Consider the following 71,563-nt stretch of genomic DNA (forward strand, 5'->3'; position numbering starts at 1 on the left):
AACAGACCTTTTGTCATTTTCATATTGAAAAAAATGTTAAAGTAAAATACACCATAAACAGCAGAGACAAACCTAGGGATGTCAAAGTGAATGGAACAGATAAGTAAATGAATGAGGTGAGGACAAGTGAATTAGTTAACAGTATCATGAAAGTTTATGATATTGCGCTCGAGTCTTATTGAAAAGAATCATATACAAATGTCGTAATGCAATTCCGAGATATCTATAAAAAAAAAAAAAAAATTAGAGAAACGTGTGATGGGAAAATTTTTTATTTTAGAAAAGGAAGCAATAAAAAAAACAAAAGAAATAATCCTATTGGTTGGTTTCACATGCCACGGATCCCGATCCTATCACCCTTCCTGCAAAGACGCACAACCGTTGATAACTATTCCCATCAACGGTCACCATCTCCCCCTTTCACCTTCTCAAATTTTCCCAATTCCCGCATTTTTTTCTTCAATCTTCTCCGCCCTATAAAACACCCAAAACACTTCTTCCAACATCCATCATCCCAATAACATCTCAAATATTTTCTTTCTCTCAGTTTTCTTTTCAATCAAAATGGCACGTACCAAACAAACAGCACGCAAATCCACCGGCGGAAAAGCCCCACGCAAACAACTCGCCACCAAAGCCGCACGGAAATCAGCTCCGGCGACCGGAGGAGTGAAGAAGCCACACCGTTTCCGTCCCGGAACCGTGGCGCTTCGTGAAATCCGCAAGTACCAGAAGAGCACTGAGCTTCTGATAAGAAAACTTCCATTCCAACGTCTTGTTCGTGAAATCGCTCAGGATTTCAAAACCGATCTCAGATTCCAGAGCAGTGCTGTTTCTGCTCTTCAAGAAGCGGCTGAAGCTTATCTTGTTGGTTTGTTTGAAGATACAAATCTTTGCGCTATTCATGCTAAGAGAGTTACTATTATGCCTAAGGATATTCAACTTGCAAGAAGAATTCGTGGTGAAAGGGCTTAGAATTCGTTGCTAGGGTTCGGAATTATCTTTAATGTTTTTATAATAATTAGGGTTCTATTAGCGTTTGGTTCATCTGTTTCTGTTATGAATCTTTAGTAATGATTCTTGAGGAATTATGAGTTGATTGCATTTAGTTTTTTGAACCTAATTTACTTCTTGAGAGAATGGGATATTGGATTATGTTGGTATTAAGCTCTAAACTTATTCTTCAATTTTAACAGAATTGACATTTTGAAATTGTTTAAATTTGATTAAAAGTTGTCACTATTAAATTGACTGATTGTGATAAGTATATGTTTGGTTGAGGTGATAAGAATGAATCAGTTCTAAAGACAAAATCAATTATGTTAGGAAGAAACCAAATGTGTCAGAATCAATTTTGGTCCCTCTAGAAATGGAACTAAACATACAAAGTTCCCAACTAAATCAATTCAAAATTGCGTTTAATGGTGTACCAATAGTCCATGGAGTGTGCATTTTGTAAATTTGTAAAATAGCTTTAGGTGAAATTTGAGTTAAACACAACACGATTTATGTTTGAAAAACTTCTAAGGAAAGTGATTTTTATCAATTCATTTGTTTCAATCAATATTATAACTATATTACAATGAAATTAATTTAGAGTCTATTCTGATTCAATGAAAAAGTTACATATGGAAGCTTTGACTTAAAATCAATTTTAATGCTAGAGTTTTGGCACCAGACTGAATTCTGAACTATTAGAGAGTTACTATTATGCCCATATGGATATTCAACTTCTGTGCATTCTCAAGGCTTTATTCCATAGGTCTTGTTCTGTTAAGGTTTGGTTCATTTTGATTTCTTTTTGTAATTATATGTTTTGAATCATAACCTATTATGCTCTTGTAATGATGTTCTGATCAATCATGTGTTTGTTCAGAATTCAGGAAGCGAATCAATCTACTTGCTTTTGTAAGATAAATCTTGAATGTTTTTGATTCAGCTATGAAATAGGGAAACTCTGTCATCAATCTTATATCTAAATTGAGAGTAGGTGGGTGTTATAGGGAGCTTAAATGATGAGGAAAAGGTCTTGAGAAGAGTTAAGGAGAGATTAGAAATGGTGGAATTTAATGATTTAGAGAAAGACAAATGGGTTTGGACAGGTGGAGTATTAACAAGTATCTATCCCGCCAGGGAAGCTTACAAGGCTTTAATGTTGGGAGTGCCAAACACATGTAATCCGTCTTGGTCAAGAGCTTGGAATAAATCGATCCCGTCAAAGATATCTATGTTGGTATGGAGAATGCTTTAAATTAGGATAGCTACAAAAGACAATTTGTATAGGAGAGGAGTGATTAGTGAAGGGATGCTTAGCTGTGTTGGAAATTGTGGAGGAGAAGAAACGGTGTCTCATCTATTTCTTGAATCACATAGCCCAATGGTGCTTGAACCCAAATGCCTCCCTTGGTTTTCTGCTATTAGTTATAACTTACGTTGTTTATAACTTACTGTGATTTCTGATATTTTTGCACTTCATTTTTCTATATAAACCTTTCTGACGTGTACTGTTTTTGCTACTTCAGTCCATGCAGCTGGGAGAGTAATTTGAAAGTTGCCAGTTATAGCTACTGAGATTTTGGATAGGACTCTTTATAATTGCTGGAGGTATTTGTTCTTCTGATATGATTTTGAGATGCAGTTTACTTGAAGATATGATTTTTTTTTTTCCTCAAGGGCTCTGGTGTCAGCTTTGATTGTCACCAAGGGATATTTGGTTGGCAATTTTGATTGAGCACTGTTAATTTCTGTTCTGAACGCTAGCTTCATGATTTAAGTGTTATCATATCGTTCTTTTTGTTTGCTAGCTTTGACTAATGTCATTTGTATTTTATTTGAGCTTGGATCTCTGAGATAGGGAGTTGAACCAAAACGTAGATATTTTGTCTGTATGATGTTTGGTTAGAGTTTTAAATTTTTTTATGTAAATTTGAAATTTAGAAAATGGTTTATCATGTTTATGCCATGAGGGTTGTGTCAATGAGCCATAAGGGCTTTTCATTATAGAAAAGAGTAGTAGAATATGAAAGCCTAATAACTATTCCAATTGTTTTAGAGTTATTATGTAATTCGGATTTTAGTTTACAATTTTCAGACTCCAGTTTCATTTGGTAAAATTAGCTCAGTTTGTATTACATAAAATTGTGATTGTGCAAACATAGGTATGTTAGACTTACTTTCCACTTGATCTGAATAAAAATATGTAGGAAGGAAATGGGAGCTAAAATAACTAACAGAGCTAAACCAACTAACATAACTAAAATAAACAGAATTCAGTTATAAGCTAATCCACTTGACTGACATGTGAATATTTGATCGCTGTCAACAGATTATTGACACACCATACACCGGTTTTGAATAATTCTTAACCTGTATCTTGGCATGGGCCGGTTAGTCTCTAAGTATGTATTAAAATGACTTGTAACACATTAAGTTATAAGTTAAGGATATTCAACTTGCTTGCATAATCAGAGGTGAGAGGGCTTAAATTCGATTAAAAAGATGTTTATTACACAGGTCCTTTTTTGTTATGTTTTGAAATTTGAAGGTTAGTCTATTAGTCTGGTCACAATGGTCTGATCTGCTGTGTTATTTCTGAAATTGAATATACTCATTAGTGTAAGATAACTCTTGAATGTTTTTTTTGTTCATATATAAACCAGTGCTACTTTAGAAGTTGATTGTATGGTACTACTGTTTATCTTTTATTTTGTTTGTAACAATTTGATTTTTGGGGCATCATGCTCTTGAATCGTCTCACGCTACTTTTCAGTGTTTTAAAATGTCAGTGTGGCAGTTTGTTGAACTGTATAAACCATGGTTTAGTTATTTTAGTGCTTTGAACTTTGAAGTAGCTGAACCATGATAGGAGTTTTGTCGATTTGATGTCCGGTTTGATTTTCAAAATGCTGATGTGAATATAAAACGTTTTATAATATTTATGCACAACTTTGATTTTCAATGAAAATTGTGTCTATGTTTGGCTTCTTGTCGGCGACATCCTCTCAAGACATGTTATAAAGATTCTGAAACTTGGTTGCAGCAACTGCTTGTTGGCTCGCTCTTTCTGTAAAAAATGGCCTAACTAGTAGTGCTCAATTTGCTGTGAAACTTTGACTGAAATGGATGCTTGGTTTCTCGACATATTTCAAATAATAAGAGGATAATATGAACATCATTCTCAAACTATCAGTAAGTTTTGACATTCCATTTGATGTCTATTTCAAGGATCGTAACTTTGGAATAGTTTCGAGGACTTGAATAGTTTCCTTCAAGCTCAATGTCCGTTGCATTGAAACCAAATTGCTCATTCTCACACTTCTGTTTACTTGACTGTGTGCACGTGTATTTTCATGTACACGTCAGTGATTGCATACCTCATTGTAGAGATCAAGGCCTGAGTAATTTTATTCAAATTATATGCACTTGCCAGCACAGTTTCATTAAAAACATTTGTTGCTAATTGATTGTGCTGTGGCTGCGGACTAACTAAGTGGTTAAAACTCAAACTATTCGATATCTCAAAAAAGTTGTCTGCTTTAGCAGGTAATGACGAAGGCATAATCTGTTGTCAACTGACTAACTAAGCACACATCATGCACCTTTTTTCAAATAACAATTTGGTTTCTGTTTGTTTCCAAGTTTTGTTTTTGCAAAATTGAAATTTCAATCCACCGTAATCTGTAACGTAGTTGTAACGCGTTCTCAAACATACACTACCTAATATGCTGCATGGGTCGCATCAGTCTACAAGTATGTTATTTTCTCAGCAAGTAGTTTAAGACTCTTAACCTATCACTCCTTGTGCTAGGTAGGATTCATTGTGTTTTTAATAAATTTCATTTTAACGTTATAACTTTTAAAATTAGTCTTACCAAATATAGCCTATAGTACTCTGGGAGTGTAAAAAATGTGAAATATTTTCTAAAACATATGTTTATAATTTTAACTTGTAAATGAAAAAATGAGCAACTCTCCACCAAAAAAAGTAGAGATTAAAAGGAAGTGGTCCCACTGACTCTCTAAACTCATCTATTACATTACATTATTAGGTCAGTCATCAAATACTTAATTAATTTATGCCTCTAATAATATACATGCCAAACATTCTCATTCTCATCTAGACTTAGTACATTAAGATCATTAACAACAGATATCCCATCTCTTTCTTTGTGCCTCTCAATATCTCTATCTTTAGCTAAGTTACGTAAAATCTTTTCTAAATATCTGATAGAAATTAATCTTCAACATTAACTTGTGACATAGATTGCCTGCTACCCCTTCACCACACATGTGATACATCTGCTGTTGTCACATTTATTTCATAGTTCCAGCACCACAACTGTTTATCAAACAAAAATATGGCAAATCAATTAGTCAAGCACCACAACCGTTTATCGAATAACTAATATATTTGTACACGTGAGCTTAACTCAGTTGGTAAGGATAATGCATAATGTATGCAAGGTCCAGGGTTCAAACCCCGGCCACCACCAAAAAAGAATAACTGATATATTTAAACTATATTATAATTATATACATCAATTATTTAATGTTATAAAAAAAAATATTTGTTTGTAATACTCCCTCGATTAAATGATTTCTTAATGAGCGTAAAAAACCTTAAACTACCATAGATGCAGTAAATATATATAAAAGGAGATGCACATGCAAAAAGTGACATACATTCAGAGTCTGTTGTGATCCAGTTTGCTTTTCTTCTACAAGTGGTGTGGCCACTTTGTGAAGAAGGGATGGATATGGTGGAAGTTGCAGTTTGGTTTTGTCCATTTCTTGTTGAAGAGGCCATTGAGAAAGCTGAGTAGGCAGATGAAGTAGTGGAACAGCTTTCCATATCCCATCTGAAACTGATCTTTGGTGACTCAGTTGAAACTTGATCATCATCTTGAACTGCTTTCAGGTTTCCACGTCTCCGGAACATTAAAACCTGATAAATATGCAATGATAAATCAAGAAGAGAAACTAGATAGTTAAGGGTTTTAAACAAAGTTCTGCAATTTGAGCCGCAATATCAAGGTTTTTGATTTTATGCCACCTCAATGCAATCAAGATCAAGGTAGCATTAGTATCTGATTAGACTAAAGATCGGATAATTCAACTGGTTTGAACTGATGGTTAAAGACCGGTGAGCAAAGATTGCGACGCGATGGCCATGGTGAGCAAAAAATATAATAGTTGTATATGTGACTGCACTTTTGTAATATCAAAGATTGCGACGCGATGGCCGAGGCCAAATGAACACACATTTTAAAAACTAGTTGAGGATTAAGAGGGTGATTTCTTTTCCATTTTTCAATTACTTTCTGGCTAATTATTGTATGTTAGCTTGTCGATTATTTGGCATGTTATTTTAGGTCCTTAGAAGAAGTGACAAACACCACTTAAAACTCACGGATCTTTAAATCTGAATGAAGGTGTTTAGTCTAACAATATCGTCGTTACTGGTTAAGCTAGGGGACCATTTGGCATTATAACTTGGCTACAGTATTGACACATAACAACAATAATATAAGGACAAAAAAATTATCTCCCTAACATAGTGTTCACATATCTAAAACATAGAATTGAAAATGATATTTTTATCATGCAACAAAAATAAAATAACATAAAGAAAATGTAAAAATATATGAATGCAAAACCAAAACTTATGCTAAACAAGTAAAGAGGTTGAAAAAGAATTACCTTTCTTCCATAGAATTTTCCTCCTTTATCTGTCTTGGCAGAGGCAGCAGCCCATCTAAGCAACTCTTTCATTCTAGACATAGGTTTCTTTCTATCACCTTTAACTTGATCTTTAGTTATTGTATTATCACATTGGTCATTTCTTTCAGCTGAAGATGATAATGGTGCTTCTTGAGTTATAGGCAAAACCTTGTTTCCTCCATGAGTTGTTGAGTCTGTCTTGTTAACAATTCCTTCATCTCTAGATGATTCTTCTTTCTTCATTTTCATAGAGTACACAAAATGTCTTCTACTAATGCCTATTCTCTTTAAGCTAAGGGTTCTGAAAAAACAAGCCTTTGGAATGTCTTTTCTATATAGTAAAGAGAATATCTTCAAATTCTTGTAACCATCTTTGCTGCATGAAAACCTCTTTGTCCTTTTATATGATCCATCTTGCTTTAGTCCACTAATATTCCCTTTACCATTTTGTTCTGAAAAAAAAAACATTTAGAAAATATATTAGCATTAACATTCAATTTTTAAAACTAACACAAACTTCTAACTTAATAACAAGAGTTGAAACATTTGTTGGAGAAATCAATCTTACCATTGATATAGGTGCTTCTCTTTCTTTCTTGTTCTTGTGCCTTTTTAAAGAGCCATTGAAGAATCTGATATTATAGACCAAAAGGGTTATTAGCTTTGATGTGAATAATGCATGATACATATTCAACTATATATATATAACTATATTATATTATAATGACACATAAGGAAGCATTACCTGCATGCCTACAGTGGAAACTTTTGTTCACACTTTTAATATAATTATTATAATATATTTTTTTTTTGTGTGTGTTTGATGACTGTATTAGTCAAATGAATACAGCACTGCAAGATCTATCTGTGCTGTCTTAATGTTTAAAGATTCCTGTCTAGTTTTTAGGCTAATGGTGAGATGAAGACAAAGGAAATTGCAGTGAATCTAAGGAAGTTGAAGAGACAACTAGGCGGTGATAATGGAATAGTTGGCTTATTATTCTTAGTAACATGGGACTTGGTATATATAACATGATCAAGTGGTTGATGTTAATAAGATAAATAAATATCACTTAAAAATTTAATTAATGTTTTAATGTTTCAGCCTCTATGGCACTGTTTTTAGCCATACACTTGTATGTGTTTATATAAGTTGATACGATATATGTATGGACCCCAGCTTGATGTTAAACCAATTTTTGAGATTTGCATATGATAGTTTCAAATCAAGATGAAGATTTAAGTATAAGTTTGTGTGGATTCAAGGAAGATATTTGAAGCATAATGCTCTAATCTAGTGTGGAAGTTTATATTTTCAATTATTACTTGGTTCATATTGTAATAACAATTTTAATATAGTGAGTCATTAAGCTACAATTAAATCTAAGATAGACTAAAGTGGATTATAATATTGTCAAAGATAATGGAAGTATGTGAGGTCTCAAAAGTGTTTTAGAGGATTTCTCAAAAATGATAGCGTGCATGGTTTTTGTAGTGAGTCGCTCTATTGATATATTCTCAAGAGGAACATAAACATACATACTTTGACAGTTGTACCTTTGTGGTACAAAGGTCAGGTGACCACTTGATTGCTTAAAGGGTTCAAATTGACTCTGAGCGCCTTATTTAATGTTTTGCATATCTTTGCGGGCATATATGATATGGAGATGATTTTGAACGTCTTATTGAACCTTAGCTTTATTAGTCAACTTTGAGTCCGAGGATTGGGCCTCGACTCATTCTAGAACACTTTCCAATACATTAGATCACAATATGTTTTTTATTCTCCCCTAAAGAACAGATGTTCATTGACTAAGAACAATTATATATGAATGAGTTTGACACCACATTTTATATGTGGCTTAACAAGCTCACGTTATAATCAAATGTAAAACTTCTAACTCATATACTTAAAAGCTTTAAGAAAGTAATCAATAACTATGAATGTGCATATTTACTCTTAGCTTATCATAGTAAATATGGTAAGACCGATGATAGAGTAATCCTATCATTCATGTTGATTAAAAAAAAAAACTACATAAAATATGGTAAAAAAAAAAAAGAAAATGGATGAAACTTAGAAACAAACGATCATTCAATTTCGATTGACTCTTATTCAAAAAAAAAAAAAAATTAATTTCGATTGACTCATCATTTTGGCTTAACACAAACATATTCCTTACTTAAATTGGAAAACCAATCCCAAGTATGGATCTCAATTATAGTCTCATCTCATCATGTTTTTGTCTTTTTGATCTATGCCCATGATGTCTCAAAATGGCATTGAAGTTTGAGCTTTTAAGGGGTAGGAATCTTTGTTCGTGAATTCTGCTTCACAATGTAGCACAAAGAAAAACATAGGAAAGTTCAATCATTGAAAATAATTATATGCTGTCACGGAAATTGGTCTCAACAAATAACATGTTCCATAACATGGATAAACAATAAAAGTGGATAAGATATTCATAATTTCTTCTTTTTTAAGAAAAGACATTCATATAACTAAAGATTATTGAATACAGACATAACATCTTATTCAATATTTTACAAAGAAAATACCCAAAATTTTATGGGGCACATGAACTTAACATAACCCTTTACTTCTTTAAAATATATATTTTTATGCACAACTGCAAAACTAATCTCTTGAGTTAGCAAAAGTGGAGCTTATTGTCAATACTATTAATGCTACTTTGATTTTAATTCTTAGATTTAAATTTGAGACCATTTAATAATTTAAAAGATATTCGTATTATCTCATCTAAATGTTATATCGATTAGGAATAAGAAATGAAATATGTTGGTACATGATGCTTCGTGGGTAGATGCACCTTTTTAGCATCGTGTATGTGTGTGTGTGAAATATGAACTCAAAAGATACCTGAATGTATGTAGTGGTTAAGAGAGCATGTGGGGCTCGCATAAGATATTTATGTGGTGAATTTTTGTGGGTGCAAATTGGGGAACTATCAATGTCACATGGGTGAGCTTGACACCAGAATTTAAAACTTGTATTCGGGAATAACCACATAATATACCCACTCAAGTATCTAGAAGACCCACTTTGTTCATGCTATTCATTTACACTATATTTGGATGAGAAAATTAAATTAAATGAAAGAAATTAAGAAAGATGAAAGAATGGGGATGTACAACTCAATCTGATTTGAGCTAAGAAATTAAATGAGTTAAATGTTGAGAGACATGTTTAGTAAAAGACATTACTAAGCATGTTATGGTGTACAGATGGGTAGGTGGAAAACATACTTGTGTAGATTTGATTGGAGTTTCACCACTTGTGGGATTAGGTGTCGGACCTTTTACCGTAGGACAAACAGCCCTAAAAGCCGCGTCAAGCAAAGTGGCCAAACATGAGAAAGCGTGTTCTGACAATCAACATGCTTTTATACCATTTGCTTTTGACACTTTCGATTTCCTAGCACCAGAGGCTGTTGACCTTTTACATAGAGTTCAAAAGGTCATGCATAGCAATGTTATGTCTCCTAGGTCCATGAATGTTGTGTTCACGAGGATTGATTTTGCCATCCAAAAAGGTCTAACGGCGCAGCTTGTTGTCTGCTTGCCTTCTATTCAAGTGTAAATAATGGTTTATATATATATATATATATATATATATATATATATATATATATATATATATATATATATATAATTTTAATTAATAATCGTATATAAAAATAAAGTAAAATCAAGTAATTGCTTTAGTAAACTATCAATTTATTATTAATTTTTTAGCTACGTGCGCGATTTAATTTATGAAAAAAGCAAAAAGTCTGGAGAACATAAACCTGACCTAGTAGAATAAAAAAGACAATAAATTAAAAGGATCTCACATAAAGGGAGTGAATGCTCTCAATTGGAAAAGAATTTGAGGAAATAACTTGTGATCTTGACCTTTAACCTCCACATTATCAATAGATAAGATCTACCATTAATTTTGATCATCGATAATGTGGAGATCAATGATCAAGATAACCACATTATTGCCTCATTTTTTTTTTCTTCCAATTGTGAAGATCTATTTTTGGTGGTGGTCGGAGTTTGAACCCCAAACCTTGCATATATTATTGCATTGTTCCTATCAACTGAGTTAAGCTCTCGAAGACCAAATGTGAAGATCTTTTTTTTTTTTTAGGGAAGATTGTGAAGATCTATTTCCTCACATAAGGACGTCATTCTTTTTTTTTAAGGATAAGGATGTCATTCATATATACTTGAATATGATCCTTCTTTAATCACTCAAAGAACCAAAAATATACCTGATAATGGCTTTGTTTGAGACAAAATTTTAACCGGTGACAATGAGATTACTCATTACTCCATATTTCATTTTATATTGATTTTTCTCTGTTCCTGCTTTCTTTTTTCTGTTTTGTTTTTATTTTTAGCTTTGTAACCAAAAAAAAATAATATCCATATTTTGGATATATTTTATTGATATTTTAATATTAATTAAAATGGAAAAATGGTATTGGAATACACCATTTAGACAACAATATGTGTCACATAAAAAAGGATAATAATTCGGGACAACAACATTGTTTACAGTATAAACACGGTGGGCAATGTGTTTTTTTATAAAGAAATGTAAAATAGTGCATTTGAAGTACTAGTTAAGGAAACTAATATATTTTTTTTTTAATATATAGGAGAATTTGTCACATAAAATTTGAGTTGAGTCATTAACCATTTTCACAACTTCATTAACTACAAAATGTTTTTTTTTATACACACGCACACACACTAAAAAAACGGTTAACAACATTCATTTTTATGATTAACGAAATTGTGAAATTGGTTAACCGACTCGACTCTAATTATGTGTTACAAAAATCCACTTCTATATTAACATTTTAGTTAAAAAAAAAAAAAATGATTATGTAGACCAAGTTTTGTGAATAAAGTGAAACCTTTGTTCATTCATTAGTTATTTAGTTACGTAATGCTCCAATTTTTGCAACTTCGTTGATTTTGCTATGTTTTGAGTTTTGACATTTCATCCTTTCATGCTTAGATAGTTCAAGTCGTGTTTAACAGGTTTTCATGTTCGGAAAATTTTCAATTTGAACTTCGAAAAATCTTGAAAAGGAGTAATTATTCATAATTATTATTTTTATCTCATAGATGTTCTATAATAAAATAAAATGAAGGAGAAGAATGAAACAAGCTATCTTAGTTATTTAAATCCTATCATATTTTATAATTATATTATATGAATACTGTAGTTAAATAATTTAATACATGTTTTTTTTTTATAGAAATATTCTACTAGTATGCTATGATAATGACTTTTCTCAATTTATTTTATTATGTTACTAAGTTATAAATTTTGAATTTAGTAGTTTTTTTTCTTCCAAAAATTGAAGACTTAATCAAACTTATTGCATATACAATTGTGCTTAAACAGTAAGCATACACTTAGTTCCGTCTAAGCAATCTATTCTTTTTTTTTTTTTGACACAAAATAAAGGACATTCATTCATTCAAATTGATAGAGTACATCGATGCAATACAAATTCGCTAAAAACAAAAAGGATGAATCTGTGAACAAATTCACAACATCCATGTTAATAGCATAAAACGGCAAAGTGCACAAGCCTACAAATATGACTATATTAAAATATCTGGAATAGTCATGCCCCCGGATCTGCAACGTTGATAACGCCAAAGTCATTGGTTGGATCTGCACTAGATCGAAGTTGATCTGACAATCTGAATTGAACAAACACCTGAACAAAGGAAAAGACAAACAACATCGCACAAAGTCGACAAACAAAACAGGGTCACACTAAGAAGACGAAATCACAAAAGAAAAACCTAATTCGATGTGAAAATCACTTATTTAAATAGAAGGGAATGAGGAAAACGATTTAGAGGGGTGATTTGGGTCAAAAATTGACCCTAAACCACCCCTCTTTGGTGGATAAATGAGAAGAAATTAGGATTTCATCCGACGGCTCACAAAAGAGAGAGGGGAGAGAGATGTTATTCTCTAGGGTTTGACTAAGCAATCTATTCATAGAATCAACACATATCATGCTTAAGTAATATCATGCTTAAGTAAGTTCTGCTTCGTCACACATTTATCAAGCTATAAAAAAATATGTATGCACAAGTAAACGTACACGTAAATTCTGCTTCCTTTCGTGGAGTGGCATTTATTATTTAATGGCATTTGATGGTTATCATCATATATGCAAACAGTGGCTTGACCACTCAAATAGCATTTAATATAAAACGAAAAAATGCAAAATCATTTTTAATATGATTAATTTGCATTGAGTAAATAATTCTTTTTATAGATGCATCAAATTAACTCACACCATAGTATCACTTTACTATGTTAGTTCATAAAACATCTAACATTGTGAGATCTGGTTGAGCACTAACACATTTATTTGTTTTCTGTATAAAATTATTGTATCAAGTTTTCAAAGTATTTTTGAAAATTAATTATATATAACTAAATTAAAATATTCACTTGTTCCCAACAGCACAGACAAGTTCAGTTACTTTTCAACTTTACCTGGTTCTTTTCACCTTGTTTACCCTTTTTTTCAATGGATTTCAAAAATATGTGCACTTAATTAGAATTATACAATGTGCTTCATAAGGATTACACAATATTTACAGGCTGAAAACAAACAATTTAATAGATGTAAAGACTGAACAATATAATTTACATACTATGCAACAATCTGCCAAACCACCCAGAAGTTTAGTGTTCCCAAGGCTAATGTTGTTACATATAAAAGCAAACTTAAAGAAAAACATTCATTCTAGAAATTCTTTGATTCATTGAAACTTGTGGATAAGGATTTGATCATAATTTACTCTGAAGTTTGCTGTTTCAGCACACTCTAAGGGTCCAAAGTTGATGCATAGGTCTGAAATCATGATTTGCTAGATACAACTTGACCATGTTCGGCATGCTTGCTCAAACAATTCTATTGAAGAAACCAAGTGGGGTTAACTGATGACAAATAAGGAACAGTTTAAATTTTAGCCAAAAAAACTCAAGTATGAATTTTACCAGATAAATGGTGGCAACAATCATGAATGATCTTCGTTGGACCTCGTCCTATTCAAACGACGGCGCCTTCTTGGGACATGAGATGCATCTTCAACCAGTTCATTAAATATTCGTAAATCTTCTTCGACTTCATTATCTTGAAGACCCAACAAATTCTCACCCCAAAGATAGCGACGACGGTCAGATGAACGACGATGCCTTGACCATCCATTTGAAGAACGAGCTCTTGGTTCCCTAACAATTTCAATGGTGTTATCCATCATTTGGAACAAGATGGTGGTAGTGGTTAACCAAGGTACATTACCATTGCCATTGCTCCCCTCCCTACCACCACCTGGTGGTAACCTACCAATACCATCCCCGTTTTCGAGAACATAATCCCCAACTACCACAGCTCCTGGTATGGCAGACTGAATAGCACTCACAATATCACCATATTCTCTTTGGCGCTCAAATTGTTGCCACGCTTGTTCTCTTGTCGGATCAACGTCAGATGGACGAGAAGTAGGATGAACTCTCCTAGCATGCCTACGCAATTCCAGATAATCTCCAGCAAATGAGCATGAATCCCTTGAGCAACTTCTCTTCTTATTATTCAGATAATTTCTAGCCTCTTCAACAACCTCCCAGCCTAATACTGTGCCCCTACACAGAGGACAATGCAAACTCGACTTTGAGTCCTCGGATGAATTATCTACATCTAATTCCTCCTCAAGAACAGCCCTGTCCTGCAAGTTCTCAGAATCAGCAGTTTCTAAAATGCCTTCATCATGTTGGTCTAAATGTCTACTTGGATCTTGGGCATCACCCTGTCTCGATCCTTGTGGAATTCCAACAGACAATAGAGTATTAATTTCATTTTGGTAGAGTAATAATTCATCAACATCATGCATGTCAGATTGCATAGTAAAGTTAATATCAAAACTATTACCGGAAGAGTTGTTAGTGTTTATTAAAGAACTTTGTAAATTTGGGTTCTCCTTAGAGTTGTCTCTCAATTTTTTAAATCGGTCCAGACAATTTGAATGCCTATAACTTGTATCACAAATGTAAGATCTGCAGCCCTTATCATGAGAGCTGCAAAGTAGGAGAACAGCATTATGTGGATGGTCCATGCAGATAGGACATGAAACTTCATCCAATTCTCTGTGAAGAGCATGCATATCTGAATCATTACATAATCTTCGCTTAAAACCAGCCATCTTCCTCGCACCGTGTTAACTACTCAACATATTCAACTCATTAGAAAACTATTTTTTTTCATAACATGACAACAACATGTACACAAAATTTCCAACATAAAAACAAAAAACATGGTAAACAGTATGTAGAAGAACAATTCTTCTATATATATATCTAAGAAAAAGCAAAGGAAGCTGATAAGATTAATTTCATCAACACTAGTATGCAAATTTCTAGTTGTTTTCCTTCCTCCATTTTCCCTTTTATACTCTAAATATAATTTATATTTGCCCTTCCAATTAAAAGGGAATTAAAGGTATGATTAGAAAATTAGACTTAGACTCAATCGTGGATGATGTTTTCCCTTTCTCCATAAACAGAGAAGACCACAAACCATTCTTGCTCTATAACATGATTAAACAAAAATATATAGTTCGGTTCCTATCTATGATTTTGAGATTTAAGTGACATCACGATTCAACACAGAACAGATCGTTCATCACAAATATAGACCATGGCACTAGTGATCTCCAATGTATACTACTTCATGATACTCCTGATCAAGGGATATAATGTGTTGAACTCAAATCTGCAAGATCTATTCATTTATAAACTAAATGAAGTACGCAACTTTTTGTCCTCTCCTCAGATGCTCATGCTTCCCTCACACAAAAAATTTCATTTCCTTGACTACAAGAACATCAATATAGAGGATGACTAAAAGGACAAAAATCTACTGATTGTTGACAACAGAAAATAAAAGACTAACAAAAATATTAGGCTGTCCAATTAGTAATTACATCAATTGAAATTATAAATTTAACATAATAAATGCTTTTAACTATTGCTAACAGACATATATAACATATCTTGGATTCAAAACCAGTATATGACTAGGTGACTAGGATATCATATCCCAATTTAAGTTCAATGGTACCAACAGATTTTTTAAACTAATCGAACTATACTAGAATAGTATCATTGCTTGTCAGTGAACCAAAACTAATTTCAGAAGGCATGACAATGACCACAAATCTTAATTTATTATTAGGCTGCACATTGTATCTTTTACCAAAAAGACGAATATGAGACACCCAAACGTTTAAACTTTCAATTGTAAAAGCAATTTGTGTAAGTCACAGTTTAATATACTATTTTATCAGGAAAATCTCTTCTTTAAAACTATGATTTATAATACAATGACGTTTTTGAAAAAAGAAGACTTTCTAACACATGGTAGAAATAAACTTCCTATTAAAAAGGGTGGCCCGATTCATGAGGCTCCCACTAGGTGGGCTCTAGGGAGGGCAGGCACACAGTCACACCTCTTAAGCGAAGAGGTTGTTTCATGGATTTGAACCTGTGGCCTCCAAATCGCAAGGCAACAACCTCACCGTTGTGCCAAGGCTCGCCCTCTAACCATAAATATAAGATTACAGATATATAAAAGAAAAATGTTTAAAATGATAATATATCATGTAAAAAAGAGAATTTGAGTAATTCAAACCAATATTCAGTGCTTGCAATGCAGAAGTGAAATAGTAGCAATATGCTGCATCGTTTGCTAATAAACTTACCAAGACAATAATCTCTAGCTATATTCCCTACCAGAGGATTCTGAATGTCAGTTTGTAACTATAAGATTTTTAGCTGACTTCACAAAAGAATCACAGGGAAATCGCTCATGCAATGCTCCAAAGTACGTTATAAATAACGAATCAATGTACACTACAATCTTGGACATGTAATTTTATCAAACAACAGAATCACCAACAAGCCACAAAGTCTGCAGGTATACCACCAAAAAGGAAGAAAAAAACTATGTCAAATGAAACAACATTTCAAAAAATTCATCATCAACTCAAGTTAAATAGCAATCGGCGATAAAACAATAGAAAGACAGAATTAAGGACATTTCAATCAATCTGATTCATAAACTAAACACAGTTTTTTGAATACGACAATATTAGGAGAGTTATCTTTTCTAACTTCTAAGATGTTCATTTATGTGTATCTACGCAATTCAACCTATGAGAAAATACAAATCAAACTGACACTAACAACAAGAAAACAATGAACACAAGGACTTCGATGCGGTTATTGATATAGAAACAACTATCAAAAGATGTCATGGGTGGTTAGTTAGACTTATATCTAGTCCATCGTCTCGGTTTTGTTGGTTTACGACAGGGAAAGGGGAATCAATCAAGGTAGATTCGTAAATTTGAAAGTCCAGGCAACAACTTATGGCAATGATAATTGCCACAAAAATGTAGGGTTATTAGGGTAGGCAGGATTTCTTCCTGTCCAACACATCACAAAGGATCAATAATTTTCGCACATCGAAGATTTCTAACCTAAATTTTAGGGGAAAAGCCCCAAAAACTTGTTCTGAAAACCCACCGAACAAATCGGGGGTAACTAATTTGTCCAAGCAATACATCAATATATAATAAAACATTTCTGAACCAAGTTTAGGGAAAAAAAACTAATATTTCAATTGTGGAATATTCCAATTACACCCTATCTTATTCATCACCAATTAAACACAGAACTTAGAACCAATCAGAATCAGGAATGAAAAAGAATCAAAAATCAGAATCAATTTCAAAAACCTAATTAAATCACAGAAATTTCATGCATGGCCAATCACAAGATCAACATCCAATCACAACCCCGATTCAAAATCAAACCGTAAATTGAACCCTCAAACCAAACCCTGTACAAAATCCATCATCAGAAGAAAAAAATCGTAACTTTTCTTGGAAAAATTAGGAACAAAAAGCACCCAATTGAAAAAGCAAGATAAAAATCCAGAAAAATAAATTGCATAATAAATAAATTAAAATCAGAACTGAAAGAAGGGATTTACAAAGGGAGGGGTTGAATTTAATTTTTTTTTTCAATATTAATTTTTGCCTTTGTTAATTCTTCTGGGTTGGTTGGTCTCTGCAGAAGATCCCAATGATGTAGAGAAGAAACAATGAAATTCCAAAATGAACGGTTTATAATTTATTTATATATAAGTTAGAAAATGGAGAATAAACAGAAAGATAAATAACGCATGTTGGTTTTTATTATTTTATTTTTATGGTAAGATGAAAATGCAATGTGAACCTATCAAGTAGGATCATGATTTTCGGGTCCAAACAAAATGGGCTAACTAAATATTGACTATTATTATTTTGTTGGTTAAATATGTTTTTTTTTTCTATAAATATACCAACTTTTCGTTTTAGTTCCTTTAAAATTTTCCTTTAATTTTTAGTCCTTCAAAAAAATTTCATCTTTGACATATAAGATAACCAATGAAAAACAAACTTTAACATATTTTTCTTTTATCGTAAAAGGAAAACACGTCAAAACATGTTTTTCAATGGTTATCTCATATGTCGTCAAAGTAGAAAAATATGTTAAGGATGTTCCTCATTTGTTACATCATATCCAATACTCATTAAAATAGTCCAAGTGATCTTCATCATTGATTATTGTCTTGCCTTTTTCTTTATTTGTGGTGTTATAATTTGTTGAATTTTTCTTTCATTTGAATGCTAATGCCTAATGCTAACATTCTATTCCAAAGAAACAGTTCGGCTACTCGTTTTCCTCTATGTGATTTCCTCTTCATCTTCAAATATAACTCATGTTCCTATCCTATGTTCTCTATATATATACCTATACCTTAACAAGTTCAGCATCTTTTTTCAGCCATTTTTTATAACATGGATTTCTATGACAATTTCATAATAGTGTCGGTGTATATGCGTTTAAGGATCCAATTACTTCATTCAACACTCCATAGATTTTTAATAAGTTGAACTTTAAAGCCATAGAAATTTTCAACACTGCATGTGGATGGACACCGGACGAACACTAGTTCTTTTTGCATGTTGTGTAAGTTGTAACATTAACACTGATGAGCAAAGTGTGTTCTGCTATGTTTGATTGTTACTTGCCATCATTCCTGGTTCTTCTTTTATGCTGTAAAATTGATTATTACTTGCCATCATGTTGTGATTGTGGACACTGCATGTTTGATTGTTACTTGCCATCATGTTGTGTAAGTTGTAACATTAACACTAGTTCTTTGATTTATTTTGATTTTTAGACCAAAACCTGTAAAATTGTAAAAAAAATCCAAGTGCGCGTCCATCTACAAGTCAAATTTTGATCCCCAAATATTCAGGCATGTTTAGGAGAACCTCAACCACGAAATTTTAGAGTTTTTAGACTAGACACAGATTAAATATGAATTTTCCGCGCGCCAAAATCTCAAGAAACCAAAACAGCAAAAACTCAATCTAGGAATCGAATTTTGAGTTGGTTTTTTTAGGACACCTCTATACAATTACATGGAGGGGATCAGCAAATTTGGTAGCATTCCAACTACAACTCGATTTATTTTGATTTTCGACCAATACATGCAATATCACAACTTTGTCCGAGTGCGTGTCCACCCACGAGTCAGTTTTCGTTCCCCAAATTTACATGCATGTTTAGAACATGATAAGAACCTCCACCACAAATTTTTGGTGTTTTTTAATAAGGGACAGACTAAATATAAATTTATCGCGCCTCAAAAGTTCATGAAACGGAAGCAACGGTGAACCTTAAGATACCAGATGTCCATATCTTTTACAACCTTTCTGTAGGTCAAACTTTAAAGCCAATGCATTCTTCTTTTGGGCATAATCAGGGAATGTATAGATAGTGCAGCATCATTGTTGCTTAAAAATGATGGGTTTATGTATTTCTTTTGAAAAAATAACTATGAATTATGATATGAGGTGGCACTTAGCCTACACAAATCAATCTTCTTTGGTATGATGCACAAAAATGAAAATAAATCAAACAAGTTTTCCCGGTTTTATATACTTTTTGACATTGACCCCTAATGTTGTGTTTAATGTTATTATAGACACACCACAATATTTTTCATAATTACACATTTGACCCAAGACATAATTAATGTTTTTTGTATGGGTTTTTATTAAAAACATAATAAATGACATAAAATATGGTTATATTACAAATTATTTTGGATATGAAGATATACCAAGTTCATAAATCAAACACCACTCACATTTATCAAGTTCATCTTGTTTCGGATCCAAAGATCTACCAAGTTCGTCAAACACCACTCACATTCTTGTTTTTCTTCTCTAACCTCATATATTAGTTATCTCTAACCTTAAATCTTATTATCTTAGCTTATCTGTGTCCATCGTAGACTTAGATCTGACCTCAAGAGAAACGGCGGAATGGAAAATTACGAAAATGAAGTTATCGCTGAAGAAGAAGGAGGGCATTCTAAAAATTTTGTAAATGATCAGGTATAGTTTAGTTTTTAAATTTGTCCGTGGAAAAAAGCTTGATTAATATGAATTAAGTTAGTGAATTTTGTCTGCGAAAAAAAAAAAGAAGCTTTTTTATCGCAAAAATCGTAAGTTCGTTTGATTATACGTGAATTAATTGAGTAAATTCGTTTTTTATTGAGCAGGTCGAGGCTAAAGGCAGTTGCAATAATGGACATTCTGATAGTGATAGTGATGAAGATGAACATGAAGAGTCTGAAAACGGTTGTGTTGGTGGTGGCTGCACATTTGGTGAAGAAACAGCAGTTAATGGTCCGGAAGATATTGCTAAAGTTAATTTTACGCAAGTAATTGTTGAAGATTTAATGTTGTTCCACTTTCCGGATGTGTTTGTGGCTTTCATGTTTTATAACTGGTATGCTAGCACCAAAGGTTTTGCTGGTAGGAGGGCTAGGGTGGTGAAAAATTGTAAGGGAGAAATTACACAACAGACTTTTGTGTGCCATAGACAATGTCACATAATGGAAAATTATAAGAATTATATTCGTAAAAGGAAAGCCAAGCCTAAATCTAGGTATGGTTGTGATGCAAGATGTCAGGTTCATGTGGATTCAAATTGTGAAAGGTGGTACATTAAGTTTATATGTGATGTGCACAACCATTCATTTGTAGACAAAGTTTTTAGTGGTATGCTTCTAGCGCATAGGAAAATGAGTGAGTATGACAAGTATCAAATGGGCATTATGAGAAATGTGGGAGTGAAGACAAGGCATATATTTGGTTTGTTTGCTCATCAGGCAGGAGGTTACAACAAAGTAGGGTATCGTAGACAGGACATGTATAATGAGCAACAAAGGCAAAGAAAGAGCAATGTATGTGATGCAAAAAAAGACACTGGATTTTCTAACAGAGTGTTCATCGAAAGATGATACTTTTTATTGGAGGCACACTGTAGACAAAGATGGTGGTCTAGAACACTTGTTCTGGTGTGATGGTACTGCTCGGAAGGATTGGTTTGTTTTTGGGAATGTGCTGACTTTTGATGCTACTTATAAAAAAAATAATGTGTCTGGTTGTGGTATTCTCTGGGGTTAACCACCATAATCAGAGTATTGTGTTTGCTGCTGCCATTGTTGTAAAGGAGATTAATGAAACATATGCATGGTTGCTGGAACGCTTTCTTGAGGCGATGGGTGGCAAGAGTCCAATTTCTGTGATTACAGATGGTGATAATGCCATGCTCAATGCTATTAAAAAAGTATTTCCAAAAGCTCGTCATCGTCTTTGCACCTTGCATTTGATACGCAATGCTACCGCTAATGTGAAAAACCTGCAATTTGTAACAAAGTTTAAGCAATGCATGCTAGGAGACTTTGATGTCAGTGAGTTTGAGCGCAGATGGGATAAGATGGTTGCCGAGTTTGGACTTGAAAACAACAACTGGGTTTTTGAATTGTATTCAAAGCGGGATATGTGGGCAACAACCCACATTAGGGGTAATTTCTTTGCTGGATTTAAGAGAATGTCTCGATGTAAGGGACTACACTCAGAATTCAGTAAGTATGTAAATTTAAAGGATAATTTGTTAGATTTTATGCAACAATTTATGCGTTGGATAAATTATATGCGGTTTAGAGAAGTTGAGGCAGATTTTACGTCCTCATTTGGGGATCATGTGTTGCAATCACCATTGCATAAGTTGGAAGAGTCTGCTGCAAATGTGTACACGCGTGAGATATTAAGTATGCTTGTCCCAATATTTAATAGGTTGTGTACATGTAGGGTGAAAGCCGGAAAACAAAGTGGTTCGTTATTTAACTTTTGTGTTGTTAGGTATGGTAAGAAAGGTGTCAAATGGAATGTCACATTTTGTCAAGCAAAGCTCGAGTTCAAGTGTTCATGTCTAAGAGTGGAGTCATATGGTATTCCTTGTGAACATATGATTTGTGTGTTTGTGTCACTTGAAATTGTTAACATGTCAGGGTGTGTCTTCATGCCTAGATGGACTAAATCCGCAAAGGATTCATTACCTGGTTTTGAAGGAACAAATAATTCTTGTAGTGGTCCTGCTTCGGTTGGTGCTTTCTTGTGGATTGTCGAGTCGTGTAAGAGGATGGCTAATGTTGTAGTTCGATGTGGAAAAAAAGAACATATAAGGACGAACTTCACATTCATATTCTTCTCTAGTTTCATCATCAACAATTCGAATTTTGGATTGATTCACATACATACTTTGAATTGCAATCTTCTGAGGAAATGCTACACATTCAAAACAAATAATATTACTTTTCAACCAGAAAGCCACCACCCATATACAAATAATCTTGCAAAAATAAAATAAAAACCAACCAGAACACTCCGTCCAACAGCCGTAGCAGAACTAATACTATGCATCCAAAAAGTATGATCACCGTGTTGAAAATTTTGAAATTGTGCAAATACTGGGTCATCGACTTCTTCTTCATTTGGATTTTCGTCTACAGGAAATGGGTGAAAATTGAGCATCAATTCATCCAACTCCAGATCAATTACATCGCTGCAGTTACAACAACATCTAATAAATAACCAGATGATTAAAAAAATAATAACTCAAACATTGAAGTTACCTGCTAGAAGAAGACGGTGCCGAAGAAGACATTTTCAAATTCAAACCTAGAATTTTCTTCTCAGCCCTCGACCAATCCCAAGATTCAAACCTAGAATTTTCTTCTCAGCCCGGTCCATAACTAAAAAGCCCAATCTTATTGCCGTCAAAACGGTTCGGAAAACCCAATCAAATGACCCGATCTTCATCTTCGTCTTCGTCCATCTCAAAACGACGAAGATGGCAGACCTGCATCCGCCGCACATTTCATCGGTCACCATCTTCATCATTCTTTGTTAATATTCGTTCATCGGTCATCGTTCTTCGCTCGTCGTTCATCGTTGATATAAATTGTTAAAAGCTTATAAAACCTCAAAAAATTGTTTGAAGAGATGAATGATGAAGGGGAATAAATAATGACTTCGTTTTAAAAAAATTGTCCATAAATTATTCTGTTTTAAAACAATTATATGTAATATAAAATACATTTCTTTACTTATTTAAAAAGAAAATATTCATTTTTTATTAGCTTACAAATTTAATTATATTAATGTGAAAGTATATTTCTGCAATTTACAAATTTAATTACATTAATGTGAAAGGATATTTCTGCAATTTATAATTTTAATTACATTAATGTGAAAGGATATTTCTGCAATTTTGAAGAATATTCGGAAATACCTACTATTCAAGTACCAAGTATACAATCTTGACCATTGAATTGTTTAATATTAAATCAATGGTAATTTAGCTATTTGTGCACGATACCAAACAAGTTGCATTTTGGAACCAATAGCTAAATTGGAGTCATATTAACATAATTCGTAAGATTGATTGGGAACCGCAAACCCAACTCATCTTCTTATATATTAAAGTTAACAAGTAAGCCCTAATTTTAACCTAAACCCTATTGCATAATTTTACTGTTTTAACCCTAATGTGTGAACACCTAATCTCCTATTTTCATGAACAATCCTAATGCTCTCTCCTAATCTTCTTATTATATATTAAAGTTAACAAGTAAGCCCTAATTTTAACCTAAATCCTATTGCATAATTTTACTGTTTTAACCCTAATGTTCACACCTAATCTCCTATTTTCATGAACAATCTTCTTATATATTAAAGTTAACATGTAAGCCCTAATTTTAACCTAAACCCTATTGCATAATTTTACTGTTTTAACCCTAATGTTCACACCTAATCTCCTATTTTCATGAACAATCCTAATGCTCTCTCCTAATCTTCTTATATATTAAAGTTAACAAGTAAGCCCTAATTTTAACCTAAACCCTATTGCATAATTTTACTGTTTTAACCCTAATGTTCACACCTAATCTCCTATTTTCATGAACAATCCTATTGCTCTCACCTAATCTTCTTATATATTAATGGTAACCCGTAAGCCCTAATTTTAACCTAAATCCTATTGCATAATTTTACCGTTTTAACCCTAATGCTCACACCTAATCTTATATTTTCATGAACAGCCCTAATGCTCACACCTAATCTCATATTTTCATGAGCCCTAATTTTAACCTAAACTCTGTTGCATAATTTTACCGTTTTAACCCTAATGCTCACACCTAATCTTATATTTTCATGAACAACCCTAATGCTCACACCTAATCTCATATTTTCATGAGCCCTAATTTTAACCTAAACCATGTTGCATAATTTTACCGTTTTAACCCTAATGCTCACACCTAATCTTCTATTTTCATGAACAACGCTAATGCTCACACCTAATCTCCTATTTTCATGAACAAAGCAAATCGGCATCGCTTTATTTCCCCTATTTCTTCAAAACAAATCGCCCTATTTCTTCAACAAAACAAATCGCCCTATTGGAATAAAAGGGTTTTGAAAGATTATAGCAACATTTTTTTTTGTTAATATTACACTTTTCATCCAAATTAGAACTGAACTCTCTTTGTTAAATATTTAACACAAAATGCACCTGAATTTTGCAATCTATATAAACAGGTGGAAGAAACATTTCAACTAACAGTTAAAGGGTATCATTTACGGTAAAGGCCAAATATTCGATAAAAGGAAAATTATTTAAATAAAACATTTTACATGTTGAGGTTAAGAATGAACTATTTTTAGGTACATAATATAACATTAACATATAATTTTTACAAAAGAATGAAGTAACATTTTTTCAAAAAAAAAAAAAGAAAAATATGAAGTAACATACCAATAATATAATATTGACATATAATTTTAACAAAAGAATGAAGTAACACACGATTGATAAAAATTAATATTTTTTTGGTGAATAAGCGTGGTGTCTGAGGTTCGAATTCCAACATCTGCATATATTTGAGACTACATATTTCATTCTCTTTGATATGCATTGAGATTTATTTTTGTCTATTATATCTACAATGTATATGACCCGTGCGGCAGCACGGGTGGAAAGTCTAGTACTATGTATTGAGAACCAGGTAAACATGGTTGAAGATCCTAGGTTCAAACTAGAAATAAAGGAGAAAAATGCTGGTTGAGACAGAAGCCTCTAACCAAACATGAACCACCTATTCCACACTCCCAAACACTTGCTCAATTGTTTATTTATTTACAGAAACATTGCAAGACTTTTGCAATTAGAGTTACAAAGATTAAGTATTAATAAACTCTTTAAACGAAGCATTAATAAATAATTGACAAAATCAAATCATTTATTAACTTTTGCCAACTGTTTGATCATCACAATCAGATTAAAATTGTTTAGCAACAATTATCTCAATATTACTTCATATAATATCAGTTACTCAATTATGTTCCATTTTTTTTCTTTTTGAACAGTTATGTTTAATTTAAAAAGCAAACTTCATTTCAGGACCTAAACATGGTTTTAGATATTGAAAAGGAAGCAACTACAGCATGGTTTCAAGTACATCAAATACATTTGACCAATCCTTTCCTCCTTCCTCTCATTGTCAACCCCCTACATACTAACCCAAATAAAAAGGAAAACAAAAACAGCTAAAAGCAATAAATGAAGGCACAAAGATATTACATATTTCAACTCAGCTTTAGCAGAAAATGGCAGTATATTTTTGTGACAAAACATCAAAATTCATGTGAGGACACCACAAACCATCAACACAATGATTGTATTGATAGTATATTGTGGCTGTGACCTACATCAATTCATTTTATTGATGAGCTCATTGATGAGATCCTCACGGTCCCCTGAATCTCCACCATCCTTGTATCGGTTTTTCAATCCTTTTAATCCATCTGCTGGCTTGTTCAGTTCAAAGGGCCACATAAATCGGACAACTTCCTTGAAGTGTGGACCAACATTGTCAATTTGATGCACAATGTCTTCTATGCATACAACACCAAACTTTCCCAATTCCTACAAGGCAAAAAAGTGGAACAGTTACAAAAACAATTCAGTGAGTGGGTCAAAGGAAAACTAGGAATCTAAAGTAGGTATTACCTGCTCAATAAGGTTATTGTCTGTCAAAGGAACTTTTCGCTTATCTATTTTTGCATGTCCCTTCTTGTAAATCAGCTCCTTTATGGTTTTAAGATTTGCATATCTTCAAAAGAAACAGATTTTCACAAAATTAGGAATAACCCTCAGCAAACTGAAATTTGGGGATAACGCATATACACAGGAAAGTAAAGATACAAGGAAATAGCAAAACCAGTTTTTCTAATGAAGTGGTGTGATTGACCATATGTGAACTACTTTACATGGTTGCTGATGCATCATGTGTGACATGCATAGGAACACTATACTGTTAGTACACATAAGGTTTAGCATTTTCCTTCCCTAACATAGTTGCAAGCATCTGCTATAATAATAATAATATCCTTGATCTCCAAATAACCCAATCTTCCGTGAAAATTATAAACCAAAAAGTATTTATAGATATTAGACTTCAAACATTCAACAAACAATTTATGAAGTTACAGGGGACCATAAGAGAATCATCTTTGATATTTATACAACACATTCATCTTCCTTTTAACCTAAAAATAGTGTTTGTCGATGGAGGAATATATCGGTTTGTTCAAATTCCGCTATCTACATGGTTATAGTGCAATTATCTGTACTAAATAGTGTATCGCAAAACAACAGTGATTTGTTCATATTCCTCTACGCTATAGCACAATAGTGCAGCTACAGACACTCTCTACTTGATAACACTACCTAAAACTATATGAAAGTTCAACAAATCTACCCTTCAAATTACACATCATAACATAAACTCATAATCATCTCATACGCAAGAAACCAACTGCTATAAAATCATGAAAATCAATATATCGCTTACCCATAGGTGACATATGGTTCAACTCTCGCCAGCTTGGCCATCACTCCATCAGTTGGCTTCACAAAGACAGCACTGAATATTCTTCTCAATCCCAAACTGAATAAGTGCTTTCTGGTTGTAGCATGCATGTCTTGTTTCCTAAAAACAGATAGAGCAAAAGAAATATGTTATGATTGTTCAGAGACAAAAAAATCAAAACAATCAAGGAGAGAAACAAACCCCTGAATACGAATGACTATTATGGGCTTGTTGCTTGGCTTCGATTTATCTCCCCGTCTCCACTTTACCCTTCGTTTCATTCTAATAAGGTCAATCTCCTACACAAGTGATAGAAGTCATAAATAAAATGTATTTATTTTAGTGATATCACAAACATCACAACACAAGCAAGTAAAATGTTGAAAAATTCATAAAATGAATATAACAAAATAAAAGGAGGGGTTTAAAGATAAGAAAAGCTACCCTGTTGCGATATTCAAAAATGAAATCCTCAGGCTTTTTTATGAAGTCCTTGGACTTCCTGAGCTGGAAACTTTTTTTCTGGAGTTGCGCCTTTTTACTCAGGGCCCATGCTTCACTGTGTTTCCTCTTCTTCAATATAACCTCTGGAATATAGTTAAGATCCTTTGGTTGTTCCTCTTCAGCCATCTTTTCAAGTATTCACTGCATTCACCAACACAATATCTTATTCAGGCAAATCCAGTAAGAAATTACATTGCAACAAAAAAGATAGTAGGTAAATTTACTAGTTAATAGAATAATACCATGAAGAGCTAATATCATACAACAGAGAGCAAAATATACTTAGAAATCCGAAAGGTACGGTAGATGGTCGGTTTAGTTTGGATTTTCGGAAAAATAAATCCAAACCAATCAAACTGTTTGGTTTTAAACAAATTTTATGGCTAAACCAGAACCAAACTAACCCGATGATATACATGTTGGTTTGGTTTGGGCGATGGCTCATCTAAACAAAAAATACCGAAAAAATTGCAACTATTTTTTACAAAACACAGGCAATGTCATCCCTTGATTAATCAGTAGAATGAAAGTAAGAATCAAATTACTTACTTATATTCAACAAAATATTCAGTCTTTGGGAACATTATCTTATAAATAATGGGTTAAGAACATATCTCTCAACAGGAAAAGTGTCAGATATAGCTTTCTAGGCTAGCAATGTGCATCAAATTATATGCTCAGAGCCCAGTGCTTATTCATCATTCATATAAAACACACAGTATTTTTCAAAATAAGTAAATAAAAATAATTAAATGGATCCTCAGTGAGTATGCTTATAGCTGACATCAAATTAAAGATTCAGGTCTCAAAGATTTCATGCCATCATAGGATCCAACATTTAGTACCCAAACAAACACAACATAAAATTGTTAATACTACAAAATCGAAAATTAACAAAAATTGGGGAATTAAGAGATTTAACACAGTCTGTTTATTCACAAATAATTTATGCTAATTAATTTTTATGTTGAACCAAACGCAAAGCAAAACCGCGATAAGAAGGATATATCCACCCAACTTTGCTTAAATACACTCGGCAGCAAGCTTGTTTTATTTAGCTAACAAGTAGCAAGACGGCAACATAAACTTTGCCGTTCGGCCTCATCAACTGTCCACACAAATAATTGGTATCATTCCTTCTAATTTGTGCAGAGGATTCATTCAAGTTTTATCCAGTCAAAATGATGATGGATTTCTGTAGTAAATACGTTCGACACCAGTTCATAATATTACAAACACAGACAACAAATGTATGTTGTCAATCAAAAATAATAAGAACGTCATTAGTTCGCTGCTTTTTTCGACAAAAATCAATGCTGCAGCTCAATCAGTAAATGATGTATGCAACCTTTCACAACGGCTTAAATAATTTCTAGTCTGCCTGTGTAGAATAATAAACCTGTATATAATAAACTAAACTTATACCAAAATAACATAAAACTCGTCATCAGCATAGAAACACAGTGAAAAAATAAGCTAAAAAATTGTAATTTTTTTACAAAGCTAGGATGAATCTAAAAACAAAGAAATCATCATACAACTGAAATTTCCAACAATAATCTAAAAAAATAAATCATACCACTACACTTTCAGAAATTGATCTAATTGGGCATGGATTAGTTTACCCCCCAAAAGCTAAAAACTCGAACAAATCAATTAAAAATAAGCTAAAAACTATCAGTGATGGAACAAAGCTCAGAAAGAAACGAACCTGGAATAGGTGTGGTAGAGGCGGAAGCGGAAAGGAGAAAGAAGAAAGGAAGAAAAGAGGGTTTTAGGGTTTTATTGGTTGATGGGTCGGTTATTTATTTGGATTTGGGCTCTTTTGTTGGGCTTCTCAACAACTCCATCAATCTAACACAAAATTTTCGGAAATTGCTCTTCTCCTTTTCAAAATTACTTATTCTCTTAACTCAGCATGAGTTAACTCCTGCTCAGTATTTTTCTGCATGAGTTTGTTCAATCACTTTTTAAGTTGGTTCAACCGACCTTAAAAGTTTTGGCGTGAGTTAACTCCCGCTCGACATTTTTCAGCGTGAGTTAACTCATAATAAGTTAATGGAATGAGTAATTATGAAAGTAAGAAGAGCAATTTTCAAAATTTGTGAAACATTTTTTTTAAAGATTTGAGAAACATATTCAGCTTTTGCTCTCAATTTTAAGAAATACAATAACTTCTGCAAAATCACAGCGAATCGTCATAATTTCAGACTACTCACCATAATATTAAACATATATTTAAAATAAAGACTTTTTTATATTAGAGACAAATTAGTCTCTGTCCTAATGAATCAAACACTAAACTTATAAAAAAAAAATTATGAATCTGACACTAATTTGTCCCTTATATAAAAAATATCAATGGGTATTGTAAGTTTATTATATCATTCTGGTATTTACAAGAACTTGAATGATATTAATTTTTTATTTTTTAAAAACTGAATGATATTAAGTTGTGATGCCGTGGATGCATCTAAAACTAAATAGATAATGTTTTAGATATATATTTGATAACAAATTCAAACAAAGGGACTAACTTTATTAATATTTTGTAATTATAACAAATCATTTTAAATTAAGATATTGTTGGAGAATATATTGGTATCTAAATTTGATATTTAATAAAATCTACAACTTTTTGGAAAATTTGATAAAGATTGGTTGTTCCCCATAGTTAAACAGATGTATATTTTAACACATTATTTGGAACTATAATTCTCTAAACTCTAAAGTCTTAACTTTCATGGAAACACCTCAATCTAATTCAACCCTCTAAACTTTTTCAAAATAAAAAAAAGGAGTGTATGAGAGAATCAAAATTTACAAATAAAAGTAAGTATTTGTACAAAAACCAAAGCAATAGAAAGATACAGTAAAAAATAATGTGAGTATGAGAGAAAGTTGTCACAAAATGGATCTTCAAATATCATTTCTCATTAAAAAAAAAAAAATAAACTTTCTAGAGACATCTCTAATTAGACTACAAGGGTCATTCCATTGCACAACAAAATAAAATTCTATTAAACAATAGAGACACGATTAAGTAATTCTCTAACAAAAATATTTAAAAATAAACTTGTTTAGGATTAACTTTATGTACATATCGGTATAATAATAACTTCAACAAACGCTAATGCTGGCCTCAAAAAAGATGTTAATAGGTCCTCTAAAACTAAACAGCAAAATCTCCAGTTACAACTCTAGAAGGAATCTATGTCTGATAATTCTGAAAATCAGTAATCATTCTTCAGAGTAGTTGTCACTATCTTCCTCGTATATATGGTATTCTTCTTCACTACCATTTTCTTGCGCTTTGTCGCCATCAATTTCATCAGATGGAAAGCTACCAAAAAGCTCTTGTAAGTGGGTCATTGAAATATTAGGATCTGAAAATTATGAAGGAATTCAAAGTGCCAGCAGGCTTTTCCATCATATTTGAGAACACTAACAATAAACTTAGCAATTAAAATGTCATGAAGATACAAGAATATTATAGACCTCATTGTGATTGTTAAAGTGAATGTGATTAAAGTAGGTTTTCAATTTTCTTTTGGATCAGATTTGCATGCCGTCAAAATACACTGGACACTGCAGTCAGAAATCTCAACTGTTGAATTAATCAGATAGTTCATATTCTGAAACAGTCGAGAAGTACTAGCTGCAGTGACTGCAATATATTCTAACCGCATCTAATCGAAAGCCAAATCCAAAAATATTAATAACTCTTGTTGAAGGAGCTTCTTAATTTATCCAGAGTTCAGAGTTAGTTCATGGTCAAAATAAAAGTCACTACCACCACTACCTGTCTAACCATGTGAGTCACACCTAAAAGGTCAAAAGAAAGAACTTCCTAATCTACAATAATAATTTCAACTTTTCATGAATGCTGCAAAGACCAGTATCATACTACCAACTTGTGGTAAAGATTGAACTGCTTAAGGAAAAGGTGGAAACACTAAAGATGAGTTTTGATTCAAGGACATACACTCCAGGGAGACATAACTTACAAGACAAGCAGGTTGAATGCCTTGTCCGGTAGCCTAACAATGAGAGACGTTAATTTCAGCATGAAAATTTTGAAATGTGAAGCAGCAAGGTAGCTTCAATTACAGGATTCTGAATCTTTTAGTCACATCTACATAAACAAAACTCGGACATTATAATAATAAGGGTCCAAACATAAAACAATATTAAACTAGGTTCAAATAGAAAAGGATACGAGAAGGAGACGGCAGTGGCATTTCAGTATCTCCTGTCTACACGAGCAACAACATAAATTAGAAACTATCCGATTGAAAAACCATAATTGCTAACACAAACTAATGGAAAAAAAAAACAAAAAATCTAAAAAAACATAGATAAGAATTACCAGATCAAGTTCTTCTTCTGACTCCTCGTCGCTATTATTAGCCTCAGCTGCCTCCCCATCATCATCTTCAACATTTTCAGGCTCTTCACTTTCTTCCAAGCCTTTGTTCCAGATAAAAATTGTATTATCATTCATTGTTCAACAAAAACTTCATTTACCATACCAATATATAGTAATTTTTATTAAGAAAATAAAATAAATTTTGCTTTTGTAAAAAAATCCTTCCAACTTGGTTCGTAGTTATAATGGTTAACCATTAATTAGGAAAGTTATAACACAACCAAATTCTGCAACAAATAACCACTGAAGCAAACACTAAAAGTTTTCGCTCAGGAACTGAGATTCTCCCTTACCATGTTAGATCACGGAATACCTTAATTAAGTATTATGTCGAGATCTCTTGAAATAGAGAAGTGCATTAGACTAACCAAAGGTTTGAATTCAACATTTAACAGGAGAGGATTGAAGCTGAAAGATTATCAATTCTTCTAATATACATCTCATTGGACATACATGGCAATAATTTATTCGCTCTATTATATCCTAAAGCAATATCATTATGAAGAATCATGAAAGATGCTAAATAGTAAACCTAACCTGTATTAGCTTGCTGGCGTTCCTCTACACAAAGCTTAACGGCTTCCCTATTGCACTCTCTCTTTAATTTTTCAAACTTGGAAGCAGCAACCCTGAGTAAACTCTCTGCACCAGGTTTAGGAAATATTGATAGGTACCTCACCATGAGACGTTGTCTAAGACAGTTGATCTTGTTGAGTGAGAACCACCCAGATTCAAACTGCAAAAATAGAATTTAAGATGCAACTTAGATAATTAGCGGAGTTTCTTGCAGTAACTTCATGCATGAAATATAAAATCAAGCAAATTTTGTCATTCTTTATTTGTTGTGCCATAAATTAATGCAACCCAATACGACAGATTCCAGAATTGATAAAATAAATCAGCAACTTCACTGGCTGTTGATTGTTCATACAAAAAGGAAAATGACCACTTTTACATCACCTCATACGTAACCATATAAGGCTCTACCTTCATGCCAGGGGACAAGAAAAATAAGAAGCCAAAACGAGTAAAGCATGTATGTCTCTTTAATTGTGACAATGTCAACTGCGCCAACAAAAACGAGAGATATTACTTCATATGAAAACCTTACTGTGCAAGTGTCCTGCATTGGAGGCTTATTTATTTCAGATTGAATATAATCATCAATAAGCTCAACGAACTGTAAAGATGTCTGGAACTTGTAAGGGAAAGCACGAAAGGCACATATATCCCCCCATTTATGTTTCAATCTGCATGAAACAATAGCGCTAAAAACTGAGAACACAACACAAAATGTACGATAGTAATCAAAATAACGATAACTAGTTATTATGTTTAGATTAACTTGGAAGTTTGCAAAGAAATTTAACTGAGATTGTAATGGATTCCATTATATTTTTCTCTTCACTTGTGTGTGACCACATTTCTATTCTCTATTTCCTTTCGTTCGCATATAAACGTGTATAGAGTTACTTCCAAAATACAGTTCACTACTTTGCACTGTAAAGCACGAGATAGATCGAACAAAATGACTTACTTATCGGCTGAGTAAGTATCACAAAAACTTCGTAATGGGACTGGTACTCGATAATCAATTCTTTGATAACTGCAAAACCAAAAATTGAAACAAGTCTGATAGATTAAAGACAATATGATGAGAGATATCTGGGTCGTGGCCAAGTAGGATTAGTATTCGATGGTACATGAGTATAGAAATAACTCCCTCCGCTCACAATATTAGTCGTTTAAGGTTTGTGCACGATTATTAAGGAAATTAATTGTGTTGATTTCAATGGTAAAAATAGTTGTATTTACTAAAACACCCTTATTAATTGTAGTTAGTGGAGTAGTTAAGTTGGATGAAATTCAATAAATAAGGGTATAATAGTGGAAAAAAAATAATAAATGCTGCATTGGTATTGTAAAGTGACAATTATTTTGAGAAAAAGAAAAAATGTTAAAAAGACAATAATTGTGAGACAGAGGGAGTATAACACTAATTACAGACACAACTTCCTAATACTACACACAATACCTATCAACTACGAGAAGATATACCATGTTAACAATAAGCATGAGAAGCATGTGTGTGATTCTAATATCATTTGAGAACCCATCAATGATCTAGCTCTATTATTTTTATTTTGTTACCTATGTATTGAAAGGTGCACAGGAATAACATTTTAACTCAGAACACCAGTGATCTCATACAAATCAAAACATAATAGCAACACAAAAATACAAAACACTGATACTACGCATATAATGTATAGAAGAAGACTCCTAGTACTGGATTATAGAATGGAAAATAGGAAATCACACAGCAACAGCTTCCTCACCAAGGGAACGGTCCCAATCCTACTAATAGAAAATATTCCTGATAAATCTCCTTCCAGAATAAAAAAATATCCAACCTAGTAACTAACTTGCTGATGTGGCACTTTTTTTGGGTTTTGCTAACGAGTGCCCTAAGGGTATTTATAAGGAATCCAAATGACGAAAATATTTTTTGAAAAAAGTTTAGTATTTTGATTTCCAATGCATCGAATACACACAATTTCATAAAAACTTAATATGTCCTTACGGAAATCCGCTCATTAGCATTTCCCTTTTTATATTGAGTGATGTGGCACTCTCTGGAATATCATTTTTCTTTCTCCTTAGATAAAACCTCAACTCCTTTGGCCTACTGTCATAGGCTCATAGCCCAGCCCAAATCCATGGGCTGGTCATGCATATCATCATCTAATTAAAAATGTAATTTGTTTATTATCTGACCTGAACACTTTGAATGCAAATGTATGATTGAGTTGAAATCCAAGAGTTGTTTAGAAATAAGGAATAAGTCTTACATGCGAGAACCAGGATCTTTGCGTGGATCGTATCCTTTCTTTATCCAGAACCTTTGAAATGGTCCACTTGAAAAGTAGTAAGCAATTCTAGATAGAAGCCTGCAAGAGGGATTGAAAAGTCACCTTATTATCAAGGCTAGGCAATTAAATTATTGAAAATTTGAAAGCTAATCAGCAGAATTTGCATAAATCACCTTCTGAACATGCCATGTGAAAAGCTTAAGCCCTTATCGAGCAGGCGTTCAGTAAGTGAGTTTTTAGACCATATAGGCTTCTCATCAAACATTCTAGATACGGCCATTTGTGATTCCCACTGCTCTGAGCCTTGTGGTATGTATTCCTCCCAATTCACTTTTTTAGGAATTTGTAAGACAGCTAAGTCAAACGAAAACCACAAAAGTGCGATATGTTTCGAGATATTTTCCTTTCTAAAGTGAAATACACCAACACATAAAACTTATGACAGTTTATAGAAATGAAAATGAAAAAAAAGATTAGCAATGTAGCACTCCAACATCTTTTGTCAAAAAATCAGCTGAACATGACAAGTAATGATTTTAATGTATCAATGAACCATTGTTTCACAATGAATTACAAAGATTTCAAGTGAACTTTATGCTTATTTCCATATCTTTCCCGTTCAGAAAATAGTAAATAGAACATTTCACAACAGGACACCTTGTGATGAGAAAAATAGATCTCTTCTTTATTAGCGTTCAAACTAAAGCAGCCATGGAACTCATTTGCTATATTATATTAATTTACAGGTTACTACATTTATATACTAATCTATCACAAGAAGCCATGGTTTTTTTTTTTCTAGAAGGCTAAAGTAAAATTGTCATGTACTCAAGCGTAATTTATATCTTGAGAATTAACAACTTTTGTTGCATTTCATAGGATTATTCTACTAATTGAGTGCAGGATATCTTTAATTTGAAAAAAATCAAGGGCAAGAACTGGCTCCATGTCGATCTGCAAAAAATATTGCAACATGTAAGTTTTCTTGCTATGAATATCGCATGACCAATGCCACAACAACAGCCACACCTTATCCCACTAGTATATTTGACGAATACTACCCAAAGGATTGAATATTTTGCCTACAATACACCCTATTAAAATATTAATTTGAACTAAATTTACCTCAAAATGGGGATGTACAATTTCCTCTTCTTTCTTTTTTGAACTTGATACGGTAGGTGGTCGTAAGCTGAAATAAGAAAAAGAATAAATCGCTGAAAAATGAAGTTAAAGCAAGATGAAATGATAGCTAAGTAAAATAATACAACATAACTTTACATGGTATAGTACGACTAAGAACATCATCGCCACCAAATACCCATCAGTAGAGAGACAGGGAATGAAGATCACAATACGCTAATTATGAATCTAGCATAACCATCTAAATTCCTCAAGCCTCTCTAACGGGTAGCATAAAGTTTTGGTAGATGGCACGATAATTGTATACAAGACGACCCTTCCATCATTTAAATATTTGAATGGGTCCTATACAATTGTGTACTGTATAGGATAATCCATGTTTTTTCATAATAAGTGAGTTAACGCTATTAAAAGTACAGTAAGACTTTACTTTACTTTTTAGGGCAAAACGACAGTTAGATAAACGTACAGTAAATCTTCTGGCATATCTTTTGGAGCAAAAATTGGAGGCACTATGATCATAATATCTTCATGATCCACATCAATGCGACCGCCCTTAGCTACAAGAGAATACAGACACAAATCACTAACTTATTAACATTTCCATTAAACACACTTCAAACGTTGAAAAAAAATAATCACCTAAATGTGTTTCTTCTGGTTCTGACCAATTTCTCTTCTTCCTTTTGGCAACATCCGCATGGACAGGAACAACATATTGGTAGTCTGCCATTCCTTCATGATTTGCAGAAAAGAAAACATACAATTCAGTCCAGACGTTGGACAAAGATTATCGATCTACATCAAATCACAAAAATCAATTCCATTTCAAGTTTCTAAATTCTAACCTTCAAAAAAATAAGCCTCGGGAACACGACCAACAATATCAGCACAAAGATTTGCCTCTTCATCTACTTTATCAGCAGCTCCATGCTCACTTTCAACATTATCTGCTTGCATCCCATGCTCCATTCCACACATGCTGTTAGAAGTTGTGGCACCATCATCATCAGGCAGTTTTCTCTTGGATATTTTCAGAAGCAAAGCATTGGTGGGACGACGCTCCCCAAATGCAGGATGACAGTAAGGGTCTTCCGGGCGGAATCGAAGCTCTAATTTGTTTGCTTGTGAACTGCGAGCCTACGGATTATGAGCAAGGCCATAATTGTAAATGTAATTAGCATGGAGAAAAAAAATTGAATCAAAATAATTTTTAACAAAACTTGCAAAGTACCTTAAGGATGCCTTGACTTCCACCTAGCGTGTCAACGGCACGAGAGGTTGTAGATGGATAACCAGGATAGTGCACCAGAAATCCCTGAGGCTCCGGTAGAACCCCAGAGATTGTGCCATCTTTGATCACTCCCATTAACTTCTAGCCCTGCCATATATTTAAGAATCATATAATTGTCAAGTAATATCATAAAAGGGAGACAAGAGTAATGATGTAAATCTCAAAATACTACTGGTCCGTTCTACTTCCGACCAATGTCAGTGTAGGCATGTGTGATTGTGGGAAATGGATTGTAACAACCAAGGATTTAAAACTGGAAATTTTAAATAAAAGTCTTTCGTGGAAGAAAATAATTGTAAACATAAGTCTTAAAATTAATATATGACTCAAATAGAATTTCCTTTTACAAAATTGTGAGTAAGGTTAAAATTCCAACTGAGGATCCTAAACCTAGACTCTTGTGATCCGGCTCCGATTGACTCCAAAATGGTTTATACCTGAAAAAGATTCAACTGAGTGGGATGAGATACTACGATCTCAGTGAGTTCCAAATCGGGATAAACATGGAATGCAAAGTTGAATTCAATTGCTAGATAAAACTTAATGAGTACAATACTTTAATAATAATATAATGTACATTATCAGTTAGCAACAAATAATGTATACTAGCATCAGATGCTTATCTCATATACTTCAATACAACTAGACTATACTGAGCACAACTGCGTCTAACCAATCACTCAGACGTGGGTAATCTTAAGTGATCGATTCTTCCAATGTAGTCTGCTATAAACTAGCCTTTGTAAGTGGCGCCCCACTTATCTACATACATTGGATCTGACACCTAAGGGTTTCCTCTGTGCTCGGAGGAAAGATCCTTAGCTTACTAATCTGCCCCACATTAACTAAACACTACCTAGTTGCACAAATTGCAACTAGTAATCTTAATAACTATCTTCTACTACTACTAGTAATTAATACCAATCATATCTAGTGTCAATAACCTGTATAAGGTTCACACTGTATACTTCTCTTAAACTACATGGCTAATTTTATAATGAACACAACATCAAATTTATCATTGTTCAATTTACATGAAAAAGACTACGAAGCAAGATCATGGGCTGACATGACCAAACTGTGTAGAAATTTCATTTACAACTTCAAAACATTGTTACCAGTTCGTTGATTTGAGTTTGGAACCATAAGGTATCTAAAAGTAAAGACATCAGCAGCACCTTAAGTAATCATGTTTATCACTAATTTCATGAAAAGTTAAACTTTAGCATTATATGGTAAATCATTTATCTTGCTCGTGTCCTTCTAAATTAGAACCAAGCCACAAACAAATCTTCTCTCTTATCCCTAAAAGATCTTATATCACACTATCAGTAACATATATAGTTATAAGATATTTCAAAAAGAACTAAATCAAAAGATGCTTAAACATTAAAATCGTCATATTTCATCAAGGAAATCAACATACACCACATTAATTACTTGGTATGCATGATTCATGATTATCTTCATTCATGACTTAAAACCCCAAATACTAATGATTCAAACCCTTAATTTAATGTATGAGGGAAGGGAACCCACCTTGATTCTAAGGATGAAAGTTGGTTCTTCAAGCTTCCAATGTTCCTTCTTTACTCTATTTCCTCCCAAATCCTAGATCTTCTCCAAAGCTCTACCTTTTTCCCCAAATCTTCAAAGAACCCTAACCTAAAAATATCCTTTCTCCTTGGTTGATTTACTCTCCAATCACTGTCACTAAGCTTATTTAATTGTCTAATGGGTTAAGCTTTACAATTTATCAAATGCATGTGTTAGTTTCTTGGAAGAATATTGGTGAATAAGCTATGGTGGTGATATTTGAGTGTTTGGCTGAGAGAGAACATGAACAGGAGGGGAGAGAAAAGTTCACAATCTGATTTTTCTTCTTCTTTTAATCATATAAATATGTACGAGGAAAAATACCCCTCTCTATAGGCTCAATTACTAAATTGCCCTTTTATATCTCCCATTTTATTTTATTTCTAAACATCTACTACTCTTAATTGGACCACAATTAGTCTTCTATGTTTGGGATATTACATGGATCCTCTTCATTTCCCCTCTCAATTTCTCCTACCTATTACTAAAGTTTTCGGGTGATTTGTGTATAAAGGATACTTTGCCTGCACCTAATAATATCATAAATCACAATATTGTGTTTATATTTCTAAACTATAGTAATAGTAATGAAGCAAACATACATAATAAAAAATGGAGAGGATTCATTCTTGTATAAGTAAGTACATACTTTTATTTTCAAAGTAAAAGTGGTGTAGTCTGGGGTGAGGTACCATAATAGGTGTCTCACACAAATTTTTGCAACTGACGTCAAACATATCCTTTGCAGATAATATTCTCATTACCTACAAGCTTCGATTTCAAACTGCAAATAATAAGCACTTAAAAGTAGCCCACGAATATTTCAAAATCTTAAAACGTAAGATAACCAAGTGAAAGGAGCAAAACTCAAACTAGTGATGTATCTAGAATCCTGGATTAGGTGGTGCAAACTATTTAACATCACTTCACCGAATCAGCAACAAGCTCCAGATAACTAAGAAAGACAATATCAGTACCAAACTAAGGACTACGACACCAAAGTTGAATCATTAACATTGACATTTTAGTATGAGCACAGGACAAAACCACCAGCAAAGCTCCAAAGACTTGCAAACTAAATTGAATCAATGATACAACACTCACTAACTAGAGCTAACTTCAAAGACAAGAAACCAAGACTCGAAGCATCAATTGTTGATAAAATTACATCCTACACAGATAGCAAAACGCAGTCAAACACAAACTGACACCTAGCAAGCTCCAAGACCAAATACACCCAATTTGACAGAAAAATCATCTGGACCTACTCTAGATACGAGGATCAAGGACCCAAAACTGAAGCGACCAAAGACTCAGTGGCGGAGCCAGACCTAAAATTTTGGGGTGGCAGCTTTAAAAATAAACTAAAATATATAAATCATATAATATACAATACAACCCATTTCGGTGTCGTTCATAAAAAATTTCAACAAAATAATACTAAAAACCGATCATCATATTCAAAGTGATGCTTTACGCATCCCGACTTTTCATCTTAACTTTTCCTGTTGAAACAGTTTCAAAATCAACTAACAATACATGGTTTCAATGTTACATCAATTCTAATAACATTCAAATTTCATAACAATAGCCGGTTTCAATTTCATTGAAATAACATAAATGATTTCAAAATGAACCAATTTCACTTGATTTTCATAAACAGAAGACGATGATAGCTGAATTCAAAAGTTGAGCCAGGTTTGATAGATCTTTCTGATGGAAAATGCCATGAATGTTGCTACTTTTCATGACAAGTTGCTAGAACATGCTAGTCATATACAGAAAAACCAAACACTATCAAAAATAGAGGAAGATTAGCTCATCTAGGCATGCTAGAAGTTGAAGATATGCTTACATTTTTTTGAATCAAATAAGCTTACATTTTCCATCTTTTCCACCTTTACTATTTAGGATTATTGATTACGTCCTCCTCTCAAAGTCATTGCCATACATGATTAAAATTGGCAAAGGAAGTAAGTTAACTTTTCTTAATTACATATAGTAACTCTAAAACAATTTGACTAGTTATCAGGCTTTCATATTCTACTATTGTTTAAGACAATTATTTAAAACCGAGGCTTTCAATTGGAATTCGTCTCTCACACTCAATACAATTATTTAAACACAAGTAACAGTTCAGTAGCAATCAGAGTTCATGTTCTAAACCATAATAATAAGCAGAACATTCATGTCTTCTGTAGTAATCAGTAGCAATCGAAAACTAAAAAAATTCAATTTCACATTACTAAAGAACATGTAATCATCAAATCAGAATCAGAATTGAAGGAAATTACATTCAATTTCACATTACCTTACAAGTTACAACAATTAGGGTTTGTGGAGAGAGATGGATGGAGATAGCTCTCTAAACTAAAGAATCAATACAGAAGAAAAAAGAGTGGTCGCGGCTCGCCGGCAGTGGTGTGGTGGTGGATGTTGTTCGGTGGTTTTGCTTTGGCTGGGAGAAGAAAAAAGAGGAACGCCGCGCATCAGATGAAAGAGAAAGGGGAAAAGGAAATGAAATTGAATTGGTAATATTCATATTAGTTAAGGGCATTATAGTAATTTCCAGTGTATAAATTTTTTTTTTATAGAGATGGGGTGGCGGTGGCTCCCCCTTACCACCCCAGTTCCGCCACTGAATGCCCAACGGCGGCGATCGACAACGGTTTTGGAAGGGACGGTGGTGAAAAGGAGAACTGAATGTGATATTTTTTAAATTAAATAGCCATTGATATGCTTTTTGCCGCATGTCAGCTTATTTCTTCACTAAGGGTCTGTTTGGTAAGGCTATCAAACGAGCTTATAACTTATAGCGGATAGCTTATAAGTTCATTTAACTAAAAAAAATTCTGTTTAATAGTTTTTTTACCACAAACTTATAGCTTATTTCACGAGTTTATAAACTATTTTTTGAAGCGTTTGAGCTTATAGCATCTCACTTTTTAATTTTTGTTTTACCCTTATTATTTTAATTAAAATCCACTTTTACCCTTAATAATAATTTATTACTTATATAAAACGAGGCTATTACATTAACGTATCAAGTGGGCACTTCAAATTAATATACGATTTTTTTTTCTTATAGCAATTTCTTTTTCTAAAAAAAATAAACCAAAATAAATCAATCTAAACATGCCAAATGTGAATAAAACCTACGTAATCAATCCCTACATGACCCCAATTTCTTTTTGTTTTGATTTATGAAAGTTTCATAAGTTGAGTTATTTGTTTTATTTTAGAATTAATTGTTCAAATATACCCTGTAATATATGCGATATTTGGAAAATGGCCACGTAAATAAAAATCACGGATTCTAGTCCTTTAATTTTAGATTTTTTCCTATTTATGTTCTCATGTTTTTCTCGATAGACATAAAGTTCTAAAAAGTGACCAAGATATTGAATTTTTTAATAATTTTTTGCATACATGTTTATAACGTTAAAATATGACTTTTCACCAAAAATTAAATTTTTCGACAAAGGACGCATTAATTCTGGATTTTTCAAGTGTCAATAACTCAAAAAACAAAAATCTCAACTTAAAAATTGAATTTGGAGTTGGTTTTTTTTCAAGAAAGCTTTATAAAAAAATACATGAAGAGATTCTACAAAGTTTCGTAGAAATACGACTATAACCCCATTTATTTTGATTTTTTTTAACTAAAACATGAAAAATTGCAATTTTGCTTCAAATAAGCATATACTTACGGGTCAAATTTAATTCTCTAATTTTTCTATCATGATAATAATATCATAAAAACACCCACCACTAAATTTTGAAGTTTTTAAACGAAAGAATAATTAATTATGAATTTTCACTTCCAATGATTATGAATTTCTTAAACAATTCATAATTAACTTGTCCTACAGAATAAATCTCAAAAAAAAAAAAAAAATTAACCATTCCTACAAAATTTGACCCGTAAATATATGTTTAATAGAGCAAAATTGGAATTCCTCACGTTTTGGTTGAAAAATCAAAATAAATCAATGCATAGTTTATTTATAGATTGAGATTTATGTTGTTTTACTTTTTGAGTTTTGACGCTTTAAAAATTCATAATTAATATGTCCCTCGTCGAAAAACTTTAATTTATGTGAAAAATAATATTTTAACTTCATAAACATTCATGCAAACAATAATTACAAAATTCAAACTCTATGTCACTTTTATGCACTTTATGTCTGCACAAAAAAAAAAAACAGAAAGTCAGAAATATGAAGAATCTCAAGTTACAGATTAGAGTCAGAGATTTTTATTTAACGATGTCATTTTTTAATATCATATATATTACATAGTCGATTTCAACGATTAACACTTAATTTTATACAACATCTATAGGTGTTTTATACTTTATATTATTCATGTAATTCTCCAAAAAAAAATAAAGTATAAAATTAAGACTTAATTGACATCTATAGGGTTAATTTTTGACTCTATTTATAGACTTTAGTAAGTCTATTTTTGACATCTATAGGGTTAATTGTTTTATACTTTATTTAATGGTTTAATCTATAGGTCTTTTATTAAAAAAGAGTAAACCATTAAATTTGCCCAACATTATAGGATGCTCTCAAGTAGATTATTGACTTTTGAATATTTTAAAAGTATTTTTGACTCTAAAATTTTACTCATATTATTACTTTCAGAGTATAATAGGGACTAAATTGATAATAAATAGGTAAATTTATCGACTAAATTGATATAAGTTGCTAAAACATAAGGATTTAATTGATAGTAAATTGTCAAGTATATAGATTAATTTCAGTTTAACAAAGACAAAAACCTTTTTGAAATACTCATAATTCATGCACTTGTTTAAGAGTGTTTTAGTTTATTGCACTTGTTTAAGAGTGTTTTAGTGGTTTACTCGATAGGAAGTTCAAGCACATCACAGCAACCTGGATAAGTAAAGATATTCAAAATTCAAAGTACATAAAAGAAATTTTCAATGTAATTAGGAGACATGTGACATTCATGCATCTTAAGAGTTGGTTTATTTTCTTTTCTAAAAATAGTAGAATAACTTCATGCAAAAAGTTCATTTTATTCCAAAACTTTACCTACTAGATAACACATATGCTCTCGCATGATAATACATCATATTGGTTGTTGAATAAGTGATGTATGTAACTCAAATATATTTATAATAATATTGTTTTCTTTTTCACTTTTATTTCTTGCTTTATGAACTTTTACATTTTTCCATTTTTATTCTATGGGAAATGTTAACCGGTTAAGGGGTCAAATATAATAGCATTTGCATTGAGAGGTGTGTAATCAATGCATTAAAAGCTGAAAAAGTATTTTTGTTTATTTAAAATTTTCTCTTTTGGTTTCCTTTTAACATGACCCTTATTCTATCACACGTTTCTTACATCATAAACTAAGACCTGGGACCTTAAACCTATCAACTAAGAACAACTAAGGATCTAACTAGTCTTCAATTAATCTTTCAAGATCATTTCTTGAAAGAAAAGATTTCCACGCCAACAAATTGGTACACCCAGTCCCAGTGGAACATAGTAGAACCGCTGTTGATAGAACATCTTAAAACTCAACTCTTTTAATCTGGTTTTTTTTTTTTTTCAATGGTATGTGTCAATATATTAGTAACTGTTGGGTTGAGCTAAGGAGCTAACCGATTAACCAATTCAAGTTCTACTTCATTAACAAACTATCAAGATCTGACATGACCAATTCCACATACAATGGTAACTCTCGCACACGTCAAATATATAATATACGTGTTGATGATAAGCACAAATTGTATGTAGTTTCAATTACAATATCAGCTTTCATAGCAAATGTCCACATGATTAATACACCCTGACGTTGTTCCAACAATGTTCATCTCACTTTCTACTTTATTTACACGGAATTCCAATATTACCTAAAACACAAACCACATGACAGTGAATTAGATCCAATATTTTACAAGCAGTGACGTGAAGTAGCTCACTCAGCACATGGTAGAACATGAGCAAAAATATTTAAAACGTGCACGTTTCAGATGAAAACTTGAGGGAAAGACAAATAAGGTGAAAAGGTTTTGCTTTTTTTAGAGGGTAAAAAAAGACTTTTTAGTTAAGCAAAGGTTTAATAAACAGGAAAATTGTTTCCAACTCACTTTAATGCCATAGTAGATACAAATTTGGAGTATACTTCACGTTTCAAATATCTAACTTCTTAAACAAGCACACCCTTCATGAAGAAAGGGTTAATTTAGAGAGCCTTAAGCCACAAGGAACATCGCACTATCTCTTCTCAACACTCTCCCATATTATTGGTCTCATTAGAATTAGATAATCTGAGATCACTCAATTAGTGGGATTCGCATGGAGTTTTTGCCAAATAATAGTGTTGAGAAGACAGTCAAAGAATGTTTTCCTGGCATTTCTCAATAGACAATGGAATCAGATAAACTATTCAACTTGATGAAAACAATTCTCTTCTTCTGAAACCATAAAGCACATTAACTGTCAGAAGGAAATATCAGTCTCCTTCACATTGAATCAATCACAAATTGCCTCTGTGAAGATACATTACTAACCTTTGTTTTCTTATAATGACTAGCATTCCAATGAAGTCTCAAACCATTGTAATTTTAGACTGCCTTTCTTGCTTAGTGATATTACGACTTTACTCAACAAAACTTAGCGTTCCATTGAGATAGAATAGGAACCAGTGTTTGGATCTTTGACTGCTTTGAAGTTGTCAAGGCTCATCCCAAAGCGTCCCAATACAGAATTTCCCATTTCTTTCAATTTTTCTGCATCAAGAAACATTCATCTGTTCAAGCAAATGATGGCAGTGAACGAAAATTAAGTAAATAGACAAACTTGGTTCCGTACTATTTTCCATCTAAGATAAAATTTTGCTTTCATATAACAGAATAGCATATGTAGGCAATGGCCAAAAATTAAATGGCAGATAATAACCTATGATGTTTACGGGGTGATTCACCCCAAGTGCAACTAAGAAAAATCATTCGTAGCCAACAAATTGCATGAGCAAGGATAGATTTCCAAAATATATGCATAAAACAAAGCATTTTCCGGCTTGTTAAAAAGTTTCTTGACTACAATAACAAGCAAGTCTTATACTACTAGGTGGGGTTAACTACATGGATCAAACGATACCATAATGTTCCATTATATGTCATATCTCTATTTAAAGCACATTATGTGGAGCAATTGAGTATTTCCTAAGAACAACCAAGTCCTAATGTTCAATCTTACACATAACTTCAAAATTTGCTTCAGCTATGTAATTTTGAACCACTTGAGAACAAGTCAATAATTAGGAATACTCAATTGGGGGAAATTAGGAATATACTCTAATGGTATAAAATATAATTGAAGGACAATTAATGCCCTCAACATACCAACGCACCATCCTACAAAGACAAAATAACATATATACAAATATTAACAGGAACCAAGAGAAAGACAAAAATGACTTGCCCATCATTTCTTCTTTCATTTTTTCCCGTTTCACAGCAGCAAGGGGCTCTAGTCGGCGAATGGATTTCCCAGCTTGACCATTTGAGGGATCAATTTCTAAGATCTTTTTCATATCTGCCAATTATATTTTGAAAAGGAAAAAAAAAACAGGTGAAACGAAAAGATATGAGGTTATGAACAAAAAAGAAAATTAAAATGAACTTAATGCTATTAGACATTAGTGTGACAAACACATTATCAACAGTAATGCATCAAGAGCCAAAATAAACAGACAACTAGAGTGCTTATTACACACCACACATCCTTCTTGTTTGAGAAATCAAGCTTCCCTTACTCTGTTATTTACAACCCGCTTGGGGCTGGGGTCTGTCTGAGTAAGGAAAGAGGTCGTAGCTACGTTAACGGTCTTGATGGGAAATAAAACAGGAACCTTATATAAGGAGGGAAGGCACGTGCGATTCCTCAAACAAAGAAGAGTGTCAGGCATAAGAAGAACAACACCCTTGATGTAAATACTATTTTTCAAACAGAAGAAGTATCAAGTGCAATTAGTGCAAACTTCAGATGAGTTGGCATAATTATGCCTTGCCTTATTTTAAGCTTGAACTTACCAGCAATTGCCTCTTCAAAATGTTCAAGCTTTTCATGAGCCTCTCCTCTTCTCACCAAAGCTTTAACATATGCAGGATTCAGTTCCAATGCTTTTGTGCATTCTTTAATTGTATTTTCATATTTTCCCTGAGGTATATTTGACATATGTTAAAGAAAATCAAGCATTAAGCTCAATCAATTACAACTACAAACATAACATAAGGGACACAGAGACGATGTTAGACCCTGTAGCAGCTTAATCTGGAATACAAATGATTAAACATCAATATTGTACTGCTGACGGTTCAACTAGTTGACATATGCGGTAAAGCAAAATACAGGTATGTGTTGAAACGTGCCATTCTCATTACAGTATAAAAGAAGGCCATACCAGTTTCATAAAGCACACCGCACGGTTTGCATGGCATATTGAGCGTATTTCCACAGATGAAGGCATGTCTGGCGCAACTTGTAAAGCATGCTCATATTGCGATAAAGCCTCCTCATACTTCCCATCTACAAAAAGTTTGTTACCTTCTACTTTTGCTTCATTTGCTTCACTCAATGCTTTCTGTTAAAAAAAATCATTGCACTCAATCACTTTTCACATTATAAAGAAAGACTATCAGATCAAATCCAAAATCAGAAAAAGGATACCAAATTACTAGTTGCACAAGCTACATGAATAACTTTCTTTTTCTCCACTATTGAGAGATTATCATTACTCTAGCTAGTGAAGATTGAAAAGAAAAAAAACAAAATAAGCTATTTTTTAGTGCTTCAGCTTTTTTAAAATCCCACCCAAACACACCTATACTAGATTATAACAAGAGGCTTTTGTTTTTCAATTTTTCCAGCACAAAATGCAATGAATGTCCCTCCAACTTAGGCCACGAATAAAAAACCCTTCTATGCAAAAAAACTCTTTTGTGTTATTGACCTCCCTCCAACTAGAACTATCAGGAAAAAACCTCTTGTACTTTACTGTGTATTAAGTTCTATATGTAACGAAAATTGATTTCGAGTGAATTGATTTGACTTAAACCCTTCAATGCGAAAATTAACAAGTCTGTGTTATTGACCTCGCTCCAACTAGGGCTACATAAACAAAACTCTTCTGAGTTAGTGTGTGTTTAGTTATACAACAAAAATTAATAAAATTAACTTTAATTTCAAAGTTAATCAAACAATAAATTTATGGCAAAATTTCAAGTTTCAAGGCAAAAGCTCAAGATCTCAACATTAAGTTCAAATCATTACTTCAAACAATATCAATCAATGAAGTCTAGCACAAACACGGACACCAAACACAACACTAACACATCGACATTGACAAAAATTTGCAAAAATTAATTAATCGAATGTAATCGCATGGTGTCAGTGTTGAACACCTGACATGCATTCCATCAAAAATGTCGGTGCTACAGAGATATAAACTCTCTTTAAACATCCAAACATGTCAAAATCAATTTACATGCACAGAATCCTAAAATTAATCCAAACATACACTCACTAAACCAGAAATTTTCTTCAAGTATTGCACATTACTCTTCTCTCACGTCACTTCAAATATGTACAATGCGATAGAATTAGAAATTATGAATATAACTAATCCATTAACAAATTAGAAACTAACATTACTGAAAATAAAATTCAAAAAAAGGAAAACTATTGCAACAACGAAAGCCTAAATTTGGAAATCGAACCTGTTTCAATTCCTCTTCATTGATCAACGCATTCTCAGACGAAACACTTCTCTGAGCAACATCTTGTTCCTGTTCTCCCTCTTGCTCCTTCGGTTGCTCATGATTCTTCTGTTCTTCTCGGCTGATATCTCCACCGTCATCGCAGTCGCTATCGAGATCAGCTTCGCTGGCGGTTTCGAAGCCGTCGGAATCGTCGTTGCCGGCGGCAGTGGCGTTGGATGGAATCGCGCTTCGATCGTCGGTGTTCTCTTGCTCTATCACTACCATATTCGAGAAAGTTCGATGTCAAGGACTTGTTTGGATGTGAAAAAAAAAAAAAAAAAGTTATTCTCGTTTGCAGAAGAAAAATTTGTTTCGTGTGTTTGAGGTTTTTTGGGCTTCGAGGTTCTTCTGGAGTAGTAGTAGTGTCTTACTGTGTAATGCTGACTCGTCATAGTCTCTTACCTTCGGCATCGTTTTATTACTTTTTTTATCGACTAAAGAGGCAATTATCCTCAAAATTGTAAGTTTCGTCAATTAGTTATGAAATTAACAAAATTTCAATTACTTTTGAAATTGTACAACGATAATTCATTTATCTTTTCCGACAAATTTTTCTGCTAGTCAACATGATATTTTGCAAATGCCCCCGAACTTAAAAATTTATATATTTTTTTTTCTTATACTTGACTCATAAGATATCAAAGGAAAACAAGAGTAAATAGTCAATTTTCCCCTTAAAATTGTAGATTTCGTCAATTACCCTCCTGAAATTAACAAAACTTCAATTACCCTCTGAAATTGCATAACGTTAATCAATTTACCCCCTCCGTCAAATTTTTCTGTTAACTGTTTACGGTTATGATCAAATACCCCACTGAAATTTTGCACTTATGTGCAAAATGCCCCCTAAACTTGAAAATTTATATTTTTTTTATCCTTGATTCAAAAGATATTAAAAGCAAACAATTAACAATTATTGATCATATAAATCTTTATGGAATGTATGTTTATGGAGCTATTGGTCATATAAATCTTTATCGAAGGTATGTTACTCTCATGTGTTTTAAATATATACATATATAGAAGACTTTTTTTTACACAAGTTGGTAATTATGTTAGAGTATGCAGTCATAAAGTACACATTGATAATTGTGTGTGCATAAAGAAAATTCATAGGTTAACATCTGCAGAAGGAAGAAAAAACAAGGCTTAGGTTTGTTAATTTGCAACTTAATTAATGATATAATTTTTATAATGCAGGAAATGTCATATATATTAGCTGCAACATGTTAAATAGATTATGTCATAGACTTTCTGCATGAAGCCGGTAGATCACATTGTACTACAAAGTTATGTGATATATCAATTTTTTGCTGCTATGGCATTCTTGTATTTGACGGAGGAGATAAATGGATTAACGTTGTGCAATTTCATGGTGTAATTGAAGTTTTGTTAATTTCAGCGGGATAATTGACGAAACTTACAATTTCGAGGGTAATTGCCTATTTACTCTTTTTTTTTTAATTTTTTTTATAAATGGCATCGATTTTTCAAATAATATATTGCTTGAGAAGGGGAATAAATACAACTTGGTTATTGATTAATGGGTTAAATAAGTTGTCATAAAAAATTAATGTGTTAAATATGTTTTTAGCCCCTATAAAATTATGAGTTTTTAAATTTAGTCTTTATAAAATTTTAATGGTAATTTTAATCCTCCATAATATTATAGATTCACTTTCCCATGGTAAATTTCACCTAAACAAAGGTTGTAGCAAAGTTATAATTTTTTTATGTTAAAAAACAACTTTAGCAACTCTCAAAAGATTTTTCCCTCACAAATCTTATCTTTGAAGTTAAGTTGGTTATTTGGTGGTTAACAATTTCATCTAAGTTGGAATGCTTCCTCACCCTCATTGATATGCATTTTTAATGAGGTTTCACAATTTCGTAGACTCTTTGACTAGCAAACTTTGGTTCAACTTATTAATAGGGTTTCAATATTGTCATGATTATATTGCTTTTCAAGGCCATCTGCCCCTTTTCTCTTAAAGTATTTCCAAGCATTCTTGCTCCCTATTAGATGCTCTACTTTTTGTCAATTGTAGAACCTATTGTCGGTGGTGGATCTTGCCCAAAATATTGGAGAGCAGAAAATATTAACTAAATATTATAATTAAAATTCAAGTCATATATAATTTCATAAAAAGAAAAACATCACCACAACAACTTAAACACAAAAATAAAGCTCAAAATATATTATATATAGATAGACTATCCTAACCTTAAAAAATCAAAACCAACTTGTTAAAATGCTTACCACATGCAGAATAGAAAAAATATTTACGCCTGACTGCTACATATACTCCAGGGTGCAAGTTTGACCATTGTATCACTCCGACAAAATTTACACATCAATAAAAAAGTTCAGTTTTCGATAATTATGTAGTAACTAATAACCACCACCATCAATCTGAATAAGGATCCTCTCCATTTTCTCAAAAGAAATGAAAATTTCAATTACTATAGTTTTGTGTATATAATAGAACACATTTCTAAAATATATAACATGTACTAAGCATTCATGTGATTTAAATTCTTGGAAAATGACTCAAAAATATGCATCTTGAAAAAAGCTAGGTTCGGCGCCCGAATGGTGCACTTCGGGGCCCGAACTGTGCCTGGCTTTTGGAGCATTTTCATACGACAATTTTCGGGGCCCGAGGGGAGTCAGTTTGGCGCCCAAATTGTCGTGCAATAGGAATATTAAAAACGGTTTTTCATGGGCCGGTTATGTTCCGTTTTTTTGAGGGATGCTTTCCACTATAAATATAAACTTTGTATTAGATGATGATGAACACTATTTTGTGAAAATTGTTCATATTTGACTTTTAATTATGAATTGATAAAAGTTGTTTGCTGAAAGATTAATTAAAGGCACAAAACACAGGAAATGAACTAAAAATATTGTTAATGAAAGGGTGTGCCAAAAGGAAACGAAAATTATGTATTGGGATTAATTTTGACAATGATTTGAGTTGAAAATTAGAATTTAGTTTTGAATTGGTGTTTAGGCTGATTTGTGGTTTCAAACAAGAAATGGAATGGAGAGTTTAGGGATGCCACACTTTCTAATCCTAGAAAATGATAAGTCTATGGAATGAAGATCACCACAAGAAAGGATTCTTGATATGATCAATACAAGGTCCAATCCAGAACCTAAAGAGCAATTACTCACTTTTTTAACAAAAATTAACTTCCTTTTTATTCAATTTTCGTGTCCTATATATAGGTAGGAGGGACACTTGCTGAATTACAAAGAAAAAATGCAAATAACTCTTAAGATTCCTTCAGCCAAATTAATCTATCATTATTTCCTATGGCTGAAGTAAATTAACATGAATACAAAAAATGGTAACAAGACAAATCAATGAATGAGGGTGGCTGGTCTTGATGATCATGATGATGGACGTGATTTTGATGATAATGGTGGTTTCATATGCTGAAATGAAATGCATTCATTGTCTCATTAAAGTCTTGTCTCTTTCCTCCTTCAGATTAAATACTCTTTAATGCCTTGTTTTTTCTTTTGTCTTCAGCACTCCTTTGCACGAAATAAACACACAAAACATTCCATTTAAAGCTTTGGAAGCTTTAAAATGGATTAAACACACAAAATAACCATACTTAGTGTTTTTGGGCCAAAATTGGATTCTTACACTTTTTATTACAACATAACAAGAACAACTAAATAAAATGGGCAGCAACAGATGCGCCCCACCCCTCCTCCAATGGTTTGATGCACATGACCATTTTATCATCCATGCTTTCTAGTGTAGGTTTGGACTCCAAGACTTTTGCCATCAATTGAGTTAGGGCCTCCTTAGCTTTCTTGGTCCTCGCCCTTGTTATTGGTCCTCCTAGCCCTTGAATTGAAGCACTTGTGTCATGGACAACCATGCCCTCATCAGATGAATATTGTGAGAGTGTGTAGAAAACAAAACACTGTGTAGAAAACAGGGTTTAGAAGCCAACATACAAACTAGGGTTTATAGAGAAATTCTCTTGGCAACAAACATTAGGGTTGAGATTGTTTTGATTCACCTTGAACAAAACACTATTAGGATTGAGTCTCTTGGTTACGGAAAGAGATTGGGACTTGGGTAAAATTAGGTTTGAAGACTGATTCATGTAACTCAATATCTCTTTGTAAAGAAACTCATATCATTATAGTGGAACGGAGAGCTGCTCTCTCCGCCATAGTAGGTCATCATTGGACCGAACTGGGTAAACAATTTTCTTGTGGTCTCCTTCATCCTTTATCTCTTGCTGTTTATTTTTATTTGAATTATTTTGTCACCCGCTTGATTTGATTACTTAGTATTAATTTGCTCCACGCATCAAATTTATTATTAGTGTGCTTTTCACACCGAATTCACAATACACACCAACCGTAGTAATTGAGTGTTTCATTTCCTTTGATAATTGAAGAAGATTTTAACTTAATGAACCTATCAACTACAATTTCAATTAATTATCAAGGACAATTTCAATCAATTACCAAGGTAAATTTCCCAAGTAAAACAAACAAACTTATTTTACACCTTCCAAATTCTTTCAATTTCTATAAAACATATATTACACCTTCCACTTATTGTCAAAAGACTGCAAGGCGCCGTTAGTAACATAGGAAGGAATACTATTCCCCTTGAATCCATGTACGTAACCACCATTACTTGTTCTTATATGGTATATTCGAATTCTATAGTCTCTTATAGAAAATGGTCATGGAATACTAGTTCCCATAATATGAGGGACATTTGTACTTCAATTTAATGCAGTTACCATTGAATCATTACTAATCTGATTGATCACAAGGTTTGAAGGTAATTCACCATAGGAAGGTCAAACAACATTTTGAGACATATTTACCCAATGTCGTCTTCATTAGAATTGTTATTTTCGTCATTATTATTTTGGTTGGTATTTCTTTTTCAACCATTTTTTTATAGATATGTTTTCTTAAACAACTTAGAAACTCGACACTAACTATCTTAAACTCATGAACCCATTTGGGGTTGGCCTAGTGGTTGGTTTGGGATCTTGGAGTTTACTCCTTCAGATGTCTCAGGTTCGATTCCCTCTAGTCACTAGTACAGAAAACACTTTTTAAATCAGGTAAAAATGACTTTTTAAATCGGTTCAAGATCCGACTTATAGGTGGCCGATTTAAAAAACTGTCTTTGATTTTAAGTCTCCACCCTTTACCCGATTTAAAAACATATAATTTAAATCGGTTCACCCCATTTAAAATCCTTTAATTTAAATCGGTTGATACCATTTTAAAGAGGTTAACAAGAGTCAAAATCTTCTAATTTAAATCAGTTCACCCCATTTAAAATCTCACTCTATATATTTTTTTTTATACACGATTATGATACTGAATATAATATGATAATAAAAAAATTTACAAACATAGCCACTAATATGAAATATCATATGATCAAATTTCATATCAAACATGTCATTGTTACAATATCAAACAAATTGAAATTTACAATATCATAAAACTAAACAAAAGCTAAACATTGTTTAAAAGCATGGTTATTGACATAATTAAATTACATCAAAGTCTTTCCAAAATCAAATTTGCATAGCGTTCTTGAACATTTGTCATTTCATCATCAGTAAACGGATTTGTCTCCAAAATTTTGGGCAATTGAGTACACAGGCATTCCATACACATCACTATTTCCCAATTGAGTACAGAGGCATTCCATATACCTAAAATATTCAATAACAATTCAAAATCTGAACATGTACAAGGCAGCAAACAAACAAACAGCAGGGCAAAGTGCATTTGAATGAACAAAAATCTGCTATAAACAGAGACTATGTTAAGGTGCTTACTTGGACTAACATAGTTAAAGAGAAGATACTGAAGGTATTCACTATGTTCTAGGAAAGGAGAGGAGACAAAAAATTAAGAAAAGATGGTAAAGAGCGGTTTTGTGTGAAAGTGACTCAGATAAGTCACTGGTGCAGCAACTCACATCAGACAGTATAATTGAGGTGGTCCTATATAAGCTAGTGATCTAGTGTAATTGGACTAGGATTTGAGAGTAATCAATAAAATAGAGCATCCAAAGCTCAATGGAGTTTAATTGCCATTGTCACATACTTCCTATCAAATAAAATAATAAGGAAAAAGAGCCATTGACAAGGAAAACTGAAAACTTGCAGGACCTTTTTAGTACAATAATAACAAGGATATGTCAGATTTTTCTTCAGCAATTTAACTATTTACCGCAAGTTTGGGATTAAATTGGAATTTATAAATTGTGGTAAAGTTCTATACATAGTCAATATTCTGGTTTTTCAATATCTTATATTAAACTCCTATCTAATAATTAAAATCATGGAATGATAAATTGTGTCACACCTAACAGTACACAGACTTCTTTCTTTTCACCATTCAATAGCTACATAAACTTCTAGAGAAAAATAGGAACCTGAGATTAGAGGATTTACCTAGAAATTACAATGTGTGTAAGGAAACTCTTGTCAGAAATGGAATGAGAAATTGTCTTTACACAACTGCAAATTCCCCGGCTGCAATTCTGCAAAGATAACCCAAGTTGTACCTCTAAAACGTGCTTTAATCCAGGAACCGGAAAACAGACATAGAACCTGGTGTAATCAAATTTTATAACAAAACTTATATTAGTAAAGATACCAGAATGCATATGCAAAGATACTTAAGATACCAGAATGCACAATAATGCAGAGATGGCATAGTTTATGAAGAAAGTATTAAAACAGAAATGGCATAGTTTATGAAGAAAGTATTAAAACATAATAAAGGAAACCTAAGGCCTAATACAAGTAGTTTAAATTATAATCCTATGCCCAATGCCAAAGTCTCACAGTTATCCTTAGGCATCCTACTTTCTATTCACAAAACCACATGTTATGCTTTAAATCCATATCAACTAGCATTTGATTTAATTTTTTTGATAGACAAATGTTAGAATGTTTATGGTTATGTCAGTTGCAAGGGTTCAAACCTTCAAAAGATAATTAGAAACCTACTACTGAGCACATCATGTCAACTAGCATTTGTTTTAATTTTTCTCTTACTAACCTTCAAAATCTAACAAAAATTTGAAACCTACTACTTTACACTATTATCATCAGTTGACATCAAAAGATAATTAGAAGTTCAAGTAGCATACATGCAATTGAAAGACATCCATGAACGAACTATCGATGTTCAGTAGCAAAAGGACTTCATTCCCTCTTACCAGCAACTACTCACCCAAATCAGAAACTGCTCATTCCAAAGCCCTAAATCGACCAGGAATCTCAACAATTTCATCTCCCTCGACACCGCATACTCCAAAACAGTTTTGACATCCAACTGAAGCTTCAAAAACCCTAATTCTTTAGCAACAAATTAAAAAGGGGAAAAAGGGGTTAACGCTCACATCAACAGCAAATTAAATGTATCTCTTTTCTTCATTACAAATCAAATTGGAACAAAAATGAAATAAAAATAGTAACATCAACAATCTATTCAAAATTATAGCAAAAATCACAAATGAAATAAAAATCAATTCAACAAGCGAGCATAACCTGAAAGTAGTGAAGGAAATCAGCGAGCACGTCAACATCAAAAACAGAATCAACAACTCATTCTTTTTAACAACCTGAAATTTTCAAAAATTATAGCAAAACTCACAAATTAAATAAAATAAAAAACTAAAAATCTAGATGCAAAATTTTCAAGGGAACCAAATTGAATAGCTTGGATCTGAGCAATCGGAGTGAGAATGTGTTTCAGTGAGCGATAATAGGCTTCAGATGCGTGAATGAGAGAAACCTAATCGAAGAACCGATGCGTTTCAATCGATGACGAGAACAATAGCGAGGGCTTCAGATCCATGAGTCGGGGCAACCTGATTGAGTAAACGAATTGAAATGTTGGTTGGGCTGATGGTCGATGAACATATGATGAAGTTCGACGAATTTGTGGGTTTCACGGTATATAGCAGAGAAAGTTTGATGAGTTCATATAATTTTGGCATTCTAATATTGATATGTGTGTTTATTATTTTAATATAAAATAGATTTTAAATGGGGTTAAACCATTTAATATCTATTCAAGTCAAAATCCTCCCCTGCACCCATGTTTTTAAATCTGGTGGATAACAACCCACTTAAAAACCTTGACTTAATAAGTGTTTTTTGCACTAGTGAGTGCCAATTTCGGTGGGCTAAGTCTATACAGAGCTTGCTCTGGCTTTAAACGGGGCCCCCGCAAGTGGACGGTGAGATTGGTCCTCACGGATTAGTCGATGAAATCGGATACTGAGTTTTCAAAAAAAAAAAAAAACTATCTTAAACTCATGTACCACCAAACGTGCCAATTTGTTGATGAAAAAAAACATCCTTTCAACAAATGAACTCGAAAATCTATGTAAGTCTGAATTTAGATCCATAATGGGGTTCTTAATTGACAAGTTTAAGGTTAAAAATCTTAGTTTATGACACAAGAAACACATAATTGTTAATAAACGAAGTAAAAAGGATAAGAAAAAGAAAATGTAACATATAAAAGTACACAAATCAAGAAAGAAAGATAAAGGAAGTGGTATTATATTGAATAAAGTTGAGTTACATATATATTTTGCTCAACGACGACCATTAAGATGTTTTATCCTATGTGGGTAGATGTGTAATTTACAAAACTCAAATGAACTCCTTGCAAGAGTTTCTATTATTTATACTAGTCCTCGAAGAAGTTTTTCGAATTCTTGTACTAATAATAGGACACATATGCTTCAAATATTGAATTTCGAGCAAAGACTTAAATGATCTTTCTATCGTCATCTCTCTACTCAACATGTTACTTTAGAGATACAATTAGTTGACTCGAAATATTTAATCAAATTAGATATAACATTGGAGAAAGACTTTTTAATGCTAAACATTTATTAAAAACAACCATTAAAATGATATAAGTATGGGCTTTGCCCTCTTTTGTACCAAAATAAAATAAAAATGAATATGGGTTTGTTTGGTTAACCTTAAAAAGAGCTTTTAGCTTTTAGCTTATAGCTTATAAGCTTGTTTGACAAAAAAAATTCTGTTTGGTAACACTTTTTCACCATGAGCTTATAGCTTATTTCACGAGCTTATAAGCTATTTTTCAGAAGCTATTCCAAGTAGCGTTTGAGCTTATAGCTTATAGCTTCTCACTTTTTCTTCCAATTTTACCCTTATTATTTCATTTAAATTGTATTTTTATCCATTATAATTTTTATAATAAGCTACGTAATAAAGACTACTATCCATTTATTTCAATTTTTGTATATATATCAGCTGACCTTTTTTTTTTTTTTTTTTGAAAAATTATATACCTTCGTTTTTTTTTTACGAAACAAAATACTATTATTCTATTAGTGTTACTTTTTTTTTTTTTGAGGTAAGTGTTATTTTCTTTATTCTCTGTTATTAGTATTACTCTATTAGTGCTACCTTTTTTTTGTTTTTGAGGTAAATGTTATTTTTTTTATAAAGTGGAAACACTTAAATGATAATAAATATAAGATAAAATTTTAGTGAATAAAATTTAATTTAATTTATAATACATAGGATATATTAAATTAATAAATTTAAAGTATTTTTTAAAGAAAAATTAGTTTACAAAATTACAAATACATAAATTAATGATATAATTTTTATTATGAATTAAGAATACCCTTTATGTCATTTTATATTTATCAGCTAGTTGAACCGCTATTTTTACCAAACACTTCAGTTAGCTTATCAGCTAAAAGCTATCAGCTATAAGCTATTTTTACCAAACAGAGCCTATAAGTATAATTAGTGGTTGAAAAGTTGATCTATAGGGACTAATTTTTTTTTTTGAATAACCTAAAATGCTATATATATATATATATATATATAAACAACTGTGATTTACCCCGCACAAGGCGTGCAAAAGGGAAACCACACAAGAGTATTTACAAAAACTAGGTGCTAACCAGAGCAAAGCCCCACCAAAACATCAAAACAGATAAAAATGATTACAAGTGGACGCCCATGCAAAGGAGTGGTTGCTTCCACCAATCATGATAGCTGTAAGTAAATGTTGCCTGTTTTGATTTCAGCCATAAAAAAGATGTCAGTTTAACCTTTTCAATGGGGGTGGAAGATGTAGATGCCATGTTTTTGAACACATTGCCATTCATTTTCTTCCAAAGAACCCAAACAGAGGTAAACCAAATGATCCTGAAAAACATATGTGTGAATCTAGGCAAACCCGCCATAGAAATAAATTGGGTGAAGTGTTGATGAAGATCACCAGACGAAACCGAAGAGATACCCAGCCAGAGCCAAACATGAGACCAGAGGGACCCGAAAATATCACAATCCATAAAGAGATCGTTGCTGTTTCTTGACTCCCACATCCAGACACACGCACACCGCATCTTCATGAGAAAGGACACTCTGCCGCACCAAATTATCCTTGGTTGGAAGTCTGTTGTGAAGTAGGCGCCACACGAACACATACACCTTAGAAGGGATATGCTTAGGCCAAATGTCGACAACTTGGGACCTATCCACCAACTCACCTGAGATAGTAAGAAAGCAATAAGCCCCCCGAACCGAATATCCATGAATTGGATCTAACAGCCACCTCCAAGTATCTTCGACATTTTCCTGCAAAACATTGTTATGAAGTAACACAGAACACTCCCTCACATTCTCCTCCTCCCATGCCAATAAATGTCGACGCCACAACCTCTCCCACCCATCAGCCGCCCCTAAACCCCTCCTCATCTTCTCCACCGAGCACTCCTTATATCGACGGACAAATCAAATAGGCGGGGAAATTTAAGTTTTAGCGGAATTTCCCCAACCCAAATGTCATGCCAAAATGAAGTTCCCCTTCCATTACCAACTACCCTACGAGTGTTATTATCAAACCATTTGCCTACTCCCTCACCAACCCCTTCACGAATCCTACTCAAGGACCGCCACCAAGCCGAACAATGGCTACCTCCCTTTTCAACCAACCCCCCTCCTTGCCGTAACAAACTTTCAAAACACGGTACCACAGTCCTTCCTTATCAACCAGTATCCTCCAACACCGTTTATTCATTAATGAAAAATTAAAAGCTCCCACCCTCTTATTTCCCCCCCTCCTATAGGGACTAAATTTTTAACGACTATTTTTCTTATATCCCATTTGGGAGGAAGTATTTTTTAAACAAAACACCAAAAATATAATTTTCCAAATACCCCAAAAAAAATTATCATAAAAAATATTTTTAAATCAGTTTAAATCTCAAGTCAACACACCCCATAAGTAAACGATTCTTTAGTATTTGACATATAATAACGTAGTGTTTCTCCATAACTAATGTGTTTTTTATTTAAAAGAAAATACATTAGTAGTATTGTTTTATTTTTTGGACGAAACTAGTGGTAATATTTTTTAAAGGACATGCATTGATTGCAGGTGTCAGTCCGTCAAGGGTACTGCAGTTGGTTGATCCAACATCACATGTAAGTTGGAGTCATATTGAATTGTTTATTTGTTCAAATATCCATATTGAATTTTTTCGAGAGGAAAATCCATATTGAATTGTTTATATACTCACAATTTTTCATATTTTAAGTCGTTTTAGTAACATTTTATATATGTTGTTACATAATATTTACGGAATATCAAACTTTTTTCTTTTATATTCACAATAATTATTAATATTCCCTTTTTAATTTTTTTTATTCATTTAAAAAAGCATAAAGTAATTTAGAAAAATATATCATATTATTTTTTAAAGGGTTATAATATAAAAGTGAGGTAGTAGTTGTTCATTAGTTGTGATCCAACACTTTGCCTTAACATGGCTTAGTTGATTTTTTTTATATGATAGCTTAGCTGAATTTTGAAGTCAATTTTAATGAAACTTTATATATTATGACTTCTAAATGATGATAAGTGCTTGGTGCAATGATTTGGAATAGAGAGAACGAATATGCTTAAGTGAATACAAAATTACTTGATGACAAAAATCAACTAGTTTTTTTAAAAAAAATTCTGACACGTTCATTTAAAACTTTATCCTTTTGTCTATACTTAATTAAGCAATTGAATTAAAAACTTATAAGTAGTCACCCATGCATTTTCTATGTATAGTTCGATATATAGAATTTAAGAATCTTAGCTTATTCATGTTAGAAATCGTGTATGATTGGGTAGCTAGGGAGCACCAGAGTATCATTGCTTTGCTTCCTTAGAAACGTAAACAATGCAATGCAAATATCTATCTATAAACTTCAATTATTGAATGAATCCCTCTACGTGCATTAATCATATATCTTTGGATAATAATTGAATCATGCAAAGTCATCTATAAACATCGTGGATCCAACTAAAAGCCTTCTAGTATCCTCAAAACATTGTGTGTATCTTAACTTAATAGCTTATCCATCTAAAATGTTCACAATGTATTGATAAATAAGTTATAATCATTAGCACATGGCAATTGCCGACTCTTCTTGACGAATGATTCACCAATATTTGTCGAAAGACTCAAATAATATTCGACGTGTTATAATGCATGTTCGAAGTAACTCTACCCCTCGTTTTAGGGGTGTAACAATTCGGTTTTCACTGTTTTTAAAAAATAAAACGGAACTAAACTAATTGGTTTGGTTTTGTTTGGTTGATCGGTATATTTAAAAACACAATTAAAAAAAAATTGATATTCATATTTTCTTTTTTGGTGAAGAGATAGACAATCTCAAATGAAGAACAATGGGTTGAGGGTAGGTGGCGGTTAGGGTTTCTCTTTTTTAGTACAAATAAAATAAAGTTTGAATGATGAGATAAAATGAGATGATGATCGGAGAAAGTAAATGGATTAAGAATTATTTTACGATTGGACTTTAAATTTAGGCCTAAACGTAAATGTGGGTGAGGAGGGATGCTATTAATAAAATGAACGATGTGGTTATTATCGATTCGGTTCATCGGTTCTTTGAATCTCAAAATAAAAACTGAGAACCGAACCAAACTAGGTCAATTTCGGTTGATTCGGTTCGGTTTTGAATCAAATCAAACTAAACATCGGGGGGGGGGGGGGGGGGGGGGGGGGGGGGCAAGCAGCTCTACAAAACCGAACCTCCAAAACTTGGGGGTCCAAATATTTTTTTATTTTTATAATGCAGGTTGGAGTAAATATATATTATTAATACTTAAAGATTTCCAAGCATGCAAATATACTCTAGAGGTTGCAATTTGTGTTAATCCTTCATTGTTCCGGGGTTCAACCCTCATCCAGGATTAATGTTCTTTTTATTTTAATTCTTTTTTTTTGTTTTTTTTTTTTTCCGTCTGTTTTATTAACAAACACGTTAGAACCTTTTTTGTTCTTTTCATTTATTCATGTTATTTTTTTGTCCAAACTTATAGTATAAAATAACAAAGCTCTAACAACAAAATTATAATTATTTTCGTAAAAAATAAAACAACACAAATGTTATAAACATTTTTTTCTCTTTAAAAATAATTGAGTTTTTTTTCTTAGGAGCCTCTCTGTATTTTGAGAACCGAACCACAAATTTCATAGGAACGGCCCCGCTAAACATGGTCGAATACTTTTTCAATTTAGTTCGGTTTGAATTTTCGATTTCGTTGGCTTTGTCCAAACCGTTTATATATACCCCTAACTCCTCTACACCTAATATATTTGTACTCACCAACTTAGTGTGTCTAAAATTGTTTTAGACAAATTATTATAATTAAATAGAATAATAAATTTCAAAAATTACATTTGGAATTATGTTAATTTCATGGAGAAAGTTGAATGGCTTCTACAATTTGGTCCAAATTTTCTTTTTAGGGATTGGTCCAATTTTTCTTTTTAAAGTAAAGATAAAATTAAGAGATTGAAATATCAAGCTGTATTTTTTGGGTATATAATTTTATTTTTAAAAAACAATATTTTTTGCCTTAAAAAGTTGAAAGCTGTTTGATTTTTTTTCTTCTATAAAAGCTCTATTTTTATTACAAAATTAACACATATTAGTGAAATATTCAAAGTACATAACTTTTACAATATAATTCAAATTTCTTAAATTACCATATTAGATTTTATTTTCTATAGCATGAATAAAATTCATAAATTAAAATATTAACCAATTTCTTATGTTTTTCAAAGGAAAATTTATTTAGAGATTTTTTAGGGGTTTATTTAGAGAATTTATTCATATCATAAGTTAATTTTTTTTAGCTAATGTATAAATACAAATATTAGCATGTAAGATGTTGTTTGATTTGTCTCGACAAATATTTTCAAAATATTAAATTTTTATAATTTTTTACTTTAGATAATTAAAGATATTAACAGTTAAAATTATACATTGACATATGTGAAGTGGTTGATTTAGACGTGTATTTTCAAACGGATGGAGTAGTATTAAATATTGACCAGTGTTTCGTTTGCTAAGCCCAAGATCCCTTTATATGGTTGACCCATTGTCGGCATCCCCTTGCGACATATGTGTAACTCCAAAATAAATTTTGGTGCAATAGAATATGTCAATAATTATAGGTTCTTTTTAAGATGAAAATCTTGTCTAGAAAAATATCAACACAAAGTAAAAGGCAAAGCCGTATCTAAGATAGAGTGAAGAAACAATCGCTTAGGGCCAAAAAATACCAATTTTGTAACTATAAAACAATATTAAGGCCATCATTTTAAAACCTTGATTAATTTTTTTGTTTATTTATAAAACTTGATTAATTGTTTACACTCAAATATTATTTTTTCAGCCAAATTTATTCACCCCGGAAAAAGTATAAGGGGTATTTACCACACGAAAAGAAAACACCCTATCTTAAGGCAATAGAAAAAGAAGAGGTATAAAAATCATTCCAAAAATACATACAAGACAACCCTCACTTCTCCTCCAACTCCAAGAAGTTGATTTAATGTCATGTACGATCCCTTTGACTTCGGATTCGAACTTCCAAAATCTTCTAAATTGTTGTATCCCAAATTAGAGTTAGCTCTTCTGATATTTCTTGTTACGAAAATGAGAAGTAATCAAGAAGAAAAACAACATTTTCGAGTAATGTACTGGTTTTTTCTTACAATAATAACCCACTTTATAATCTAGTATGTGCTGATTTTTTCTTACTCATCATAGTTATGTAGTGACAAAAATCGATTTAGTGGATTGACTGATTAAAGTTAATTTGACTAAATGGTAAAGGAGTCAAACACCATTTTCTAACCATTATTAATATATTGAAATATTTAGTGAGAACAACAATCTTACAATGCGCATATTAACCCATTGAAGTGTACTATAGTGGACCACTACATGATACATCTGTGAAGATGGAACTGGATGCTACCTACATTCAAGGTCAATATAAGAATGAGAACATCACTTTCTCATTTATAGTATTTCACAAATGATATTTTGTCCTTATTTAAGTGTTGTAACTATCAAGTCAACCTTCACTAATGTAGATAGACTTGTTTTTGGACAAAATAGATGATAAAGTTGTTAGAACAAAATTTGTTTAGCAATAATAATTCTTAAGAGTTTTGATGATAACAAAGTATTAAAAATTGTTACTTGGATATGCTAATATTTGTTCAAGTGTATAAGACTATAGACAATATTTGACATCTTAAAATTGGTCCTGAAAGAACAAAAAAAGAGCAAGTATATCAACACAAAGGGAAGCTTAAAGCGTCTGAAGAAAAGTGCTCCTAAAGTCAAAGTGCTTCTGAAGTGATGACGTCATCAGAAGCTAGTTCATCAGAAGCTGTGTATCACCAGAAGCTGCAGTTCATCAGGAGATTGAACTTATAGTTTCAAAAGTTGTTTCAAGGACTCTAACTCGCCTAAAGATTGCAGAAGACTGGAAAAGTGTGGCAACGGCTATTTTGAAATGCATTGGATGCCTATTCTTCAAAGAGCGTTGACATAGTACGTCTGTACGAAAATGTACAACCACTACTTCCACTACTCTGAGTTTGTCTCTGCAACAAGACAAGGATAACAGCTCTGCCTGCAACAATGTCTATACACATTGGGAATGCATTTGAAATTGATTCTTCATAGGATAATAACCATATCAGGCAAAAGATCATTGTTGATAGATCAAAGCTTCAAACAACTCTATTTTGAATGAGAAGACACTTCAACGTCTCTTTCACACCTCTATATAAAGGAGTGGAGACTCAGAGTTACATAAGAACAATACTACGCACCAGCTAAGCAAAAACTCTGTTGAAATTGCTCCTCACTTCAAAGTTCACTTAGAATTTCTTAACAAAGCTCACATCTTAGGAATTCTAGTGTCATTAGAGTCTGTATCTGATTTGTATTGTGAACACCACTGATTGTATATCAAGTGTTCAATCTCAAACATTTTTCATTGTAATTCTGTTTGAATTAAGAAGTCTCTCGCAGTTGTGCTTGAGCAATAGAAGTCTCTTGATCTTGTTCAGGAGCATAGGAAGTCTCTTGCAGTTGTGCTTGAGCAATTTGAAGTCTCTTGCTAGTTTTAGCAGTGAGCAATTGTAATCAGATATTACATAGTGAACTCACCTAGGAAGTGCAAGGGGGACATGACTGACTTCCGGTTTGTGGAAGGAACCTGTATAAATTGATTGTGTCTCTCTTCTCTCTTTCTCTCTGTTCTTATTCGCTGCATTTAGTTCTGAACATCTCTTCAGAAGTAGAATTCTATATGCTTCTGACCTGCTTGTTTCAGATAGGAAAAAGAAAAGAGAAGCTAACACAATTCAACCCCCCTTCTTGTGTTTTTCTCACCTTCAAAAGTTGTTTATGAAACTAAAATTTTAATATATGATAAATATATTTAATTGGTTTGAGGGAAAACTGTTTACATTGTAAATCAATTATAATAACAAATTAAAGTTATTATTAATATTAGAGTAAAGGAAAATGCTAAACATCCCGAGAGATGTTGTGCTGAGAGCATCACGAACGGGCAATTTCTGTTTCTCTTTCGTGTTAAAATTTCTCTCTCTTCCGTGTATTATGGGAAATTAATTGTTTTAATTCGTCAAAAGTTTGTTCTTGATGAATTCAAGACAAATCTTTTCCTTTAAATAACATTGCTATAGAGTAAATTTGTAGTATCATATATTTCGGTTATCGTAAGTTATATGAGTCAATTTGTAAGTTATATTATGATGATCCTCAATCACATTTTCTAGGACCAAATTGCTTACGTATTCTAAATTATATTTTTTGAAGGGATATTTATAAGACTTTAAAGTTTAAACCACAATGTACTTGGTTACATTTTGTAAGGTTTATAGATTATAGTTGACCGCATTTTGTTAAAACAAATGTTCTAGTAATATATCAGGCAATATATCTTGACATGTTGGTACGACATCATAGTGTGCCTTGTTCCGTTTTCTTGGAGATTGTTTTTAAACGTGAGATCTCAGAAGATTCTATGAAGATATGATTCACGTGGAGTATTGACCAAGAAACATGTTTTTTCTAGAAGCAGTGATGGCGGTTTAGCTTTGTTGTGTTTTTTGAGTGTGATGTTGTAACATTTAAGGAAACAATATATTTGCTTCAGAATATTGTGCTGAAGACCGTGTGGATCAGCTGTATGTTTAGCCCATTTTATGCATCAAGCCCATTATGCATTCATGCTATATAAAGGAAGATTCAAGACCTAATTCACTACTGAAGCCGTCATTTTACAAACATGTCATTTAGGGTTTTGGTATGTCCTTGTTGTTTGTAAGCCACTCTTGTATCACCTTGATGCTAGATATGGACTGTTAATTGAGTTGTAAGTTGTGAATCATTCGCAAGCTTTTAAACAAGAGTGGATTCTCTTTTCACATAGTGTGTCTCCATGTCATTTGTAACTGTTGATTATCATTGGTGAGTGATTGAGGGAAAGCGAGAGGGGTCTCATATCTAGGAGTGTCTTAGATAGAAATTACACGGGTAGTGATTAGGTGTGAAGCTAGTAGACTGGAGGTTGTTTATGCATGCTTCAAACTAATACTATTATAGTAAATTTCCTTCCTGGCTTGGTAGTCCAAGACGTATGTGACGTTGCACCAAACTGGGTTATCAAATAACATGTGCCTTTTACTTTTTGCCTTTATCTTAATTTGTTATATGTGTTGTCACGATGTCTTAACATCATTTTTAACATTACGCGTGTCTTAGACATCGTGATCGACATCTCTTTCCTGCGTGCTAGAACTTCACATTTTTTTTGTTTTTTTTTTGAGAGAACCAGAACTTCACATTTGAAATCACAAATTTAATCAATACTTGATAATGCATCTTCTCACTCGGGGGAACCGAAAATTGGCAACTAATTATATGCATTATGCACCATTTACTTCAAAATGCTCCACTCACATAATGATCACCACCACAAAGACCATCTTAATTAAGCAATCTTAAGTTCAACATTGCATAAACAAATTACATACCGGACACGTATATATTGTTCGCGTCGTTGTCTTGAATGAAATCATGCATGTGCTTCTAAAAAATATGGCATGAGAATATATAACAAAAAATAACATAGTGATTTGGATTTAAACAATTAACTCACAAACACATGGCGTCAATCGTGGAAGGTATAAGCAGAAAGTGGCCAAGTTTGGCTCTTTCATTTGAAATTTATATATTATACGTATTCAACTTTTTCATTGCCATAATTTTCATGCACCGTCATTGTAAGACTTTTTAAATTTTTATTTATTTTTATTTATTTATTTTTATGTAAAAGTCATGTATGTATGTATGTTTTGCTAATACAGACCTACTCATTTTTATGAAGGTGTGCATTTACAAGGTGCACCTTTTTGAGTTGGACAAAAGCACCATTGTTTTTAAATTATAAATAAATCAATTTGGGGGTAAAAATGTAGTTTTGTTTTTTTCTCTCACTTCTTCATCTTCCTCGTGAGTTAACGCCGACTGTCATCTATCTAAATATTCTTCACTATACTTCCTTTCTCTGATGTCTGATGTCGTGCCGTCTTTCTCGGAGTCGCGCCACTCTAACTAAGACTTCGTAAGAGAACTCCCTTTGATCCTCTTCCCCGGAGCAATCCTCGTTGTATCAGAAGGATATTCGTTATTGCTTTTAAGTGATTTGGTTGACTTCTTTACGAGTCATTTAATAGGTGTGTAACTCGCATAATTTTTGTAATAGGAGTAGAATCTTGATCAATTATTAAATCGCTTCAAATTTGTATTTTGATGGTGGCTGAAATCCCAAAAACCACTATCTTTTAATAATCTTCATTCTTAACTGAATAACCATTTGATTTGTATCGGTTATGTCACCATGTAATGCGGCATTTGATTATTTATTTTTTTAGACTTGGTGTATTGTGACCTTGTTTTCCTTTTACACATGTCTTGTGCTTGATTTGGACTCGTTTTTTTTTTCTTCTTTTCAGTATATTGCATTTGTCTTAAAAATAATGAAACTGGTAAGGATAAGCATAAATATTAAAGTTCTATAAAAACAAAACACAAATTGCAATGTTGGATCAATACTCCTGCATTATTATCTCATCATTCTTAATGTAACTGATACAAAAGTGATTTGCAACATTAACCCTTTCGTGGAACTGAAATAGATACTATGCAAAGAAGATGTGGATGGCTTACCAGCTTCCCTTGATATGAATTGCAAGCTAGCAAAAATCAAAAGTGAAAAATTAAAGTTGCTAATTTTAGTTTTATAAATCCTAAACAATTTATATTTCTTGAGGTCTAAGACGATGGTCTTGGTGACTTTACTTTAGGTCAGCCTCGGTAGAAAATTACCTTATTTCGCAATGTATTTTTCTTTTTTAAGTGAGAAAGACTCCTGACTTGTTTGGTTTTGCGTTCAAGTTAACATTCTTGCGTCCTAGTGCAACTATTGCTATGATTTTGTGAAGTTAGAAATTTAATCTTCTCTTCAAGCATGACCACGTCCAATTTAACGCTATAATAAACACACACTTATAAATATTTTTAAGACCAATGACTCATTTTGGTCTTTCAAAAAAAAAATTACGGTCCATTTAACAAAAAATAATACCAAATTATTCTTGGGCGTTTTTATACAATGGAAAAATTAGTTTATTTGTTACAATGAGTCTGATTGAATTGAGCCTCTTATGAAAATTTAAGAGACTAATTTGAATATTAGTTTTGTTAGATGCTAAATTGGACAAAAAATAAAAATTGCGAGACATCAAAATAATTCTTAATTCTATTTGTCAGGTATAAACTTGCTCCAAATTTTTATATAATTATAAAATTGTCTAACTTTTCTAATTAATAGTACTTTTTAAACTTTGTATGATCGTGATCATGACTCCTTTAACATGATGCTTTTCTTGTACTTATTAAAAGTCAGCTTAAATTTCTTTATTACCTAACACAAAGCAATAAGAACAATTTCACATCGATGGTTAGACAATGACATTGACTTCCACAGTTTCTTTTTTTGATATTAATCTTAAGACTAATATTTTATTCACTTAGTCTATCTAATTTTGGAAACAAACAATTTATGTCTAATTTAAAAAGTTTAAATGATTTATATTTCTTGACAAAAATAATGTTTAAATTATTTGTGAAATTTAAAGTTTTTGAACATATATTATTAGTTATTATATGAGATTATTTTTGGTGAGTTTAGTTTCGAAGCTCGTTTTAGAGTCGGATGTAGGTATTTGTTATACACATTATATCCATCGATCAAGACTCACATCTACAATAAAATTTAAATTTAAATCCTTGTACTAAATTGAAACAAGTAAATAGGCAATTACCTCCATGAAATTGTAAGTTTCGTCAATTATCCTCCTGAAATTAACAAAACTTTAATTACCTCCGAAATTGCACAACACTAATCAATTTACCCTCTCCGTCAAATTCTTCTGTTAGTCAATATGATGTTTTGCAAATACCCTCTGAAATTTTGCACATCCCCGAACTTAAAAATTTATATATTTTTTTCTTATCCTTGACTCAAAAGATATTAAAGGTAAACAATTAACAATTAACTTAGACCATTTGCATTGTTAAATGTCAAAATGAAATATGGAACTAGAAACAACACATGAAACATCTTATTAGGACATTTTCATTGCAATGAGAACACCTTTGGAATCCATACTCACCCACCAACCTCACAATTATCATCTTCTTCGTAATTACCTTCATAGTAGATTTTACAACTTCCATAACATGTTTCACAAGAAACAAACTTGATATCACCACAAGCCTCACATCCACCATCACCTCCTTCAATGCCATTAATCATTTCACAACAATCAAGCAATTTCTCAAGCTTCTTGTCATCATGAAGTTTCTAAATTTCCTCAACTCCACCAATGTATTTCTTTTCAATAAACACTTTTGGTAATCCTCCTTTACCATAGTTTCCTTCACCAAGTAACTCTTTAAGCTCTTCCTTGAATCATAAATGCATTATCAAGCTTCCTTGTTTGCCTTTAATATCTTTTGAGTCAAGTATAAGAAAAAAAATATATAAATTTTTAAGTTATGAGGCATTTTGCACATAAGTACAAAACTTCAGAGGGGTATTTGCAAAATGTCACGATGATTAACAGAAGAATTTGACGGAGATGGTATATTGATTAACGTTGTGCAATTTTAGGTGGTAATTGAAGTTTTGTTAATTTCAAGAGGGTAATTGACGAAACTTACAATTTCGGAGGGGATAATTGTCTATTTAGTCAAATTGAAACCTTACAAGCTAGACCAACTTACATTGACTCATTATATTATTCCATGCCAAAAAAATGATACTCCCTCCGTCCCGGATTAACTGAGCCAAAAGCTTAAGAAAAAAGTATAAAGGAAGAAGAGAAAAAAAATAATTTTAAATGCACTTGTTAAGTATTGGTGCATTCTCCACTATCATAAATGTAAAGTGGAATATATTGAATTGAAAATGATGAAAGTAGCACATCCTCTGGTCACTAATATAAGCAAAAATCCATTTTCTAGATTCATTCAATTAATGATGTATGTAGTCTTTATTATATACCACATACATCATTTATTAAATGAATCTAAAAAGTAAAATTTTGCTTATAATATTGACTGGTTGGGAAAAAAGTAATTAATATTATATTGAAAAGTGAAATGACTTAGCTATTTTAAAACTTTTTTTTTACAAATGCCTCAGTTATTATGGGACGAAAGGAGTAGTATTTAGAAGGACTAATATGATTGAATATTTTTAATTTCAATGATACACTAATCAAGCCTTGTGGATGAAAATTTATGGTTGGGAAATCCAATTAAAGGTGCCCGACAAACCAAATTTTCCGATGAATGGAGATCAGTGATCACCAACAAAATTAATGATACTTCACTTCAAATAACATCATTAGAAAAAATCATGTTAACTTGTGTCCTAATGACACATGTTAAGCATTAAATTCTTGTCATTAATGGTAAATATTAATTGAAAAAAATTAATATTAGAATTTTTGAGTAATAAAGTAACACAATTTTCGAGACATAATTTCTACTAATGGAATCCTTAAGATGTGTCATAAGGGCACAAGTTAACATTTCCCTTAAAAAAACTACTTCCTCCGTCCCTTAATTTAAACTCTCTTTGCTTTTTTCACATTTCTTAAGAAAATTTGTCGGTGTAATTAATGTGTCTGTTTTGTGTGTTAATATTACTAAATTGTCCTTTGT

General features: G+C 32.4%; 7 protein-coding genes, 1 long non-coding RNA gene and 2 other non-coding genes across 19 annotated transcripts; 2 read left to right on the forward strand and 8 right to left on the reverse strand.

Annotated features, from left to right (window-relative positions):
- Positions 1-498: 498 nt before the first annotated feature.
- LOC11409357 (histone H3.2) lies at positions 499-1,167 on the forward strand. The gene has a single exon (XM_003622933.4). The coding sequence runs from the start codon at positions 565-567 to the stop codon at positions 973-975; it is 411 nt and encodes a 136-aa protein (XP_003622981.1). The 5' UTR covers positions 499-564; the 3' UTR covers positions 976-1,167.
- Positions 1,168-4,985: 3,818 nt separating this feature from the next.
- LOC11408552 (uncharacterized) lies at positions 4,986-7,707 on the reverse strand. The gene is made up of 5 exons (XM_003622934.4): positions 7,466-7,707; positions 7,289-7,352; positions 6,700-7,172; positions 5,683-5,944; positions 4,986-5,338 (listed from the first exon to the last, which is right to left on the reverse strand). The coding sequence occupies exons 1-5, from the start codon at positions 7,469-7,471 to the stop codon at positions 5,319-5,321; spliced, it is 825 nt and encodes a 274-aa protein (XP_003622982.2). The 5' UTR covers positions 7,472-7,707; the 3' UTR covers positions 4,986-5,318.
- Positions 7,708-13,292: 5,585 nt separating this feature from the next.
- LOC11405433 (uncharacterized) lies at positions 13,293-17,991 on the reverse strand. Of its 4 annotated transcripts, none has more exons than XM_003622937.4 (5): positions 17,829-17,990; positions 16,534-16,742; positions 14,706-14,995; positions 13,775-14,594; positions 13,293-13,688 (listed from the first exon to the last, which is right to left on the reverse strand). In XM_003622937.4, exons 3-4 carry the CDS (start codon positions 14,974-14,976, stop codon positions 13,795-13,797), a joined length of 1,071 nt encoding a protein of 356 aa, XP_003622985.1. In that variant the 5' UTR covers positions 14,977-14,995; positions 16,534-16,742; positions 17,829-17,990; the 3' UTR covers positions 13,293-13,688; positions 13,775-13,794. The 4 variants fall into 4 exon arrangements, with proteins under 4 accessions (XP_003622985.1, XP_024627011.1, XP_024627009.1 ...); XM_024771243.2 differs by having other exon boundaries at positions 17,876-17,899; XM_024771241.2 differs by having other exon boundaries at positions 13,775-14,995; positions 17,829-17,991.
- Positions 17,992-21,334: 3,343 nt separating this feature from the next.
- On the forward strand, positions 21,335-22,772 carry LOC112416635 (protein FAR1-RELATED SEQUENCE 5-like). The gene is made up of 2 exons (XM_024770916.1): positions 21,335-22,396; positions 22,755-22,772. Exons 1-2 carry the CDS (start codon positions 21,335-21,337, stop codon positions 22,770-22,772), a joined length of 1,080 nt encoding a protein of 359 aa, XP_024626684.1.
- A 2,901-nt stretch (positions 22,773-25,673) lies between these two features.
- LOC11410884 (60S ribosomal protein L7-1) lies at positions 25,674-29,536 on the reverse strand. The gene is made up of 6 exons (XM_003622942.3): positions 29,389-29,536; positions 27,618-27,818; positions 27,375-27,472; positions 27,156-27,293; positions 26,312-26,414; positions 25,674-26,227 (listed from the first exon to the last, which is right to left on the reverse strand). Exons 2-6 carry the CDS (start codon positions 27,801-27,803, stop codon positions 26,012-26,014), a joined length of 741 nt encoding a protein of 246 aa, XP_003622990.1. The 5' UTR covers positions 27,804-27,818; positions 29,389-29,536; the 3' UTR covers positions 25,674-26,011.
- On the reverse strand, positions 28,307-28,383 carry LOC112416881 (small nucleolar RNA snoR118). Its single transcript, XR_003007394.1, has one exon. It is a non-coding gene; the product is annotated as a small nucleolar RNA snoR118 (small nucleolar RNA).
- On the reverse strand, positions 28,434-28,507 carry LOC112416842 (small nucleolar RNA R66). Its single transcript, XR_003007353.1, has one exon. It is a non-coding gene; the product is annotated as a small nucleolar RNA R66 (small nucleolar RNA).
- A 1,138-nt stretch (positions 29,537-30,674) lies between the features above and the next one.
- LOC11409861 (general transcription factor 3C polypeptide 5) lies at positions 30,675-41,706 on the reverse strand. 4 transcript variants are annotated; one of them, XM_003622941.4, is made up of 16 exons: positions 41,324-41,706; positions 37,807-37,853; positions 37,357-37,503; positions 36,971-37,262; positions 36,765-36,857; positions 36,592-36,682; positions 36,105-36,171; positions 35,888-35,933; positions 35,153-35,324; positions 34,959-35,057; positions 33,644-33,712; positions 33,218-33,356; positions 32,644-32,842; positions 32,047-32,147; positions 31,897-31,933; positions 30,675-31,063 (listed from the first exon to the last, which is right to left on the reverse strand). In XM_003622941.4, the coding sequence occupies exons 3-16, from the start codon at positions 37,489-37,491 to the stop codon at positions 30,918-30,920; spliced, it is 1,686 nt and encodes a 561-aa protein (XP_003622989.2). In that variant the 5' UTR covers positions 37,492-37,503; positions 37,807-37,853; positions 41,324-41,706; the 3' UTR covers positions 30,675-30,917. The 4 variants fall into 4 exon arrangements, with proteins under 4 accessions (XP_003622989.2, XP_024626010.1, XP_024626014.1 ...); XM_024770242.2 differs by lacking the exon at positions 37,807-37,853; XM_024770246.2 differs by lacking the exons at positions 37,807-37,853; positions 41,324-41,706 and adding an exon at positions 40,868-41,306.
- A 3,016-nt stretch (positions 41,707-44,722) lies between these two features.
- On the reverse strand, positions 44,723-49,204 carry LOC11410883 (tetratricopeptide repeat protein 1). 4 transcript variants are annotated; one of them, XR_005643118.1, is made up of 7 exons: positions 49,121-49,204; positions 48,779-49,087; positions 47,464-47,643; positions 47,093-47,219; positions 46,482-46,595; positions 45,569-45,787; positions 44,723-44,908 (listed from the first exon to the last, which is right to left on the reverse strand). XR_005643118.1 is itself a non-coding variant. In XM_024771470.2 (6 exons), exons 2-6 carry the CDS (start codon positions 49,043-49,045, stop codon positions 45,672-45,674), a joined length of 804 nt encoding a protein of 267 aa, XP_024627238.1. In that variant the 5' UTR covers positions 49,046-49,087; positions 49,121-49,204; the 3' UTR covers positions 45,114-45,671. The 4 variants fall into 4 exon arrangements, 1 of the variants encoding a protein (XP_024627238.1); XR_005643119.1 differs by having other exon boundaries at positions 45,146-45,787; XR_005643120.1 differs by lacking the exon at positions 44,723-44,908 and adding an exon at positions 45,096-45,472.
- A 5,039-nt stretch (positions 49,205-54,243) lies between these two features.
- On the reverse strand, positions 54,244-57,012 carry LOC120577126 (uncharacterized). The gene is made up of 4 exons (XR_005643175.1): positions 56,396-57,012; positions 55,996-56,203; positions 55,292-55,450; positions 54,244-54,544 (listed from the first exon to the last, which is right to left on the reverse strand). It is a non-coding gene; the product is annotated as an uncharacterized lncRNA (long non-coding RNA).
- Positions 57,013-71,563: the final 14,551 nt, after the last annotated feature.

This window comes from Medicago truncatula, chromosome 7 (assembly GCF_003473485.1).
Source record: "Medicago truncatula cultivar Jemalong A17 chromosome 7, MtrunA17r5.0-ANR, whole genome shotgun sequence".
Taxonomy (NCBI): Eukaryota; Viridiplantae; Streptophyta; class Magnoliopsida; order Fabales; family Fabaceae; genus Medicago; species Medicago truncatula.

Coding starts and splice junctions, on each gene's coding strand:
- LOC11409357 (XM_003622933.4), top strand. CDS start 565: ATGGCACGTACCAAACAAACAGCACGCAAATCCACCGGCGGAAAAGCC.
- LOC11408552 (XM_003622934.4), bottom strand. Junction 5,945..6,699: donor GAAAATTCTATGGAAGAAAG/GTAATTCTTTTT, acceptor CATATTTATCAG/GTTTTAATGTTCCGGAGACG. Junction 5,339..5,682: donor GATCACAACAGACTCTGAAT/GTATGTCACTTT, acceptor TTTGATAAACAG/TTGTGGTGCTGGAACTATGA.
- LOC11405433 (XM_024771241.2), bottom strand. CDS start 14,976: ATGGCTGGTTTTAAGCGAAGATTATGTAATGATTCAGATATGCATGCT.
- LOC112416635 (XM_024770916.1), top strand. CDS start 21,335: ATGTGTCTGGTTGTGGTATTCTCTGGGGTTAACCACCATAATCAGAGT.
- LOC11410884 (XM_003622942.3), bottom strand. CDS start 27,803: ATGGCTGAAGAGGAACAACCAAAGGATCTTAACTATATTCCAGAGGTT. Junction 27,294..27,374: donor ATAGTCATTCGTATTCAGGG/GTTTGTTTCTCT, acceptor ATCTGTTTTTAG/GAAACAAGACATGCATGCTA. Junction 26,228..26,311: donor ACAATAACCTTATTGAGCAG/GTAATACCTACT, acceptor TTTGCCTTGTAG/GAATTGGGAAAGTTTGGTGT.
- LOC11409861 (XM_024770242.2), bottom strand. CDS start 37,491: ATGGGAGTGATCAAAGATGGCACAATCTCTGGGGTTCTACCGGAGCCT. Junction 36,683..36,764: donor ACCAGAAGAAACACATTTAG/GTGATTATTTTT, acceptor ATTCTCTTGTAG/CTAAGGGCGGTCGCATTGAT. Junction 33,713..34,958: donor AAAGATCCTGGTTCTCGCAT/GTAAGACTTATT, acceptor TTGGTTTTGCAG/TTATCAAAGAATTGATTATC.
- LOC11410883 (XM_024771470.2), bottom strand. CDS start 49,045: ATGGTAGTGATAGAGCAAGAGAACACCGACGATCGAAGCGCGATTCCA. Junction 47,220..47,463: donor CGGTGTGCTTTATGAAACTG/GTATGGCCTTCT, acceptor AATATACCTCAG/GGAAAATATGAAAATACAAT. Junction 46,596..47,092: donor TTTTGAAGAGGCAATTGCTG/GTAAGTTCAAGC, acceptor TATAATTGGCAG/ATATGAAAAAGATCTTAGAA.